Here is a 72,089-nt window from a genome sequence, read left to right on the forward strand (position 1 = left end):
TTTAACTTCCTTCGCTTCTTCCTCTTCTTCCCATGCTTGTTAGTATTATCTTTCCCAAATGAAGGAAACTGAACACCTTGCAGTTGCTCCAGAATGTCGTAACCCGATAGTAGCTTTGGTTGTATCCATATTCCTCATAGCCATCGAAATTCCTTTTATCAAATCAAAATCTGTGACCTTGGGGAAGGAATCGACAATGGCCCAAATAACAGTGCTTCTTCCCATATTTAAGCCAATGAGAAGAAGTATTCTTGTTGCAACATGGACAAGCGAAAACACCTTTAGTACTCTAACCCGATAGTACTAATAAGCCGAAAAATCGTCAGTGGTCCATAAAAAACATGCATTTAGCTTAAACTTCTCCTTCTTATATGCATCATAAGTTACAACCCCAATGTTCCACAATTCTTTCAACTCTTCTATCAATGGTTGCAAATATATAACTATATCATTCCCAGGCTGGCGTGGTCCATGAATAAGCAAAGTAAGAATGAGAAAGTCTGGCTTCATGCACATCTATGGTGGCAAATTGTAAGGCATCACAACAAGAAGCTATATGCTATACTTTACGCTCATCGACTTGAACGGGTTGAATTTGTCACTTGCTAACCCAAGTCTTATATTATGAGGCTCCTCACTAAAAATAGGATGCAACTTATCAAACTCTTTCCATGCTTGCCCATCAACTGGGTGTCGTAATCTTTGATTGTTTGTACGACCCTTGTGGTGTAACCTCATGTTAAATGAGGTTTTAGACGACATGTATAACCTTTGCAACCTTGGGACCAATGGAAAATGGCGTAGTGTCTTAGTTAGGATTTTCTCATCTACTGATGCATATCTTGATGTTCCACATTTGTAACAAGTCGTGGCTTTCTTTTCTCCCTTCCAATACAACATACAATCATTTGGGCATAGATCACTCTTGTTATAATTAAGCCCCAAGTCCTTGATGATATTTTTTTGTAAAGTATTCGGCTCGAGAAGTGCCTCTTGCAACAACTCTAACAGCATTGAGAACGCTTTGTCGGTCATTTTGCAAAGGCACTTTATGTGATATATACGAAGAATGAAGGACAATCTGGTAAACTTCATGCATCCTGGATACAAATCCTCTGCATCTTCCCCCAATCGATCAAATTTATCTACCTCTATACTCCTACCCTCTATACACTCACCTGTGACACCATCCTCTACTTCTTCATTTGTATTTATTCCACGCATCTCATTTAACATAGTATGTGTAACATCATATGTTTCACCTTCATCATGTACCACTGTGTTAACATGGTGAAGTACATGTGAAGACGAACCTTCCCCATGGAAACTCCATTTCGTATAATTCCATAAAATTCCATCAACTATCAAATATTCTAACACTGTATCTCTAGTCATCCATAGTTGACTAAAGCAATTTACACATGAGTATAGGATCTGATTCCCTATTGCAATACTAGAAAATGCATACTCTATGAATTTGTTGACTTCTAATTTGTATTGTGAAGACAGCCGGAAATTTGGATCCCTTGACTTTCTAATCCAACTTTTAGGCATAGTTTTCACACGTAGCTACTACAAAAAAAAAAAAAAAAAAAAAAAGATATAGTTACAAATCACCATATTGCATACATGTCTTAGAAGTGTCCACTTACAATGACATATTTCCAATCGTATAAAAAACATATCAACCAAGCATATATGCAAGCTGGTCAGCAAAGCAAAAATTAGTAAAAGAAGATGCCTACTAACCTAGCCAAGAAACTTATGGAGAGACGCAAGATACGCTAAAGATATGTATAGAATAGTCTAGAAACTTATGGAAACACTAAGGATATACAAAATACAATTTTAAAACACTATAAATAAGATATGTAAAATATATCATATATAAAATGATAACAAAGTACGATGAGACAAGTGCGTTTAGTTGATTTTATATAAAGGATGAGATTTCTTGCATGCACTAATGATAAAAATTTTATTAGGTATTGTATCAGTACTCTATCGTATAAGTACCTTAAAGATACAATATGTATGGGTTAGTATCGGCAGCTACGGAAGGATACTTAAAACCTTGTATATCATCTCAATGTGCTATTGAAAACGAAAAACCATGATATATGCTCTATAAACAAATGACTTGGTTAAATGCTCAATATGATGAATTATGAACAACTGATAAATTCCTTACTACCCATGACAAGTTTTTCCAGATTGTATACACATCCAAGAGTTTGGATCTTATCCTATTCTTTTGGAATTTTAGGGATTGGTATTCAACCCAAAGTCCGAATCCTCCCACCAAACAAGTTCCAACAACAACAAAAAAATTGAGAAAAAGAATCTTGTATCAAAGGATCCTTATCTGCACCTCAATCATTTGTAGCAATAATGAATCTTGTATCAAAGAATGCTTTCTCTACTTTTGTTTTTTTATATTGTTGCCTTCCATTACGTGCTCTATTTCCATAGCATATATATCAAATATAACTTTTATCAAACTTTCTTTTGCTCTAATTTCCTTCCTACCAACTGATTTAGTTTATCTTTATGTAGGTGGGGGCAATTTTTTAGCTGTATTTTTTGCCTTGATTTAGTTTATCTTCTCAATATGTCCTTCCACATTCTGTTAACTTTGTTTCTTTGTTCTTCTTCTTCATTGTATTCAAGGTCAATAATGATCTTGCTATTTCTATTTTTTTTCTTTGAGTAAATTACTCCCCCCTCCCCTCGATTATGCTCTAATGATAAACCCATCCCCTGAGTATTGAGTAATGACTCTCCCCTCTCCTGTCTTAACAAGATTCTATCAACCGTACCCATTCCGTTAAAAAGGGCTGTTAAGTATTAGAAAAAGACTATAATACCCATTCTTCTTCTTCTTCTTCTTCTTCTTCTTCATCTTCATCTTCATCTTCTCCTCCTCCTCCTGCAACTCCACCCCTACCCTACTGCCAACGCAACCCATCTCACTGCCCCCACACATGTTCTCTCCTCACTCTTCCCTTCTTGGAATCTACGTTACTTCGACTAAGATTCCTTCCCCGAGATAGCTTGTCTCTATGAGGTCTAGAAAGGACGGAGTCTTCCCGAGTGTTAACTCAAACATTTTGGGCTTCAACTTGCGTAAATGGAGGAATTAACAAGAATCAACACAAACTAATTATGAAGGCATTAAAAGATGAAGATACTGCTTTCTTCTCCTCTTTTTCAAGAACTATCAAACTCCGATTTAATAGAGGTAGAAAATTCAAGCTCGGATGCACGTAACCCACGAAGAATCATTGGATATCTTCAATCTCCGCTTATCTTTTGATGGGAATCCATTAATTTTATACACTTAAAATTAGCATATAAATCCTTCGCTGCCGTTGACGAGAACCGATATAGAAATTGAATTTGTATTTCACAATCGAAATGAGATACCTTGGGAATAGAGAAGGAGTCGAGAATGGCAAGGAGATCTTCAATGAGGTCTTTGAATGAGGCCTTCTCGGTTCATGGGTTGGGAGAGGCCGTAGCCTCAAATCGGTGCTAGTGCCCTGAATCCGACTTTGGCAACGACGATCATCTCGGTGCCGCCACGAATACCGATCTCCGGAACCCAAAATAAGTGTGCCCTTTTTTTTTGGAGGGAGATTGGGGTTGGATTTGGAATTTGGATCAAGAAAAACGAAATGAAATGCATTGAATCCCAGCCGGTTCCTATCTCGGCGACATGAAGCTTTAACCCTCTTACATCAATGTACTTGTGCTCTAACTGATCCATTTAGGGTCTTGGACTAATTTCGAGCAAGCAAACTAGCGAGAGAGAGAGAGAGAGAGACATAGATGGCGCAAGAGAAGCTCCTCCTCCACCTGGTTGAAGTGGTTTACGTCTTAACCGAAATTCCCGATACGTAAGAAAAGTCAAAAACCACGGACCTACCAAAAGCGAATCTATGAATCATGGTGTTCTTTTCTTTTTCTCAAGCTCCTCTATCTTTTATATGTTTTTATTAATCGATCGAAATGGGTTTGTTTACTAGTTTGATTTAGATGCCAAACAGAGGGGATTGGATAAGAAAAAAATAAAACAGGGGACACAAAAACATAAACAGATCAAAGATAAGAGCCGAAAATAGAAGAAAAGGCGGGAGAGGGAGAAGAGAAGGCTTTCTTGCTCTAGCGGTGGAGGCTACGAAGGTGGTTATGGATGTCGTGCGGCGGCGGTGGTGACCGTGGCTACGAAGTGGTGGTGGCGGTGGTGAGGACCGTTAACCAAATTGGAGAAACGAGGTTTTTAGGGTTTTGATATGGTTAGGGATATAATTGGAATATCACAAATATAAGGGTATTTTGGGGTTTAAATGAATATTTTTAGAATGATGTCATCACTTAACAGTCCTTTTTAACGGAATGGGTACGATTGATAGAATCTTGTTAATATAGGGGAGGGGAGAGTCATTACTCAATACCCAAGGGAGGGGTTTATCATTAGAGCATAATCTAGGGGAGGGGGGAGTAATTTACTCTTTTTCTTTTTTGGTAAACCTATATCTCATTTCAAATATTAGATATATTGTTACCATTTTGATGATCTGGACTCTTAATAAGAGAGCTGTGTTACTGCCTCCCAAGATGAAAAATTTGCACTTTGTGTCTACATAAAATCTGGTAACTGTTTATTATTCGGGGGAGTAAGGTAGAGTCAAGTCCAAAATTTATTTAAATTGACCTAATTACAATTAAAAAAATTGGATGAAAATGGGTTCTTGGTTATTTTTTCTTGTAGACATGATTCACAGGTTGGATAAAGTTCTACCTTTAGACTATCTAAAAGAACATCTTTTACTAATTTATTTATCCTATCTACTCCAATATAACCTAATCATAGGTGCCAGAGATAAGTTGAATTATCTTGAGCTGATTTTCTTTTCATAGTCACATTAGAGAATTCATTTGCATCAAAAACAGGTTTCTAGACATACAATCTATTATCTAAGAAACCAACAATAATAAATAGACAATTCAACCAAATAGATAACTTAGTTCCAAACTAAAAAGCATATCCATCTAAAACAAGCTTCGAAACAGAAACAATGTTCCCCCTAAAAGTACGAACATAGAAAACAATTTCTTAAAAATAAAACAATTTTATCAAAATGCACATTGGATAATTCATTTGCATAAAAACAGGTTTTAAGAGATACAATCTATTATCTAAGAAGCCAGCAGTAATAAATGGACCATTCAACCAAACAGATAACTTAGTTCCAAACTGAAAAGCATATCCATCCAAAACTAACTTCGAAACAAAAACAATGTCCCTCCTAAAAGTGGAAACGTAAAAACTCTCTCTCAAAACTAAAACAATTATATCAAAATGCAAACTAAAATCTCCAATGGCTTCTGTAACGCACTCAACTCTAGGTACCCATTCTCGGACGAACCTCGTCCTTACCCAGTCTTCTTATCAGTCTGAACCTTGCAATATATTACAAGTATGGGTAGTAGAACTAGAGTCCACCAACCATGTCTTAGATGGTTGTTCTGACAAATTAGATTCATAAAGGACAAAAGTTTCAGAAATACCTTCTTTCGGCTTCTTCAAAAATGTCAAGTAAGCACGACAGTTCCTCTTCTAATGTCCATCCTTTTTGCAATAAAAGCAAGGTTCCTTTTTAGTTTTCTTGCCCTTTTGAACTCCCTTGGTTGCAACCTTAAGGGTCTTACCCTTGTTGGTCTTCTTTTTTAAGTCCTTCTTTTTTTAAGTCCTTAGGCTTAGAGGAAGAAGGTTTCTTTTCAGCAGTTAAGACGTCTACCTTTTGTTTCTTTGATGCTGAAAAGAAACCTTCTTCCTCTAAGCCTAGTTTGCATTTTGATATAATTGTTTTACTTTTGAGAGAGTTATTTTGTTCCCACTTTTAGGAGGAACATTGTTTCTGTTTCGAAGCTAGTTTTTGATGGATATGCTTTTCAGTTTGGAACTAAGTTATCTATTCGGTTGAATGGTTCATTTATTACTACTGGCTTCTTAGATAACAGATTGTATCTCTTAGAACCTGTTTTTATGCAAATGAATTATCCAATGTGGCTATGAAAAGAAAATCAACTCAAAATAATTCAACTTATCTCAGGCATCTATGGTTAGGTCATATTGGAGTAGATAGGCTATATAGATTGGTAAATGATGGTCTTTTAGATAGTCTAAAGGTAGAAACTTATCCAACCTGTAAATCATGTCTACAAGGAAAAATGACCAAGAAGCCTTTTTTCTAACATGGGCAAGAGGGCTAAAGATTTGTTAAAATTAACATATTATGATGTATGAGGATCCATCAACGTTCAAGCGAGGTATGGATACAAATATTTCGTAACCTTCACCGATGATTACTCTCGATATGGATACAGATGCCTAATGCACCGCAAATCAGAAACCTTTGAAAAGTTCAAAGAATTCTGAGCTGAGGATGAGAAGCAATTAGGTAAGTGTATCGAGTGCCTCAGATCAGATCGAAGAGGAGAATACTTATCAGATGAGTTCAGGGACTATCTTAAAGAAATTGGGATTATATCTTAATTGACTACCCTAGGAACACCTAAATAGAACAGTGTTTTAGAGAGACAAAACCGAACCCTATTAATTATGGTTCGGTCCATGTTAAGCTAAATAGAGCTACCTTTATTGTTTTGGGGTTTTGCCTTGGAGACCACTATCTACATCCTGAACAAGGTTCTAACAAAATCTGTACCCAAAACATCCATTAAGTTGTGGTATAGGCATAAGCCTAGTCTACAACGTATTAGGGTGTGGGATTGCATTGCACATGTTCAAAAGCAGTAGACAGACAAGTTGGAATCTCGTTTCAGCCTGGCCCAAAAATCCAAAATTTCCGAAAGATTTTGAATTATGGTTGCAGCAGAACATCAAATTAGAAACAAACTCAGGATTAGTAACTTCGTGGATAAGAACCAAACCAGCTGTCATAATGTCACCAAACTTAGGTTGAGTGGAGATAATAGTGAAGAGAATCCCTGCCCCAAATTTCAGTCAATTCCAATGGCCAGAAGTAGTTATCTAAACTGGAGCTGGAATTAGAAAGTAACTCCAAAAATAGAAAGTGTAGAGTTGCAGGCCAATCCAACCAACAACAGAGCCAGACTGGGATTGAGTGGTCTCCTCAGGGGCCTGGAATAGTCCTCCAATTATCACCTTCAATGGAATAAAGGCTGCAGGGTTTAGGTCCTTCAATGGCAGCAGCAGAGAACTTGAAAGGGTTGCAGCCGGCAGTTTTGGAGATGGGATTTCTGGCCCCTGTTCAGCAACAGCAACTCCAATACTTGTTTGGATTGATTTCTGATCTTCTCAGTTGAAGCAGCAGCAAATAGTTGATGTCTCAAATTAACAGCAGAGGTATACCTCGATTGAGGTGAGAAAACAATAAAAAGAAGATAGGAGAAGAAGAGAGAAGGGGATAAGGAGATTCAGCTCTCACGAGCCAGGCTCTCAGCAGCCCTAAGGTTTTGGCTCTCTCAGCCAGGCCCTCTCACCCTTCATCCTCACACACATGGACAAGAGAAAACTTGCTCAAAGCAATAATATCAACTTCATTAGTTGTCTAGAGGCTACTAAGATCCATTACATATATAGGCAGCAATACCTTGCCCCTCAAGTAAATAGAAAATAGAAAGTAACTTGCTACCAAGTAGCTTACAACCAAAATAGAAACTTCCTAAAAATATCTGGTTGCCTTATTTCAAAATAGAAACTCCTATTTTAGAGAACAAAACAAAAAATAGTAACAAACTAAAATTAGAAACTACCTAATATACTTTCAAAAACTGAAAATAGAAACCACTTCATATGAAGTTCAACAAAGATGTAGAAGGAAACGGGACTCTAAGTGATGGAGACAAAAGTCCAAATTATTAAGCAGCACTGAAGAGAACCAAATTTGTTGAGAGTATCATATAACAAACCTCATATAATAATAGAACTCATCATTAATGCGGAAAAGTAATTTCTGAAACTTACTTCCACCAGATTCAAACACCAATGCAAAGACATCCACAGTAGTCTTTGGGAAAGTCTTCAGTATTATAGCACCCTCCTTGAGGAAAATTCTTTGTGGTCTGATCCCTGAATATAGAAATTTCAAAAATCAGAACAGAGTCAAAACATTAAAACAACAGCCAAAATCATAAAAAAGGATATTCCTGCATGCTTGTCCAAGAACTGGAGTGGCAAAAGTTGTATGGCTAACATTGCAATTCAGCCTGCCCACATCACTGTACAGCATTGCTTTTTTTTGCTTTCTCTTGGACCAAATCTGAAACAGAAAAAACGAACACAATATGAAACTATGAAAGAGTGTAAAACTAAGCTACTAGAAGAAAATCTAAGTACCTATCTAGTGTATGGGCATTGTACTAAACTCCTACGCAATAAAGAAATTCCAAGAAGCTACCAAGTATAAAATATGGACAACATAAAAAATGGCACATAAGAACATGTGACATGACTCCTAGCATGATGTGCCTCAACTACATCTAAAGGTAAAAATTAGCAGGGCAAATGCTGTAGCCTTCCAATGTATGCACTCCTTTGGATGATTAGAAAAGTATGACGAGAAAACCTATTGGGAAAAGAAAAAATGATCTACTTTCTTGTATGACTGGCCTAACGTTCCCTAACGTGGTATAACGAACAAAATCAGATCATTCTTCTTTTCCCAATCTGATAAAAAGTATGACTCGACTAATGTTCCCAATGTACTTCTCTCTGTTTCCCCCCTTTGTGGGGCTTTCTTTCTTTGGTTAATGAATTTTTATTCACCCAACAACAAAAATCTGGAACAGGGCAAAAATTAAAAACTCACACAGAGACGATGACTTTGGTATTCCCAAACTCAGCATAAGCAGATCCTGATGCAGCATTTACAGCACCGATCCTCAAAACTGCAAGTGACCAATTACTCAGGGTGCTTCTTTGTAGTGTATCTCATTAAAAAAACAAAAAAAAAAACCTATTCCACTTGGACCAAAGTGAAGCTATAGAATTAACAAAAAAAACATGACTGGAATATAAAAAGCAAATTGAATGAATATGGGTCTCTTTGGAAAAAATAAGCCCATATCCAATCATTGTACAGAAGACAAGATATCCTTAGCTAAGGATCTTTTCTTACTTACAAAAATTCTCTTCACTAATCCAACAGCCAGAGAACCTCATAGTTTCTGTTGTTTGGCAAAGCAATTCAACACATTTTTAGCCGATTTCGATATGCATCCAATACATAAACAGATAAAGACATCCAAAGATTTGGGGCTTCCATTCACACTTTGCATTAAAACTACATTAAAAGAGAGCTTTTTTTCAAGTGAGTTGGAATACCTTTGTAACCCAACTTTTGTACAGACTAATGCAGCATGTAAGTGACATGGATGTAAGAGTAGTTCATAAAAAGGAAGTCACTAGCCTCTGATTTAGTATACTGCATGCATGTTCTATTCCAACACTGAAAGTATATTTAATAGGCTGAACCTAACTGTCAATCTTTTACATTCTATTGAACATTCAGAAACTTTATAGTGAACAATACAGAAATGAGAATTTAGATTGTATGGTTTAGTCCCTTGAACTAGTTGAATTTTGCCTAGTGTTGCCTCCTGGCCTCGATATGTCTATCAAGTTTATGAGTGAAATTATGGATCATATCCACATGATGTAGAAAGCCTTCATGGTGCAGATAAGTCACATAATGGGCTTATTTTATTGGAAATAAGCCTTGGGTGGGGTTATGTATGCATTGGGCCTTTGATTCATTGTGTTTTTTTTTGTAATGGGCCTAAAATATGGGTACAAAGAAGGCATTCGGGATTAGGCTTAGTAGTGCTTATTTTCATATTTCCTAGGTTGATTTAAGAGTCTTTTCATATATCTAGGTAGTTATTCCTAGGCAGATTTATTGTTTTCTTGTTTCTAGTTCCTAGGTTCTTGTTTATTGTTCCTAGATGCATGGGGGGGGGGATGTTTTCTATGTAATGGGTTAGGAATACCAACAGTCCATTAATTACTTACATGTATCTAAGGGGTTTTTGGAACTCCTTCCTACTCTATAAATTCAAATCGTGGAAGGCTGCTTTGGTATTCCAGAATTCTTAAAACAAAGACTTAGTCTTCTTTCTCTTTGACAACTTTTGCTTGTGAGACTCAAGTGGGATTAAGGTGGGACTCCTTCGATCGTGACCTCGGTGGGACTCCGACGGTGTCACCTATCTATCTTCATCTACAACCTATCTATTTATCTTTATTCTCTTCCAGATTCGATCTTGGCTTGCTTACCCTCTTGGGTTTGCATCACTTCATGCGAGAGATATCATTCACAATCAAATGTACTAGCACAATTTTACATCTTTAAAGCACTATTAGATGAAGGCCAGTCTCAAACTCTGATAAGTCAATGCCATCCTTCAGAATTGAAAAAGAAACAGTGCCATTTAGTCACACAATCCAACCCTGAAAAGAATTTGTCCAGCCATACCACTCAAGATAACAGCCACCAACCTTTTGAATTTTTAGATTGCTTACAACTAAGGTGGTTATAATATAAATGTTTTAACTTTCATGAATCAAACAGAAAGAGTAAGAGCTGATAGAAATTAAATTATAACAAAAAGAGAAGTCCTAGACTCTTTGTGTTCAAGCTTTTAGCATTATGGTTGTTCCATTTATTCAAGTCATGGAAAGAAGTACTAGTAAATCACATCTTAATCTAGACTTGAATTATTAAGCTCAAGATCTTCAGATAAGTAGAACGAAATGGAGTATATGGTGTGTAATTTTAGTTACATTAGGACAGATAATGAGGAGTTGAAAATTGATGAGAGGGAGATTCTGCAAAGTGATAATTTTAGGTATTTGGGCTCAATCATAAATAAAGAAGGTGATATAGAGGATGGTGTTTTATACAGAATTAAAATAGGATGGGTGAAGTGGAGAGGTTCGCCCGGAGTGTCGTGTTATCAATGTATTTCTTTAAAACTTAAAAGGAGAAATTTATAGGATAGTAATACGTTCAGCTATGATGTATGGTGCAAAATGTTGGGCAAAAGAAGCATCGTATATATTAACTCAGTGTAGCTGAGATGGATGTGTGGCAAAATTGGGAAAGATGAAGAAATGATCAAGTTAGAATTGATTTAGGAGTAGCTCCGATACATGATAAGCTATGAGAAAGTCGTTTAAGGTGGCATGAACATGTCAAACGGAGGCCTTTAGATGCTCTAGTACGGAGGAGTGATTTGATTCAGATTGAAGAAGTTAAAAGAGTCAGAGACAGACCTAAAATGACTCCAGGAGAGGTGGTGGGGAAAGACATGCATAGCTTAGGTCTTGTATCAAGCATGACTTCAAATAGAGCTGATAGGAGGGTAAGGATCCATGTAGCCGACCCCATTTAGTTGGGATAAGACTGAACTATTGTTTTTGAAGGTCTTCGAAAATGTCAACCTTGAATTAAACAGTGTTTTTCCATCTTAAATTTTCCCACATTTTTTATTCTGTAACGATGGAGAAGGCAGAACTAAGTCACCACAGCCAACCTCATTTCTAGTTCTCTAGTCTTTCCTAGAAGCGCATCCACAAATATTTGGAAACAAACCCCAAATATTGGAGCATTGTCTTCGTACACTTGCCATACAATTCTGCAATCCCATAGGCATCTCCAATAACAAAACTACAGAGAGAGAAGAAAACAATGTCAAATCAATGACCATTATCGATGCTAAACGCCCAAGAGATGACACTAGAGACCTTTTTTACCATAAGAAAGCCTTTGAAGTAAGAGGAAAATCTGAGGACCACTCCGTGAGCCATTTTTTTTCTTTTTGATACAGACATACAACGCAAAGGAATAGTTCTAACACAACATGTTCCAAACTCAAGGAGTCAAAAAGTAAAAACAAATGGCAGTTCAATGGTCAAAACTCAGACATCCATTCATAATAATTAACGCACACAATAGCAACGAACAACATCAAGAGCAGACGACATCAACCCATGATCAAATAAGGAAGTATCAACAAACTGTATCTATGATTTCAAAAAGATGCGCCTGTTCCAATAAAGAGAGATTGGAGAAAGAGAGTAAAATGCACCACCCAAACTAGAGTATTAACCACAGGAACAAATCAACCATAGAATACCTATCTCATCCACCCAAAAAAAAAAATACTCAAACAACCGAAGAAAGAGAACTAACAGGCAGGCCTGCACTGATGGAAGCCTTGACCATCCGCACGAACCCAGTCGACATCTTTGTAGATGGGCAGCCTCGTTTTTTGAGTCGGAGACGGCGAATACGTAGACGGATCCGTGGCAGCCTTTCCGGCCATCTCAAAGAGAGCCACCCAAGGCAATAACAGAAGAAGCCTCTGCCTCTGCCTCTGCCTCTGCCTCTGCCTCTCCCTCTCTTTCGCTCAATTTCAATTCTAACAGAACTCTCTGGAGACGATGAGTCTCAATGTCTCATACGGTAACAAGTCGAAATTACAGAAATACCCCTTTTATAAACCAGTAGTGTTAGCATTAGACTAATGAGAGCAGAAGGAAAACCCTAGAGCACGAACTGGAAGAGAACCAACCAAAGCTCCTCCAACGAGCATCAGTCCTGAGACTTGCTGTCTGGTGCATACCCCCGTGATGACCTCCGAAATAGCAATGGATTCTCCAAAAGGAATGAAAATGACAGCTGCGAACGCTACCAACAGGATTCGGCATTCGGCCTCACAGTTCAAGAGATGGGGAAGGAAGTACCCATTCCTCAGATACGGGCTTCCTATGATTTCACTCACCGTGCTCGGCGCAGCTGGCCTAGCCCACCTCTTGCAAGGAACGTAAGTTCAGGATTCCTCGGATTTCAGGATTCCAGTTCTTTAAGATTTTTTTTTTTTTTTTTTTTCCAATGAACCCAATCAAAGCTATTTCTCTGTAAAATCCCATATTTCAGAACGGAATCGTATTTGGAAACGTACTCGTTGCTATTTCATAGGAATCAAATGACATGGGATTTTGGGTTTTGATAAATTGTCTGGATGGGGGCCTTCGTTTCTTCTCTTTTGTAGCTATTAGTAGGTTCTATTTGAATACAAAGATGGTCTTTTCAGATCAGTTGTTTTCATAATCTTGAGTAATTATTGCACCTCTATCGTTGCCTACGTAAGTGATTTGGAATTATTTACTTCAGTAAAGATATGGCAAAGGTGAAAGATGATCAAGAGTGGGAGATCATTGAGAGTCGAAAAGCACTCTCAAGAACAGGACCTGTGCAAGGTTATAAGCCCAAGAAGATATCACTGGAAGAGGAACTTAAGGTATTTTTCTAAACTGTTGACTATGACTCCATATGTGCATGCTATATCACTCTATAATTTGAAGCAGCTGGAATTAAGCTTAACCTTTCTTTCTCTCTTTTATAGGCTTTGCAAGAGAAGGTTGACATAAACAACTATGAGTATAAGAGAATTCCCCAGCTAAATGAAGGCAAGTCAAGCAAAAACTAGTTCCATTGTGTAAGTTCTGGTGCAAAACCACAGCATATGTATAAAAAAAAAAAAAAAAGTCAAAATAATGTATTTTGAAGTTAGATGTCATCTTCTTAAGCGAACCTTCTCTATTAGCCGTGGTGAAGGTGCCAGCTTTCTTCAATGAGAAAAACTTCTGCATTTCTTAGATCTGCTAATCTAAGAATATGTACCAATCTGTAACTATTGTCTATAAGGGCAGAATAAAGAAGAACTTGTATATTTTACATCCAAAGCTTGTATATCTTGGATATTTATTTTGTTTTCACCAAAACAAATGTTTTCACCAAAACAAATGTTGTCATCATCATAATTTGGGTGAATAAACCCAAAGACTTTTTTAGAAGAAAAAAAATGGAATAATGAATGGAGAGAATCTTCTGCTATTCAATGACAAAACCGTTATACAGGAAATATCTACAAAAGCAACAAATCCCTCTCCTGATCACAGCATGGCACAACAGGCTTAGCCAAATCATCTGCTAAAGAATTGGCTGAATCTTATACCAAATAATGAAGAAAAGTTGCGGATTTCTCTGAATGTCCATGTCCAACAGACTTGAATACTGAAGGTCTGCACCCCTGAGTAAGGCAGAAAGCATTCTAGAGAAATCACCAAAGCTTCTTGTTATCATCCTGTAGATAGTAGATACAAGGTCTGAAGAAGTTCTAATTCTACCAAGTAGGAAACAAAAGTAGGGGCTGTCTGTGGATTGGGCTTGCAGGTTACATTGGGGGAGGGAGGGAAATAAGGGAATTGATTGGATTAACGGGGTATTGGTTGACAGGATTTTTTGGTTTAGAGGAAATTGATGGAAGCCATCAGTTTACTTTTGAGCTGTTTTAATGTCAACACATGGTGTTTTATTGTATTTCCATTATGGGGTCAATTTTGTAATGTTGTCTTTTTAAGGTTTATTTAGGTTTTATGTTAATTTCCTTTCTTTTTAATATATCTGGTCTTACTGATTATTGTAATTCTCTTTTTTTTAGTGAATTTCTTGCAAGTTTTGTTTTGAGGGTCTAGTTTACCTGGAATTAAGTTTTCAAGGGTGCCCAGGTTAAATCATTATAAGTGTGGATTTTAGGATGTACTCCACCTGTATTTCTAATGAATTAAGTTTACTGGTTAAGAGGTCTGTGTGTGTGAAATACTTGGATCAGATTCAGCCCCAGACCTTGGTACGCTAAGGTTGGTTAAGCTTTTACCTGGTTTCCCTCTTGAAACAGTGCAGTTCCCAATCTGACTTCTAAGCTCCAACCCTATCTCCCACTCCATACTGTGCTTTTAATTCCTCCTCCTCTGCCTTCTCTTTTATCTGAGTTTACATCATGAATGCTGTTTCACAGCCGCATTACAGTATTGTAAAGCCTAATTGACCCTGGGAAAAACCCTTCCTTTTCCCAGCACCTTTTCCTTGTTGTTCAGCCCTAAAATTGGAACCCTGGGGTTTTAATGTAATCTGGGGTTCAGAAACTCTGGTTTTGATCGTTTATGAGCCCACCCAGTTGTTAAACAACTCAAAAAGATACTTAGAAAAATCAATAAGGATGGGGTACGTGTAGAGCTTAATGTGACCATAAATCTTTTTGTACTCCTTTTGCACTTGACTCACTCTCTCTCTCTCTTGAGTAGAGAGCTCCACCTATAGCCCCTCACCCCTGGGGAGTGGCACCAATATTTTCTCCCCTGTAAGGTTGTTCTCCCACAACGAGCAGCATGAGAAAAACTCAACTGATTAAACTCCTAGATTAGACCCAAAACAGCTTAGAACTGGAATAAGATTTGTACTAATTATTCACCAAAAAAAAAAATTTGTACTAATTACTCCATATTTGTCCTTAAAAAAATCAATTCTAAATTACACATGAACACAAATAAAGCAATATCGCATACTTACAAAATGCCCCTCAGAGACCTCATTGATGATTTTGAATATCCTTCAGGCCATGAAAGATATTCATGGCCTGAAGGATATTCAAAGGCCTGTTACTGTCACACTGATAAGGCCTCTCCAGAGACAGGCTGGGTTGGTTGGACACTTAAAGCCCCTGGTCCTCTTGTGCTTTCACCTTGAGATTGAACTTCTATCCCTGAGTCCAGGCTTGTTTTACCTTTCTTCTTTTAGTAGAATTTCTGTTACTTATCCTTGTGATGGTGATAACTTGATACTGATGACAATGAGGATGAAAATGGTGGTTATCATTGTGCACTTGGGGTAGGCTGGTTGAGCCAAAATATCCCTAAACTTGTGCTTTGAAATTCCAATCCAAACTGGTGTGGACTGTGGAGGTGGAAATTAAATATTCCTATGACACCCTCATGCAAGGCAGTAACTGCAACTGAAAATATGACATGGAAATATATATTTTAAAAGAAGCTTATAATTTGTTTTGATTATCATTGAAATACATCTGGAAAGATACTTTTTACATCAAATACCCTAGTCTTGGTCTGAGAAGGAAAGCAGAAAGTCTCAAAGTTGCACTTCAGTCGGAACTTGTATGGAAACAGTGGTGGAGCCAATACATTTAAGGCTTGGTCCAGGTCATCCATCTTGTATCTTGGGTGAGTTATGCTACAGCAGTGATGGAGATGAAGAGGATGATAGTGTTTAAATGCTAATACCCAGTAACACCACTGCTGTTCCTAATATTAGGGACTAGAGTGCTTGCAATGTTGGGTTTCTCTGACATAGGCAGAGGAAAAGAAAGCTAGGTGGCTGTAAAGTTTCCAACCCAAAAGTTCGAACTAGTAGGTGGAGGGACTCCCAGGAATATAAGGGAGGCTGTAGGATAATTAGTAGTTGATGTGGGACTAAACTCCCAACAGTGGGAAAGAGGCTATTGTATAAAGCATAGGTAAAGGTACCCAGGGTAAGGGTTAATGCTAGGAAGCAGTTGTTGTTACGTTACAAAATGAAGTTGCAGTAAAATAGTGATCTCAACAATCTCTTGCATTTGTTTGGTTGGGTTAGGTTGGGTTGGGTTAGGTAAGGTTAGGTTTTTGAAGCTAATTCTCTCCCCTTCAGTTTTATTGAGTGGTCATGCGGATGGAATGCCCAGCCAAGTTTTCTTTATGCTTGCATGGAACAGAATCTCTAGAAAGAGGCTAATATTAGATTTGGATGTTGAACAAGCATCAACAGCAGGTGTTGTTTCCTTCAAATATAATCGAGTCTTTTTATTTCATCTTTCTTACAGGTTTAACTGAACCACAAGTGAGCTGTGCCCCTGTTTTATGGTTAAATACTAGTTTGAAACTGGAAAAGAGACCAGTTCCTGTTCAGTCCTGATTGTCTTGCTTGGGTCCTGTCCAGATCAGTTTTGGAATTATGGTCAAGTTTCACTTTTTTAGTGATTTTTTCAATATTATTTGACAATCGATGGATTTCATTTTGTAAATATCTTAAAATTTTCTTGCCTTTAAATTTTATTTTTTTTAAAAAAAAACATTGAAATGGACCCAAATATGTAGATTCAGATATCAATATGGAATCCATGATTGGTTGGATATTGAAATGGATTGATATCGACTAATTAGAATCAAACTAAGCCAAATCTTCGAGTTCTGGTTCAAATATTGGTCTAATTACAGCCTTATGATAGGTGACTTCTGATGTTAATAAGGCCTGGATAAAAACATTACTTAAAAAGCAAAATTATCACGTAAATTAGTCTTTTTCTTTGGCAGGGTGGTTGGGGTGAGGCGGGAGGTTTGTAGAAATAACTCATTTTGCAGATCATGCTTTTTTTCTTGGTTTTAGATTCTTGGCATTGTTCAGTCAGATACACCAAAGATGCCAATGATCTTTGCTTTGTTCTTCATAATCTTGTTGTAACTCATATTTCTACTTTAGGAATTATACTTTCAGTCCTGTGGTCCTATATCATCAATAAATTATATCTGGCTCTCCCCCTTCCTCCTTGTGGATTGTCTGTCTCTATTTCTTTTCCTGTCTTAAAACCATCTAGATGCTATCTTGTTCCTCTTAATACTGAAATCAAGTGTGCAAGGACTGTGGATGAAATTTTGGAGAATGTTGATATGAAGTAATATGATGTCGTGATGCATTTCATACATTAGACATCTAGTGTGGTGTTAGCTGAATCTATTCATTTGTTCTCATCACCAGTTCAGTCATTTCATTGCTTTTTATTATTAAAAAGAAAAAGGCAACTACCACCAATGAGTAGGAAGCAGTTATGCATGTTTTTCATTGCCCTCTGGGATTGGTAATTTGAACCTTGCTTTTCCCCCTTACTGCTGGATTAAAAGGGGGAATTCTCAGACATTAGGGTACAAGTCTCCACTATATGAAGTGCACATGGATTCAAGTAGCAGGATTGGATCAGGCGAATTGGACAATCTGGATTGGGATTGTTGCAGTCAATACAGGCAAATACATGCAGGTCGGGATTGGCAATGTCTGATCCTACCAAATCTTTGATACAATGTATTCACTTTTAGGTCTTATTTGAGACAATAGAAAGTCGTTAGAGCACTTTTTACATTATCAAAGGTAAAAGTAAGGACCAAGTTTCCCTTCACACAGCAAAGAAAATTTCCTTAACTGTGGGGCTCTGGGGTGCTTGGATGGGACCTCAAGGGCATTTTCAACCCCGTACTGTAGGGGGAGAAATGAAGACACCCTCGGATGGTAGGTGAACCTTCCACAGGTGGAGGAAAACTTTCTTTCGTTTTTTATTGAAATATGCACAGCATATTCTCTCTAGTTAAAGGGATGAAATTTAATTATGAGGCCTTAGGCAGCCAAAATAGCCATGAACCATCTGGACTGGAGGTTGTGAATGCCACTCTTAACAGATTGAGAGACATCATGATATGGCCAATTTTTATTTTCAAAAATGACGACCAAAACACTACTTTCACTGCTTTATCCCAAAAAAAAAAAAAAAAAAAACACTTCTTTCACTGGCATTAAGATCAACATACTACATCCAGAAATCAAGAACTCAGCAAAACATTTTCTTTGAACCTTATGGAGGTCTAGATTGGAAGGACAGTAAAATGTTTAATGACAGATTTATCAACATTCGTATCTGTTCCTTGTATCACATTACATAGGCTTATTCACACAAAAGAAAAAGAAAGTGAGAAGGAACAATTGAACAGGAAAATCAATCAGTTCCCGTTTCTATTTTTCCTAGACCACACACAAATGAAGGCACAACGTTAATAATTTCACCGAAAGGGGGGGGGGGGTGGCACTGTCACCCTTCTCTCTCTCTCTCTCTCTCTCTCTCTCTCACACACACACACCCATATAAACACAGAAGTGCACACCATACTGAAGAGGTTAAGGAAAAATTGAATCACATTGGAGGTGGAGGACCAGGCTCGAAGAGAGGTGGACAGCAGCATGAAAATAACCCACAGCAACAGAGAAACCACAAGCTGCAAATTACAAAAACCAAACGTCTTACATTGTTTAAATGTGAGTTGGATTAGTTTCTGTTGACCAAGCAAGAAGGTATAAGAAGAAAGATAAACCTTACCATGAACCTAAGAAACCACCATCTGCTGGTGGTGGTGATGGCGGAGGAGGAGCTGATGAGAGTAGCGGTGCTTCAGAACCTGGAGGTGGATCCATCACTGGATTGGAGAAACAGGTATTAAGGAACCTGGAACTATTTTGAAGTAATTATGTTTCTTCTTGATTTTTGGATCTTAGTTGAATATGCACAGCTATTATTGTTCTATATGGTAAACAAAAATAGAATGTGGGTTTGGTGCAACTTCCTTTCCTCTGTGCTTACTTCCTTCATCTACCATTCAATGCCTCTGACCCAGTGGGTTGTCCAGGGTGTCCTCTCTTAATCAATGGTGATCCAAGTCAAAACATTTGCTATATATTAAACAGAGCTGAAACAGCAAAACAGTGGAACCTCCCAAGGTTCTCAACTTCTTTCTCATCTCCCTTTGCATGCATTTACTATCCCTGACTCTACTCTTGATGATAACCTGGCCATGGAATTCTCTACAAAGTTTGCTCTTCCTGGAAAGCATATTAATACAGTTTGTCTTGGTCTCCTTCCACTATCACATTTGCTAAGGACCAGTGGTTATGCTTTTCTATTGTCGGTTGGATCTGTGATGGTTCATCGGTAAATGTTACTGAACTTAAAACTGAGGTTTTCAAATGCTTGGCTCCTTCGATCGGTCAGTCAAAGTTGATGAAGTTCATATTGTTGAAGGGTCTTTCGACCGTTTTATTGTTAAGTTCACCAATCTAAGGGATATGCATGTCATTCTTTTTTCCCAACCTTGGATCTATATAATGGCCATCGATATGATTGTTATGAAACCTTGGAATCCTAATATTCCTGCAGATAAGTTTCTCTTTATTCATGCCAATTGATGGGTTTAATTAACTAATCTGCACCATAGTTGGAAAATCGGGTTTTGATTGGGCCGAGTTGCCCGAGTCAAGTCAAAATTTTGAAAAAACTGGTCAAGAGTCGTGTAAACTAGGTTAGGGTAAAAAATGATGAGACTCGATCATAAACCCTCAACTCGTCATCTCCCTTCTCTTGTTCAATTGTATAAACTCAAAATGCATTGATATGTAATTTCTTGATTTTTTTTTTTTTTTTTCTGGTTTTCCTATATTTTCTTTTGTATTTTTTCTGATTTTTTATTAATTTATAAATTTAAAAAGGGTGTACTCAATACACAAGGCTCCCGCCACTGTGGGGTCAGTGGAGGGTCATAATGTACGTAGCCTAATCCTGCTTTCGCAGAGGGGCTAATTTTAGACTCAAACTTGTGACCACTTGGTCACAATGGAGCAACCTTTACTGTTGCACCAAGGCCCACCCTCATCAATTTATGCATATTTATTGCATTAAAAAAATAAGAAAAAACAAGACTCGCCTTGACCGGGTTGAACAAGGCCGAGTCACCAGTTTTTTTTTTGAAAGACAAGTCGAGTCAAAAAACCTGGTTTTCCAACTATGATCTGCACTGGATGTTTCATTATTATGATATTTTGGCACTATTTTTTCCTCGTTGGCACTTGGCTAGACATTGAATGCCTTAATGGGGTTGGAAGTTTTAGTATCCCCCCTCAGCTCGTATAGTTATCCCCTTTCTCAAGAAATGGTGGTCAATGTCCCTATTTATATTGGGGAAGCAACTATCACTGAAGTTCAAATGGAATACGCGTTCTTGCCTGAGACTGTCTATCCCAATTGCATTCATATCAGCCACAGAATCCAAGCATGTTCTTTCCAAAACAGAGGTGACTCTTCTGATGCTTCGACTATGTTGAAAGATAATGTTCCTCTTCCTAAAGTTGTCATTCCTCCTCGCAGGGTGAGTCTTCTTACTTTCTTAGTGAAGTTTGCAAAGTCTATGATGAAAATTTTCTTGGCAAACCTTCGCAAGACTTTAATACCAAGGTTAAGTTGGTCGGCGACAGAGGAACCCATCAGTCTATTCGTTCTCAGATTGTCAGAAGATGGAATTGTTACTCTATTTTCTCCAATTGGCCAACTGTATGATATTCTGCTTCCTCTTTTACCGAGTGGCATGAGCATTTCAGAGGGCACAAATATAGTGATTCGTCCAATTCCTCTATGGAGTAAAAATGGGCATACCTAGTGCACGAGGCTCGCGCCACTGCCGGGTCTCAGGAGGGACATTATGTATGCAGCCTTACTCCTGCTTTTGGAGAGAGATTGATTCCAGACTTGTACCTATGACCAATTCCTCTACGAAGTACTGCTAATTATTGTGGTCCCACTATCCTCCCCATTTGCAATCCTTCTCCACCCCATCTTTTCCAGATTATGCCTCCAGCTTTTACATCTGGTGTTCATGCGACAACTTTAATCGAACACACTCTCTCCACCTGCAAGCAATTCCCTACAAGCATTGGCCCAGAATAATCCTACCCATCCTACATAGACCACTAGTCAAACCCACTCCTCTCCCTCAGTTCATCTAAGTCAGCCTTTTTTTACCTATTCTCCTTCTAGTCCATCTTTGGAAATCAGATATTGTTTTTCACTGGTGACCTATTCCGTCAATTCCTATTCCCATACATTGAAGATGCCTATATCTTGATTCCTACTTCTAGGGGAAACTTCTCTATGGCTTCAACATATTGCGTACCTATCCCAAGTATTAATACAGCAATTCAACCTTTATGGCAACAAACTTGGCATATTCAAAGTGCTCCTAAAGTTCGTTTTCTACTTTGGAAGTTGATGCTTGATGGTATTCCCCATACTAGTCGAGTTGGGGTTTTCCTTTTAATGGTCATTGCCCATTATGTTTGGAGCATCGATTACTTTCATCCACCCATCTCTTTCTTCATTGTCCTCTGGCTCGAGCACTATGGATAGTTGCAGGATGTCGTATCCCTTCATCCTCTTAACACCTCTATCCAAGACTTGGGTTTCCCACATCTTTGGCCTTCATCTCAGCAAGCATCGCAAATCAAATTTTCTCAGCCTAATGGCTAGCATCATCTGGCATTTATGGATTTCATATACAGAAGTTATATTTAAAAATACATTACCTTATGCATCTTTTCTCATGAGACGTTTAACCTCTTTTGCAGTAGGATACTCTCACAATCAGAGTTCAAGGTATCAACCTTCCCCCCCCCCCTCCTCCCCTCCCCCCACGTATACTTTCATTAAGGCCAATGTGGATGGTTCTAGTCTTGGCAATCCTGGCCCATCTGGCACCAGAGGAGTTTTCCAAAATTCTTAAGGTTGATTCTCACTTGTTTTTTGGAGAACTCGCCAAGAAATAGAGGGCGAAAAGGAGCTTAACAAAGGAAGTACTCCCAAATTATCGCTTTGCACAATAATATGAGAAAAGTTTTGAGAAATTGCAATGCGGAGAGATTGTCAACTTACACCCATGGAGTTGGAATTGTAGTTTATTCTCTTCTATGCTTCCTATGCATTTTGTTTCTAATATTTTGAATCTCACTGTATCTGACTCTGTTGACAGATGGTGGTGTACTCTAGCTAATGATGGTCGTTTCAAAACCAATCCGGCCACCAGAACTCTTTTCCCTTCTCCCTCTCTTCCCAATTTGATTCATACCACACAGTAGAAGTTTTTTTGGAAACTTAAGCTTCACCCTAAATTTAAATTATTTGTTTGGCGTGTCTTGCATACAGAACTTCCTCTCAAGGCTACATTGTCGAAATGGATTCCGATCGTGCTTTTTGTGGCAATTGCATTGAATCATACTGTCACATCTTCATCTCTTGTGATTGGGTTAAGCATATTTGGGTCGTTGGGCCTCTAGGATTAAGAAATGAGTTTCTGTCCTTTTTATGACCACCTTTCATCATCGAAAACTTGATTCTCTGTCTTTAAAATGGTTTTTTAGTGTGTTTATTATAGCCTGTTATTTTATTTGGGATTCCAAGAACAAACTTGTTAAAAGTGTAGGGAAACCGAATCCTACCAAAACTTTGGATAACATGCCCCGTTGGATTAACGATCTTTGGTTATCCCCCCCTCCCCCAATTTCATCCCATGATGTATATTCTCCTATCGAGGAGGTGATACAATTATCTGATGTTAATCCTTTACCATATTTTAATTTCTCTGTTCTTTTTTTTTTTTTATGAAGAAAAACTTTTGCTCATCAAACATAATACTTACATTAGCATTAAGATCGTCAGAAGGGGAGCTGTTAATTCTAGCATATCTGGAAATCATGTCTACTGGATCAATGTAAAGCCTAGGTTGTTTTAAAATTATCATAGACCGAAGGGATGCAATCAAGTGGGAAATATCAAATAACCAAGTGTAGAGCTGGTATGGCCAAGGATGGTCTGCCGAGCACTTGAGCCAGTCCTTGACCTCCTGAGAGTCGATCCACACAATTACTTTTTGATAGTCCAATGGAAGTGACTTTTGGAGCCCTGCTTGGAGTCCTCGCAGTTCCGCCTCTTGTGCTGACCCTACAGGACCACAATTCATAGAGGAAGCATACAACTTTTTGTTATGAATGATCAAGAAACCCCATCCGCCATAGGAATTCGAATGACAGAAACTGCCATCCGTTATAAGAACACATGTGTCCTCCATGCCCAAATTCAAGTAAAAGGATTTTGGTATCGGTGTGGTAGGGATTGGTGGTGGGGATAAGGACTGGTTGTTTGATGGGTCATGGGCCATGGGTGGATAGAGATGTAGTTCATGAGTCCATCTCATGACATTATGCATGATGGTGTGTGGATTGATAGGTTGTTTTTCAAAAATAACTTGGTTCCTATGAATCCATATGAAATATAAGGTGATGCATACAATGCTTAGGATATAGGTTTCATCAGGGCTGTATGTAATACCATTGTGTATTAGATTGTGCAAGGCTTCCATAATTGTGCTTCCTATTATGTTTTCAGTGCGTAGACCAAGTGGGCCCGCAGCCCAAATTCTTTTCGTGAATCCATAGGAGAAGAAAAGGTGCCAAGGAGATTCATGTTCATTCATACAAAAAGTGCACCAATTGTGGGCCTGGTTCTGCCAAAAAAGTTTAGATTTTGTGGGGATACCATCATGAAAGAATTTCCATAAAAATAATGTGAATTTTGGTGGAATCTTCAACCTCCAGAGTTTTCTCCATAAGGGTTTGAGCAATGAGGGAGTGGGCAAAGAAATCCGGTTGGCCAAAAAAAAAGCCAGTTTCTTAGTGGTGATTTTTCCCGATTTGGATGGAGGGGAGAAGAGATGGTCATGGAAGGGGTTAACTGAAAGTGGGATGGATAGGATGGCTGAACAAATAGCTGGGGGGAAAAGGGAGGCAATTAACGGTTTGTTCCACTCTCTGTTGATTATAAGTTCATTCACTGTTTGGAAGAGATGATTGATGGGGACACCCTTATTTATGAAGGTCAATGAATTGGATGGGATCCAAAGGTCATCCCAAAGGAGAATATTTGATCCATCACCAATTTGTCAGCGGATCATTCCTCGCAAAGTAGGAAGTACAGCTCGAATACTATTCCATGTCCAAGACTCAGTCCTCAATGTGGATCTAGGGTTAAGGAGGGATTGGTTGGGAAAGTATTTGCCCTTGAGCAATCTAGCCCACAAGGAATTGGGTTCGATAATCAGGCGCCAGCTTAGTTTGAGGATAAGTGCCCAGTTATGATCCCAATGGGAACGGATACCTAAACCCCCTAGATGTTTGGGTCTACATATTGAGACTCAGGAGATAAGGGAAAGATTCCTACCTTTCAGGGATCCACAATTCCAAAATTTGGAACTAACAGAATCAAGTTTTGAGCAAACTGACTTAGGGAAAAGAAAATAAGACATATGATATGTAGGTATTGAGTGGAGAACAGATTTGATGAGGGTAAGTCTACCAGTTTGCGAGAGGAATTTTCCTTTCTAGTCCAATAATTTATTCTGGATACGTGAAATAATGGGTGAAAGGGTTCTAATTTTTGAGCGAGCAGGAAACAAGGTGGTACCCAGGTATTTAGACTCTAAACCCATCTCCTTCGTATCTAGGGCCTTACAAATCTCCTTTTTCAGGTCAGATGGTGTATTCTTGCTAAAAGTGATGCTACTCTTAGCCAGGTTGAGTTGTTGCCCTGATAGGGATTCAAAGAGGTTCAAAACAGATTTAAGAGTATGTACATCGGATATAGTTGCTCGACAGAATAAGAGGGTATCATCAGCGAAGAAAAGATGTGTGAATTCTGGGTCAGTCCTCGAGATTTTAATGCCCTTGAACAGGTTCAACTACCTATAAGTTTGTAACAATCGTGAAAGGCATTCCATCGTGAGGAGGAATAGCTAGGGGCGAAGAGGACATCCTTGGCGTAAACCGCGGGACGGTGTGAAGAAATCAAAGGAACTGCCTTGGAGCTTGATGGAGAACGTACAGTTCAGGAGGGTTGACAAAAGGTGATTCCAGTGTGGATCAAACCCTAGGAATTTAAAAAGGGCCAAGAGAAAACTCCACTCAACTCTGTCATAGGCCTTAGACATGTCAAGCTTTAAGGCCAAGAACCCAGTTTTTCCCTTCCGTTTTTTTCTCAAAAAATGAAAAATCCGATGACCTATAATGGTATTGTCAGTGATTTGTCGACCTTTGATGAAAGCGGATTGGGTCGGGGCTATAAAGAGGGGAAGAACTTTCAATTTCTCTGTTCTAATTTATGCAGGAACTTGACCCTCAAACATAGGTTCAATTGGATGGACTTTTTTATTTTGTTAGAAGGAAAGTTTATTTCTATTATTGCGGGTCGGATTACGACATGTCATTTTTTGGAACCAGAAATATGTGGTTTGTGTGATTACACTTTCATCAAAAGAAAAAACAAGATGATCCCCGATCTTCTTCCATCTCCAATCCATTCTCCCTGACCATGAGAGCTTTTGGATCAGCTTTTAAAGATAAACAATCTTTGTCACGATGCAGTGTTTTCTTGTAATACGGATCCTTTTATTTTGGCTGTGTTTTCTAATCTGGCCATCCAGGCTGGGAAAAATAGTCATCTTTATGTATATAATGCTTCTTGAGCTTAATATATTTTTTATTACAAAAAAAAAATGCTTAATATATTTTTCTTTTCCATAAAAATTAAAAATAAATAAGTAAAACTTTTTTTTTTTTGGATGAATAAAAAATTCATTAACTAAAGGAAAGAAAGGGGGGAAAATACAAGCACGAGGCAAGAACAGAGCCTTGCCTAAATAAGACAAGGACGAATAAACAAAGGGGAAGATCGCCAACAAAGCGCACTAAAGAAGGACGCCTGAACTAACAACGAAAATCCAACCAACCAAATCAAACTCTCCAGGATCCAAGGCTCACGACAGAGAGTATGATTCCGGATATCCGAGCTTAGGGGCCCAATCCTTTCTAGGCAGGCCAAGGAATAAGCAATGTAAGGACGAATCTTATGAAAAGGAGGGGAGTTAGGGTTACGACGGTGAAAGACTCGAAGGGGCAGAGGACAATAGACTGGGGCGCAGAGTGGAGGAACCCTGAGTTGGAGTTTAGGCCCAAGTGTGGGAGGGCCGGAGCAGAAGGGTTAGGGCAATGGGTCGAATGGGTAAAAGGAGTTGGCCCAATAAGACCAACTGGCCCATTAAGACCAGTTTGATTCGCCAAAGGGAATTGGGTGGTGGACTGAGCCATAGTAGGAATGTCCAATGAAAGAGAAGGGACCACAGGTGTGGGGACCTCAGGGGATGAGGGGGTTACGAAGGCTTTGACTTGACTTTTGAGGAAGGAGGTAATTCTTAGGCTCGAAGGGTTAGATCTGGGAGAAAGCGACAAAGGAAGGTTATAGGGAAGAGGGAGAGGGTTCCTAGGTTGCAAAAGAGTTTCAGGCTGAAGGGCCAAGGGGAGATCCTCCGCCAGAGAAGGCAATCTGATCACATTTGCGTTGGGCAGAGTGTTAATAGTAGGTATCTCTCTCGCAAAGGGGAGATCAATTGTAGGCAGAGCACAAATAGCAACCTGCATAGCTTCTTGGTGATCCGACGACTGCAGGGCAGCTGCGTCTGGGAGTTTGCTCGAGGAGCTGGGAATGGTAAGGTCACCCAAGGCGTCTTCTGACATATGGGAGCAGTTTCGAGGAATAACATCCAAATGGAGATTTTCTGGACAAGAGTTGTGATATATTCCATCTGTAGAGGCCAGAAGCCTGAATCTATTCTGACCAACAGGAAAAGCCTGGAGATTCTGCAGAGAGTCCATTGGCACAGCAGTGGATGGAGAAGCAACTTTTCGGAGAAGGTTCCTGCGTTGAGTTCTAAATCAACCCCTGTTTTGACGAGAGAGAGAGATCTGGGTCTTTCCTTCTACAAGACGAAAACAATGTTTAAGAGATCTCCGAAAGGTAGATTCGAGGGAGGCCTGGGAGAGGCATCACCAGTAAGACATGGAATGTCTTCTCCGGCAGGGACCAAAGGAGCTTTAGGGGAGCAAACTGAAGAGTCATGACCAAAAGCTTTGCAAACCAGACAGTGTGGCGGCTTCCAGGCGAAGCGGACTTCTTGATCAAAAGACAAGTCTTCTCCCTCTTTCACTGTGATGAAGGAAGGAAGCTCTTCAAGAGCAGAGACTTCAACGCAGATCCTTGCAAAGGCCAGACGGTCTTTCTTCTTGAATCTCACATTAGAAAATAGGGGAGTTCCCAAAACAAAGTCGACTGTGCTAAGACCGTCGGTGCACCGGTAGTGAAGGGGAAGCCCAGGTAGAGAAACCCAAAGAGGAACAGAGGAGAAATCAACTCGCCAGAGCTGCAGTTGGCGGTGCCACTAGCGTAGGAAAATGGGTTTCTTCCTGATTAGCCAAGGACCTCCGTCCAGAGCTCGAGCCTTATCTTGATCATCCGAGAATTTGAAGATGAAGAATCCATTATCAAGAAGATAGAATTCCAGATTTGCGTTGGCATGCCATTGCTTGGTAAGAGAAAGCTTGACAATGGGAAAGGGAGGTCTAGAACCAAAAAAGTGACCAACCAAGCAGTTCTGCCAAAGTCTAGCTTCGTCGGTAAGGAAGTCAGGAGGACAAAGGGCCACTTTGGAGCAACCAACAGTGGTAGAGGGAACAAACAGGAGGGGGAGGCCATCGGAGGAAGAAGTAGGGGTTGTAGCGAAGAGAGTGCTCCATTTAGGGGGAGGTTGGGCAGCAGCTGGAAAGGGGGAAGGAGGTGGAGGAGGAAAAGGATGGCCAACAACAGCAGGGGATGACGGCATGCTCAAAAAGAAGAAGGAAGACAAGAGAGAAAGGATTCAGGCCGGTCAGGATAGCCGACGAGAGGAGAGACCAGAGAGGAGCTAGCTACATCATGCATGATCGCCTTGCTCATTGCCTATACACATTGTTGGACTGTTAACAAATAAGTAAAAATTTATCCGAATCCATGGGTGTAAGAACTGAGCATCCTTCTGCTCACTCTCTCCTTGATCTAATGATCTCATTGTGGGGCCGTTTCTCCCAAGATAGGGCCACTCTAGTTTGGTTTTTTTCGGTTTTTATTATCACTTGTTATTTTCTTTGGTCTGTAAGAAACAAGGTTCTTATGAGCAATGCTCCTGCTGACCCTCATGTGATCTTAAACAATATTTCACTTTGGCTAAGGGATTTGGGAATTTCCCCACCCGGTTTACATGCTAGTGATTCTCCCTCTTCTTCACTCGCTAGTTACTCCTTCACACGCCCTAGTAATGCAAATACATCTGGCTTGCTGATCGCAAGACTTTATGAACCAAATCTTAAATTAGGCCAGTGGGAATATTTTGTTTTGGTGCATGGTCAACGTATTCTAACGGATGCAGGTAGCTGTCAAACACTGGATATGCAGGAGGTAGAACTAAAGGCTTTTCGGGAAGGGTGGTCCGCAGCATGTCGAGCAGGAGTGGCGATTACTGAGATATGGTTAACCAATAGAACAGTTTTTACTATGCTAACTTATAAGTCCTCTATCTCGTGGGACCTTTTACCTATCTTTCTTCACCTCGCTGAGGTTACAAACAATTTCTCTGGCTTGACTTTCCGCTTGTACAGTAGGTATAGGATCTCTAACGAACAAAACTCGATGTAGGTTTTCTTGGTGTGTTGCTTGCTTTATCATAAAAAAAAAAAAGTTTTAGTTTTAAATAAGTAAAACTTACACCCATGGATTCGGATAAATTCAAGTTGCAACCTATTTTGGAATTAGTCATGAATGCTTTTGATCTTCATTCATGGCTATTTTTTGGCTTCTTTTGTTTGGCCAATAAAATAGCAGAAAGAAAAAACAATGATACTTACCTCTTGTAACAAGATGGACAAGTCTTCAAGAAAAGGGGGGGGGGGGGGATAGTGGAAATTTTTACTTCTTCCCTAGCCTAAAATCTAAGGTTCCAATCAATTGTGACCACTCTCTAAATTTCTATTTCATTTACTAGTCCACTTAACAATCAGATTCTGTTTATTTACTTCTATACTCCTCAGGCAACCAAGAGCTTCCCGCTTCATTAACTTTTCTTATTCGTCAACAACGAAAACAAAGACCAAATAGGAAGACAAATCCCAATTGATCACTTTCCAATTCAAATTTTTGCCAACTTATTTGGCCCATAATCAGTCTCAGGCTAGAATCAAACCATCCAATCTATTCACAGATTGGAGAAGAATATAGAAAACTGATTCAACAGAAACTCAACTCAAAGTGCATCCAATACTTTTATCATAGTTTGAGAGCAGCAATTGTCTTACCCTGCACACAGAGAACAGTGAAAAAAGGTGTCGAAGTTAGGAACATGAACCACAGAGGAATTAGAGGGAGGATAGGCTAGAAACTCCTCTGTAGTTGGTGTATGTAAATACATACACTACTCTTCTTCACTTCACTTCATGGAGTGTAGGCTTAAATGCTGTATAAGCATGTCCCCAAATCTGTTTAAACATCTCACTGAGAATGCAGACTCAAATGGCAATCAAACATTTGGCACTTGCCTAAAGATGACAAAGGAAGAGAGAGAAACAGATGAATATAACCCCCCCCTACTGTCCATAATGATCTTTCTATAAATGCCCCATTGACGTGAATATGATGAGAACAGAGACTTCCATAAAGCACAAAAAAAATTTAAAAACTAAAAAAGGATACTACCATTCTTTTCTTCTTCTTTTTTTCAATTACTCTGTACATCAGTAAAGGAGATAAAGATAAAATGGAAAAAAAAAATATGAACAAATAAAGATAAAAATACACCTCTTCGACCATTTGTCAGACTAGCCACTGTGAGAACATGAAAAATCTCAGATTGGATTCACTTCCCTGCTTTCTTTTGGGCTCATGTCACAGCAAGAGCCATCATAAACCTGCATGAGCTCACCCTCGGATGCTTCCAAATACACTAGGATTATTATTATTAGTATTATTTTTTTTTTTTTGAGACCTACTCCTCAAGAAGGGTAGACTAATCAGAGTGATTGAATGCTTGCCATAGAAAAAGATTCAAATCGGGGCTCAGTTAAGTCCACCGTTTCATCGTCTGGGGCACGCCAACTCTTCGAAGTTAAGAGGATCAATTTCTCTATACATTCAGCTGACATTGCTGTATCTGCCTCTTTCTTGCTGTCCTCAATACATAGGGTACGGTCTAAGCTCAAGGGTAATGAACACCGAGCAGACCATCTATCAGATGCGATTCTTCTGAGGCTCCCTGCATCAATGTGACCAGCATCCTGTTCCTTAGCCTTCTCCATGTCTACTGAATTTGTTGTTCTTTGATTGGATGAGCTCTGTATGATTACCAACAAAATACTTAGTTGAATGGCCTTGAGAACAAGTCCGGCATGTTGATCAATTCAGTGTATTAGGTCGCAGTACATTGACCAACCAAATGACTAACACCACCAACAACAGAGTTATTAATCTTGTTATAACACCAACATCAGAGGTTTTGATGCATGTGTATGCAGAACAAAATACTGTATCTAGGAATAATTTAAGATGAAACCTGATCATTGAAACTAGGTTCATTCAGTCTTGCAGAGCACCAAGAAATCCATACTCAGATCTATTTGGGATCTCACTACAAAATTGACAGATTGCACAAGGGTTGAAAGTTCAGCATATGCTGCTTTTGATAAAGAATTCCTTTCCACTCTCTAATTAGTAATAAAGTTATTTATGTCATTCACTTGGGTTGATCTCTGCTTATCAAAAGCAAGACTATGATATACAGACACAGACTCAATAACAAAAATAATGGATACAACAGAAAGATTTTCAACTGGGCTAGATAGTTTTTTTTACTAGGTGATCTCATCGATGTCAGCTACATGGAGGACTCTGCTGCCAATCCAGAACTCCATTGGATAGGGAAAGGTATGGATTGGCCACAAATCGAGTTCCATGATCCAAATCAATTTATCACCTACCATGCAAGACTCTTCCATTCAAAGTTTCAGCCATCAAAATTTTGTATTTAAAAATCACCCAAAAAAAGGTATATCTGTTTGTCACATGTTGTAGTGCTATCAGGATGACATTGACCCCACATGCAGGGGTGGCATCACCAAGTGAAACTCTTTTGCACTTTGAGTACTCTTGCCACATGGAAGATTATTGGTCCTAGATTCCACAATCAAACCATCTAGTAATTACAAATATGGATTAATGCTATTCATCCTGAAGAAACCTAGGTGCAGACCACTCAATTTTGAGCCATCTACCAAATAGGGCATAGGCACCAAAAGACCTCTATTCTGATGTAGATCTCAAACTTCGACCATTGAGTTATAAGCTTAACAGTTAGTATGAAGTGCATAAGTTGGCAGGCAGAACCAAAGAGTTTATATCAGTTCAAAGTAGCAGCAGCTTGCCAGGCTAGGGGCTATGGGCGGCTATGCCACATGCAAAGAGCTAATAGGACCACAATAGATAAAGTGGACCACAAAATATGAACAAAAGAAGGTTCTGCATAGATGACAAAACTTCATCAGGCCCATAACAAATATTTGAACAATGATAGTATAACCCGAGGGAAACAACAACAGCAACATGAATGGCAAAGGCCCCTAATGAACAAGAATTATGAAAACAAGCATTTACCTGAAATAGGTTTACAGGGAAATTTCGTCTCCTAGATGTCTCAGGTGCAATAGTGGAAAGAATTTGGACAACCTCACTCATAGTTGGTCGAGAATCAGGATCCAAAAGCAAGCACTCCTTCGCTAAATAAGCCATTATCTGCATCTCTTCTTTGGGAAATTTCCCTTTCAAAAGTGAGTCAGGCAATTCCCAGATCACTCGTTTGCTGTCCTGTAAACGAGGGGTAGCCTACAGCGTAATGGAAAACAGAGGAAACTCAATAAGAGGATTAAGAACATTTCTCTTTTCATGGAAACCAAATATATTATAGACATAAAGATACCATTTTTTTTAATTAAAGAAAAATTCCATTCCTTTCATGCAATTTCCAACTCCCATACCTATGATGCACACAACCAGTGCAGTCAAATACAAATTTGTTTAGTTCAGACCATCCAAAAGAGAGTAACACCTCTTAGCGCGGTGGTGGTCTTAGCTGTTAAATTAGTTTGCATACTATGGACAGTCAATCAACAATAACACAACCTTATCCCAATTAAATGGGACGCCTACATGGATCCTTGCCCTCCAATCAGTTCTACTCCAGGTCATACTTGATACAAGGCCTAATCTATGCATGTCTATCCTCACCACTTCTCCTAGGGTCATTTTAGGTCTGCCACTGGCTCTTTTAGTTCCTTCAATCTGAATCAAATCACTCCTCCATACTGGAGCATCCAAAGGCCTAAAATCAATAAGGATGATAATCTCTTGAGATTGCATCATATAGATGAATAGGATCGAATGAATGCGATAGTCGAGTTGGAAGTTGAGAATTTGAAGATCAGAAAGGACAGAGACATTAGCCAATTAAATGTGGAGCTTCAATATGAATAAAATATCTGACCCACTATATCGACTTGGAGAAGGGATGACAATGGGTAGGTTTGGGGAGGTTTTGCCAATACCATACACAACCCTCTTAAAATACCTCTCAACCCTAACCCAACCTTCCATGTGAATCGTTAATGGCTGCACCAATTTTACAAGGTGACCTGAGCAAGTACCAAGGGTTTAACTATTTTAGGGGGTGGAGGTGAGGGTGGGAAAATTTTATTCAGCCCCATTACCATCCATTAATATAACTATGTGCCAAAATGATGAACAAGAGCAAGAAGAAGAGTTCAAAATTCTACCCATATGACTAAGCTTTCATTTCCTTTATTGGATCCTTTATGAATGGGCTGCCGACCACTGATCAACTCAAGAAGAACCACTCCAAAGCTGAAGACATCCGACTTAAGAGAGGCCTTTCCAACCATTGCATACTCTGGTGCAAAATATCCAAAAGTGCCTTGCATCCTTGCAGGAGAACTCGAGCAGCTGGGAAGGTCATCATTCCTCAAGCATTTTGCCATTCCAAGGTCAGTTATCTACAAGTGAACCACAGTAATCTAAGTGGTTAAAATGTCAAAAACTTGAACTTCACTAAGCAATTGACCCTAAATCTCCAAGTTGACTCAGTATTGAAGAACCAAATAACATAACAAACTTTTATGTCAAATATATAAAAAAATAAATAAAATTCTGTTTTTTTAATGTATAAATTTGGAGCTTATAGTCTACTGGCAGAGTACAGGTCATACCAAGTATTCTCAATTGAGTTCCAGTCAACCTAAACAGCTTTTCTCTAATCCCTCCCCCTCTTTTTTCTCTTTTTACTTTTCCTCTTTTCTGATATTTGGTTTCATATATGAATCAACACATCTGAGGTTCTTACTTTAGCTTTAAACTTCTCATCCAAAAGAATATTGGAGGATTTGACATCTCTATGCAAAACTCTAGGAGCAGCAGCTTCATGAAGATATTCCAAACCCCTCGCAGCCCCAAAAGCAATATTAACACGAGTCCCCCAGTCCAAGGGTTCCTTTTCTTGAACTCCATCCAAACAATCTCTTAGGTTACCATTGGACATGTACTCATAGACCAGTAGCCTCTCAGCATTTTTTCCTTGAGATTCCGAGCAGTATCCAAGCAAAGGCACCACATGACAATGATGGAGTCTTGATATCAGTTCAATCTATCAAAAAGAAAAACAGGTTAGTATAGAGTATGGAAGTTTTTTCAACTCCTCTTTTCAAAAGCTACCTATAAGAAAGAGATCTTTAACTAGTAAAGGAAAAAGATATCATCATCATGAGGTATTACTTCAGTGAAAAACACAGAATCTGCATCAGGCCTCCCTTGAGTTTTTAGCCGCTTAACAGCAACAGTAGTGCCATCTTTAAGCTGACCACAATAGACATGGCTGCTCGCCCCAAGTCCTATCAGATTGACGTCGGAGAACCTATTGGTTGCCAGATCCAGTTCTGAGTATGTAAACTGAATAATTTTTCCATATATTGTTCTTCTTTTGTTTCTAAACATGAAAGAAGCCTTCCGTATGCACCCTGCAGGGAGAAGCAATTGACATAATAGGGGTTTATGTACCCAAGCAGGCTTTAGCCCTCAAATAGCACATTATATTTGCTAAAATGCAGGATCAGTGTTTCAAATTCTTTTCAGAAGAAATACACCCTAGGATTGTCGAAAAATTTATCCAAACAAAACCTTGGGCATATATGCAGTACCAGTTTTCCCAACAAAACATCAATCAAACAGAAAAGGTAATGATTTTACCTGTGAATGGACTCAAAGGGGAATTCACATTAACTTTGAATTCAGGCATGGAATTAGACCTATAACTTATTAGGTTGGTAGTGCTATTGTAGCTTGAGTATTTATCTGATGAAAATACTGGAGGTTGGAGACGACACTTTCCCCTCCTACGTATATAGCATGCCAATGATGCAAGAAATGCAACAGTTGTGAGCACAACACACATTAGGAGAATGTACACGACGACTTTGCTGGAAATCTGCTTCCTGGACGGTTTTGGTTCAACAGGAAAACCTGCATGAGAAGCATTTAGAATGCATCCAATTGAAGTCCAGAGCCTGTTAATCAAAACTGATCCTTAACTTTGCATTTAACATTTTTCTGCACAACTTTGTTTCCATCAGTTGTAAATTGCAATACCTAATCCATGAAAGCTCGCCATAGAATCAAAACTCGACCAAAACCTGTCGAAACCGCCGAGACAACTCAGTTTCGCCAGGTTCTGAGACGAGTTGGGGGTAGACTTTAAAAAATCCACAAATACGACCCTGTTTCGACTGTTTCGGCCAGGTTTCGGTCGAAACCAAGGACATAAAGTATGCTTTTGAATGGGCAGAAGCTTAAAACACTTTATTTCTCTTCAAAACTCGACAAAGGCTTCTCCAGTTTGTTGGTTTCGACTCAAGGGTCCATCTTTTAGGTGGATTTTTTCATTTTGGCTGCAATTTCTCCACAATCTTGCTAGAGTATTTTTTAAAGAACGTAACATCTGCAAGTGGCATCAGAGTTTTATACTCATCTCATTTAAATAGTAGAGTAAAAATAGCGTACTGATATAGTAGAGTAAAAAGAACATATATAACATCGGGCAACGCATTTTATACTCATCTCATTTAAATGGACTACTTTCAGCTCAATCTGTTCTATCAATCTATCATACTTGTTGAAATATCAAATTCCATGAAGTTCATCCAAAAATAGAAGAAAGAAGGAAAAGAAGGTTATAAATCAAAGGGTGTACCCGGGATAAGAGGCATATCAATGGCTGTATTTGGTTTCTAGACACAGAATTCCAACAAAGGCCGTGGACTTCCCTCTGATAATTTTCTTCTTTATTGGTCACAGTCCATAACTCAGCATGATTAAATTTTGTTTCAATGGTAATTCATATGCTATGTGTAAAGTTCCAGTTAAATAGGCATTCAAACTAATATTCCAGAAAATTATGTGAACTAAGTATTTATAATACCACTTTAGTGTCTGTATCAGCGCTTACATTAGTAAACATGGGTCAATAACCACAAGTACCATTTTGAGTGATGTTTTGGTGAAAATAATTAATGGATTGTGTTTAAAATATCAAAAATAGGTTATCTAGAAAAAATCAGACCTAAAAAAGCTGTTTTGGTGGTCGAAACCATGGTTTCCCCATCAATGGGAAAAAAATCCCTGGTTTCGACCGGTTTCAACCAAAACTCGGTTTTGGCCAGGTCGAAACCTGGTCGAAACCCGAGTTTAAGCTCGCACACTGAAATTTGAGATAACTCTATAAGTAAATTAAAAATAAATATTTGAAAACATATTCATCAACGAATCCTATCCTGATACATAGCTACGGGCAAACACTCTCCTACTATGGAGCTACAATTGAAGAACCATTCAATGGAACCAGACCAATTGCCAATATGGCACAGTATCCATACAATATATTGACCTCTTTCAGAATGTTTACTTTCTGTTGCAGAGTAAGTTCCAAATCTAGGTCAGTCACATTAGGGATTTCCAGAATTTCAATGTGGAGGTATGGGTGCTACTGTGCTAGGCTGATAAACCACAGGATCAAAATGTAATACAATTAAAGACTCTACTGTTTATAACACTGCAGAAATACAACAATGGCTACTAGGAAAGTTCAGAAGCAACATTTCCTAGGACAATAAAAAACTTTACCAGATGTGCAGTTGCAGGCTGTGAAACAACTGGAATCATGGAGACCAGCTGTTTTGGGCAATCCTTCAGCAGCACAAAGACATTTCCATCCATCTCCACCAGCTTCTTCTGCAATAAGAAGGTAATGCAGTTAGAATGATTAAAAGGCATATTGAACAGTACTTTCACACCTATTTATCTTCAAAACAGAAAGAATGCACCAGTAAACTTTAATCTCTATTAATATTTTTTAGGAAGATGATCACAGCACAATGGGATTCCTACATCAATATATCACAACTTGAAATTGGAGGGATCCATTAAAAGATCCTTACGAAAGACATGAATATCTTGGTGTCGCAAAGGAGAAATTGAAGCTATTACATGAAATTTTTATTATGATATGAACATCTAGAGGTTCAAAGTACAAAGCTTCAAGCTTCCAACTGCTTATGTGATAAAGACCAGCACTATACCAGGACTGCAGTCACATGATGCAGAGCAGTTAGATCCAATAGCATAGCTTTGATTTCCTTGTTGAACAGAAGCACATGAACAGGTCCATTTGTTAATGCCTGACCCATCAGAACGTTCATCTGTAACAAGTTAAAAACCCATCAGCTTCAGTCAGCAAGAAATTAGCTTGGTACTTGTCACGTAGCTGAATGAAATTCTAATGCTAAACTCTTATTGAAACAAGAGCAGTTTAATTGCTACACATAGTTATTTATGGTGGCCACTCTGAGGCAGAACGTCGACAGTCTACCAATGACATAATCTAAATACAAGAGTGTAGCCGACAACTCCAGAGATCTTTCATGCAAGAAATCACCCTAATGGATGAGCGTAACTGTTCAACATAATATTTTGTGCCTAGGCAGCTGATATATTTTCTGAGCATAGAAGAGTCTGACAGAAATCACCCTTGGAATTATATAATTGAATCCAATTTTGCCCTAGGAGATTCAAAGGTGAGCCTTGCAAATGGCGTGTCTCACTACATTTTTTTGCTGGAAATCTATCTGAACAGTCAGGTACTATAATAAACTAGGGTCCTTCTTGGCTATATGATGAATGGATAGAACCATGTGGCAAATGTCACATGTATAAATATATATACTAACCACAAGAAATGTACTGAAGCCACAGCAGGATAATGATCCAAGCAAGGGCAACTTCCAACCGAAGCTTCATTCTTACAACTCAAAGGCTAAATCAAGAGGAAGAAAACCTGTCAGAACATATTCCATAACTATTTGCAGAAAAAAAAGAAAAACAAACTAAACTTGCCTAATTTCAAAATTGTGTGTTCTCTCTAGAAAGCAAATAAAACAGGACTAAGATGACTGTTCATATGATGAAACAGTTATGATAATAAACTCAGATTCATTTCAATTTCTCGAAGAATTGTAAAATAAAAAATACAACAAATAATGAAGATCATTGTTGTTGGGAAAAAAAAAACTTGACTATTCCTGCATTTATTCTGCCTCCTCAAAAGTAACTTATTTAGCTCACTACGAGAAATGCTAAACCATCCTGAGCATTGCAAAAAAAAATAAAATGAAATGCAATCATGCACCCGAAACGTGCTTTCCAACAAATTTCGCTGACAAAGCAGTTGTTACTTCAGGTAATTAAATCAAGGCATATCACTAAGACCACTGTAAGAATTTCATAACTTCTCAAAAGAGACTAACTCAACCTTCATGACCAGTAAGACCTCCTCTTCAAGTATCACCAATATAAAACCTCAAACCTGCACCAGATGACAGCATAATTACAATTCTGAAACAAAGAATTGGAAGAAACATCATAATTACTATTTTGAAACGAAGAATTGGAAGAAACATTCAAAAAAAAAAAAAAAAATGGGGCAAGGGGAGAGGTTCGAAGATTATTTTGTTTCAACCTGAGGTTTACATTTAAAGAGAGAAAATTTGAGATTTTGGCAGAAGCATACCCATCAGTTGCCCATCTATAGTTGTGAACTACTGAAACTAACATAAGCACTACCTAATGGCTCTACATACTCAGATGCCAATTGATAAACTGTAATGTGGAGATGAAATTTCTTAATTCCTACCATAGACATTGATAATAGTTCCCCCTCACTCGTGCTTTATCATGTGTATTCAGCCAGAAATTCCCAGAGAGAGAGACAGAAACCCAAAACATAATCACATTCTGTGTGCAAACTTCTTTGGAACTGCAAGGTAAATAATTTGGGGGAGAATTGCACAGTTTAACCCACATTCCCAACTTCCACCTAAATATTTGTTGCCATAGAGATTATGCGATACCAAAACTGAGTAAATGCAGAGGATAACTGAAACGAACAAAGACACGAGCTTACACAGAAAACTGCAGACTGAAGTGACAGTTGGTCGATGGTTAACACTCAGAAATACTATCGAAAGACTAAACCTAATCCCATCGCATCCTAGAACTTTCTATTTTATCGATTAACAGTAACAAGAAGGATGACAAAAGAGCATCACCAAAAAAAAACAATTCGGAGCTATCAGTGACCATCAATGGGGATGGGTTTTCAATATATTCAAACAGGATATAGTTTACAAAAGGAAAAAACCTCCATTACCCACCTCTCAGAGAGCAACCCTTTTGCAACCGGAAAGAGACGCGTCAACCATCAAATCTTAATAATATTTGATATCAAACAAGGCAGATTACAAATTAAAAACCGGTGTCGTCATCTATGTCCCCTTCGCATCAGTATCATCTTTATCTGAGTGTTCTAAAATCTAATATTGAAGAGAGAATACATGTGGAAAAGTTGAAAGGAATATTTTTCAAAATTTCAAAGATTGGTTTACCAACGGTAAAGAATTTAAGAACTTTGCTTCAAAGACATTTATATTAGTTAACGTGTGAAGGAGGAATTTCTACACATGTCAGTCACCGGCCCCACCAATCTCTACGTCGGCTGTTAGAAATCCGCAACAACCGGACAAAGATTAAAAATGGTTTAAAATGCTACGGATGGATCAGTAGAAGGGATACCGCCGGGCGGAAGGGTGAGCTCCATACAGTTCATATGGGTCCCACTATCCATTCTATCGTAGATGAAGATTCCGACTTCATGGTTGTGATTTCGAAAGTGAGAAAATTGGCTCACCGGTAGTCCATAACCCTTCTCCGTGGATCTCCATGAAGCGAAAAAGGAAAAGAAGGTCTCTAAACGATTCCCTTCCCCTGCACCAAAGAAGAAAAAGTTTTTTTCTTTCAAAAATTAAAGAAAAAAGAGTAACCCAGGGGTCAGCTCAGTTGGCAAAACCAACTCCTCAAATAGGAGGTCATGACTTCAAAGTTCAAACCACCTTCGGGCCTATCCCCATCCCCTATCCCCCTATTAAAAGCTATCCAATTCCAAAAAAAAAAAAAGAAAAAAAAGCGAGTCTATCAAGTGTCGGCTATGGAAACGCGGACTAGAATTTTGGGGCTTTGGGAAGTGAGGGTTAACTTTTCTAATTCTGAACAATTCTTGAGGACTGAGGAGAGCAGATGGGAAATCGCAAAAGGGAAATGAAATGCTTAGGAGTTAGAACTAAGAACGAAAGAATCAAGAACATTTCATATTATATTCTGTAGCGTCTTGGAGCTTGTGTTCAATGGAATCGAGTCCCGATAAGGAGGTTTCAGAATAGAATGAAACAAATGATCTGAAAATCGAAAATGCAGGGAGATACTAGAGAAGAAGTAGTGGAAGAAATAGTGAGATTTGAACCATTGCATTCAAAAAAAAAAAAAAAAAAACAAATAATACAAGTACCTGATAAGACAACGTTCAGTTTCCGAAGGATCTCCGGGAACAGTGGATCCAACTTCAAAATTCACAAGTGGCACAACCTACATTGAGACATTAAAGAGTTCAGTCAGAGGGCTTAGGAAGCGGAACGGAGGTTCTGCAAGTATCAAGAGTACACGAAAACGAAGCTATCAGAACTAAAAGAGTAAAACTGGCTCGGAACAGAATTCATAGAGCGACTGCTTTACACACTCACTGGATTTCATTTTCATCACTGAAGCATTTCAGATCAGCTCAAGTGATGAAGATTCAAGAGACGGAGATGAGAAGGAGAGAGAGAGAGAGAGAGCCGTTTGAAGAGCTCCTCGAGATGCGAATTTTACTGGCTCTGAGTGCCACAGGGAAAGCTTCCAGTGTGGGAAGCTTTTTGTTTTCTTACAAAGAGGCTGTGGAAGTAGATCGTTTTGCCACGTGGCATGCCTGGTTTGGGTGCTCGCATGTACTCTCGAGCTTCTATTATTGTGATACTCTTTTGTCGCATCAATTGTATAATGACTAAAATAGCCCTATTCGGACACATGTTCTATTGCTGATTGGTCAACGACAATCAGCCTCAAAGTGCGGATTTCTAATCAGATCGAATCTGATGGATAGGATGGCATCATTAAAAGAATGGATGCGTCGTAGAAAGACACGGCTCATGCATTTGTTGGGGTAGGGATATCAATCGGCTGGTTCGGTCTGGTTGAATGAATCGGGCTCCTCTCTAGCGCACCTCCAAGCTGGATGATGTCCAACGCATCCCAAAGGTTGACACGTGGCCAAGGTGCCATATGAATGGCAAGAATGGATGCGCACATCCGAGCTGAAAATCCTTTTCTCCATCGCATGTGCACCACGCTCAGATGTGTGCATCCATCATCGTAGTTTGAATTGCACCTTGGCCACGTGTCAACCTATGGGGGTGCATCAAACATCTTCCAACGCAGCCCCATGCCGTAGAGGAGTCTGATACTGCTTGAATCGGTTTCTCTTATGTTAAACCAAATCAATAAGGTAAAGTTTGATTTCAATCTGGTTCGATTTCGGTTTTTTTTTTTTTTTTAATGGGTTCTTATTGGACCGGTACCAGTTTTGGCATTTAATATATCGGTGAGAGAATGATGCATGGACCTCTAGAGCCTGCACATGCACGCTTGCCAATGGGAGTGCACACGCAAGCATCGACCTAGGTAGGATTTTCACCTTTCCATGGGGGCAGGGTGGTACTTTCCATGGGGGCAGGTCGATTTTGCGTATAGGTGCAAGAGCCACATTGGCAATTAGGGGTGTCAACGGGCCGGTTCGGGCTTTTCGGTTTCGGTGTGACTTTTATAGAAATCGAAACCAAACCATTAAGAAATATTTGATTTCGGTGCGGTTTGGTTTCGTGTCAGTTTCGGTTTATGGTAACGGGTTGATATCGGTTTGGTACCGGTTTTATATAACTAGTAAGGTTCGGTTAGTACTAATTTTTCTTCTCTTTCTCTTTTAAGTACATAAAATATTTCAAATACAATGCATCTTTGTATCCTATATCCTATGGCCTATGGATACAATTGGTTGGGTAATCACTAGCAAAGGATATGAGATAAAGTGAGAAATTATCACAACACATTTAGGGGGCAATGGGGCATTAGGCATTTACTGATTTACTCATTTATCGAGTTAAGTCGGTTCGGTTTGGGTTCGGGCTACCGGTGCACCGTCGGACTAGCCCAAACCAAACCAAACCGTTTACCTTTATGGATCCACAAACCGAACCGAACCATTAAGAGTTCGGTCCGGTGTGGTCCGGGCTGGTTCGGGCCGGTTTCACCGGTTCGGGTTGGGTATTGACACCCCTATTGGCAATGCAACCAGGTAGCAATCTTTTTCCCTTAGTATATAATGGAAAAGAACTGTTTTTCGAATTTTATTTAATGGGTTCATTTTCAATCGCCGCATGTTAGCCATGTCATTTTGGTTTTTTTTTTTTAAACCCAAATCGAAGCTAAACCAATAAACATTCAATTCGATGCAATTTGGTTCAGTTCAAATCGAATAAATCAAATAAAACTAGATATAGTGAAACCGAGTAAGAACCAAAATCATACCAAGCAGGTTCACTTTAAATATCAAATTTCTTATAAGCATTCCCTTGGATCGAACCGGAATCAAACTGATTGACAAGCTTATCCATGCCCCTTATCTTTTACAATGAATTTTGGAGACAAGTAGATCCTAACATCGTCTACTAACATATCAAATTCAAGTACACTTGAAGTTTGTCAAGTGTCAAAATAAAACATGGAAAAATATAGGAATAAAGAGAGGATGCATTGGCATTTATATATTGAGAGGGTAATACGAATAAATGATATGATTGCAAGACTAATTTTGATTTTAAAATTTGATATGTAACTACTACAATTCAATTCCCATATAAATAATAGTTAGAATTGCTATATCACTCTTTCACATATAGCACGAAAAATATTGGCCATTAAATTAAAAGATTCTTTCTCAAGTCTATCAATATGGAGATTCTATTTCTTTAATGGGAATGATTTATGCTTCTTTTTTTGTCAACTTTCTTCAAATCATAATCAATACATATATCATTTTATATTAAAAAGGTACAAAAAGCAATTGATTAAAATTAATCAACTAGTGATAAAGAAGGCTCAATGATTCATTTTTAATAAAATTTAATAAAAGCATTATTGAAAAGCTAAGCTTTTTTCTAATTAAATGGAATCATTTGTCAACCTAGATCCATATATCCATCATATCCATTTCGACTTCTTCCCAAGTTGCTTGTCCAATGGTACCAAAATAACAAAAGTTACTTGTCCCTTTGTTTTTGTAACTCCTCTAATCCTTATCATGTAACTCCTTAATAATACATACAAAAATTATAGATGTCATCATCTAATCGTACATGTAGTATACACATATGGGTAGGTGATTTTATTTTCCTTTTTTAATGTTTATTGGTTTGTCTTTTTTCTAATTTTTCCATTTATCCATTCCAACATCATCGGTAAAACTACATTTATTTTGTTTTTGTGTTGTTTGTCATTAAACAATTCAACTTTATGCAACATTGCCAATCATATAAACTCTTCTATAGAATTTTCTTTTGAGAATTAAATTATAAAACAAAACAAAAAACAAGAACAAAAAAAAAAAAATTTATCTCTCTACATACCTACTCTAAGTTGATTAACAATATATTCTTATCCACTTCATCCTCTATTAATGTTTGACCTTATTTTAGTAACAAAAACTATAAATCTAACATGTCTGAATACCATCTAACAATGGGCCTATCAAAGACTTTTGATTGCTTATACACATGGGATGTCAGAATTCTTAATTATAGATTGGGGAGTACATAATTTCTGTTGGAGTAGTACAGGATGGACAAACCATTAAATCTCAATCTACAATCTGATCCATGGCTGTCTTCAGCCCAAAAGTACAATCTATAAGACTCGTCATAACAAAAGGGATTCGAGAGCAGGAGAAAGCAATAATACTATGTTGATCCATTGGCAATTCTTGTAGTATGTTGTCTGGCAACCAAGTGCAGACCGATTGTGTATGTGTTCAGGCATTTGTGGTAGTGTACTGGGCTTCACAGTGATGAAGTGGTACTGATGACAAGAGAGATGACAGCAAGATGGGTGGTGAAGTGGCGTTGAGGGCATGAGAGATGGCAACAAGATGTGATGGTGGTGGCATACATGATAAGAACATAGTCAATGACCATCTACAACATGGAGAGAAAGTTGCCAAATGTGAAGAATGTTGTTATATGCTGAAAATTATATATTGATGGTGTAATAGCAGCTTCATGGAATTTTCTAGCAGCCTTTTAATCAAAATTAGGAGGAGCTCAAAACATGACAAGTGAACATCATTGAGTCAGATTTACGGGAAAATTTAAATGAGATCAAACTGAAATTGGCATGGAAAGTTGTGACATGATCTTCAAGTGTAGCGTGATAGTTGAAGACAGCAATGGTTGCACATTAGTTAGGTTCAAGACAATTTTTGGGAACTATGCACTCTACTTGAGTTGAAGATGTCTCATATGAAATGAAGCCCTTCAAATCTTCTTTCCAATTCCACTGGAACTGAGGGATTTCAAGTTCGGATAACGTAGATATGGAAGTACAAGTGGACATAGGTCAATCTGACCAACCTCAATTTGTCCAACCCCTCAAGATGGCTGACCCCTCATATTGGCTTACCACTCTTATTGGCCGACAGCTTTTATTGGTTGACCACTTTTATTTGTCAACCACTTTATTGGCTGATCGCTTTTACTGGGCGACCATTTTATCTGACCGTCCAAACAAAGTATAAAACCAAAAGGACATTGCAGATTACCTATCTTTGGATCAAATTTTGAGCATAATACAAGTAGAATCTTGGGAAGGCTATTTGAACTTAAGATTTCAATTTCCGAACCCTCTTTTATACGTAAAATGAATAAGGTCATTTGTATTTTTACATAGAAAGTTATGGTGGTCTGACTGAGCAAAGGTCAATCTACCACTAGTTTTTCAATCCAATTTGAGCTGCTAAACCAAACACGAATTTGGGTTTTTTTGGGTTTTTTTGGTGCTTTTAAATGAAACTTAGGGTTCATTTTTCAGCAGCTCTTCCAAAAAAGAAACAAAAAATGAGAAGGGAAGGAGAAAAGAGAGGAAAAGAAGGGGAGATTCAAGCATACAACCCATGATCAATAACATTGAAAGTCTTACAGGGTAGATGTACCATCATTGAAGACTAGCTTGAAGATTCCTTGAAAACAGGTAAGAAGAAATAGGGGTAGAATCTCCTATGAGTGCGTGAGAAAGCATCAAGAGCATTGAATCCTCCAACTACCTTTGGGAGAATGTTTTGAAGGCATTTTCAAGTGCTAATGTTGGTGGTTGTGCTCCATTGAAGAAGATGAACTCAACATCACTTGTGGTTGTGCATTGATGAAGCCTTAAAGCTTTTTATTGCTCAAATGAAGACAAGAAGGGAACCACTATGTCAGTACTTTACTTGAAGATTCAAGTCTCCATTTACTTGGGGTTAGTTGAAGATTCCAGTACTACATGGAGATCTCTATTAAGCCATTAAAAGTGAAACTGCCAAGGGAGGTAACTTTAAGTTTAGCAAGTCTTTTGTATTTAGCCTAGATCGAAATGTGTTGAAGAATATTTGGTATATATTGTAAGAAAGTGGGACTTGCATTTTGAAACTGATTATTTACATTATAAACAGTTAAGTGGGTGCTTAACTATAAATGGGTAGAAGCCCTAGCTTGAGTGGGTGCTTAGGTGGAAGCAAGTGTTGCATCACTTGGACTGTAGTTACAGTTGAATATGCAATCAGTTTTGAGTAAATACAAAACCCTAGGTAGGGTATTACTCTGTGGACATAGGCTACTTTCCAAACCACGTATATCTTGTGTATTGTTCCTGTATTTGTTTAGAGGTGTTGTGTGTTGCAGGATGGATGTGCACAACTTGGTATGCCTTGCCACATGATGGTTGCAATGCAGGTTTGCATATGATTAGTGTGTGATTGTTTGTGCAAGAAAGCTTTGTGGCAAACCATTACATGTTAAGAGTTAAAGATCATTAATTATAGCAAGTACAATACAATTGCGAGCTCAAATTGAAAAAAAAATTTAGACCCTGATTCGCCCTCACTCTCAATGTCTATCTGGGAACAACATAGTAGAAGGAATTATGAGTGCACAAGGGGGTACTCAGAATCCAGAGTTCTTGTAAGGTTTCTTTGATCCATAGAATCAATCATTTCAAGCAATCAGATTGAAGTTGAATTATAAACTATGTAAGCGTCACACAAGATTATAGTGAAGTAAGAGTGCTAAGGTTTTTCTCCATAGTGAGTGAATCAAAACTCATGATCTGACAATCATAAATACTCCCCATTTATAGGATAAAAGTTCAAAAATACCCTTACACTCATTATGATCTTCATCCTAGACCATTAATGCCCAATGGTGAAGGAATACTTCCTTCGATGTGGGTGAAGGGATTGTTAGAATATTTATGATATTCTTACCTTTTTGGGTGGGCTCTATTAATTGTGGTAGTTACTATTTCTATGGGTTGGTCTAATAAGGTAGATACACAATATCTTGGGGATCTAATATGGACTGGCTAGTGTAGGCTCACAGATCATCGTTCGATCTTTAATGGGAAGATCTTATGGGAACCTGTATAAAAGGGAAGCTACGTCCCTCCTCTAAACCCTGTTCATTCACAATATTGCGTTGTAACTCTGGAGAAACGGTAACTTGAAGGTTCTACCATTGAGCCAGTGCTGAAGAGGAGCTTAGAGGAGACGATCCTGTTGGGATTTTTGCTCACATGTGGTATCAGAGCAGTTATAGACTTGATTATGAACCTATATGGATTGTTTAGTGGCTTCTGTTCATTGTTGTTTTGAATCGATCTGCCAGAAAAGAAAAAAAATTTTATGGGGTTCCCTGTCGAACCCGTACGATTTTCGGCCTCTGTCGGATTTTTCGATCGGTGAAAATCAAAATAAATTATATGGGGTTAAAGGTCTCAGAATTCCGAGCATTTTGATGGGTGGTTCACCGCCGAAGGACGCCAGACGTACCCTCACGCGTCGGCGAACTCCGACGGGTCAGATCAGTAGTTCGGCTGGGTTTTAAAATAAAATAAAATAAAAAAAGGATTTTGACCTGACCCGCGGGTCAACCCGGTCAACAGAGTCCGACCCATTTAGGTCAGACCGGCGACCCTGAACCCGTGACTCATTCTGGTCAAACTCGTGACACGAGACCGTGACCCATTTGGGTCAACCCAAAACCCGAGATCTTGACCCATTCGGGTCGACCCATTGACCTAGTTTGACGACCCATCGGGTCGACCCGTGCGTTGCCTGCTAACCTGTCCGGTTCGCATGGGTGGACCGTTTTGAACAGAACCGAACCGAACCATGGTCGGACCGGACCTGAACCTGATTTGATTCTGTTTTGCTTTTGGAATCTTTGACCGCGTGTGGTTTGCACGCGCCAACTTTGACCGACGCGTGTGGGAGGGTAGGAGCTCCGTTTGGGGCATTTCAGGTACCGTTGGATTCGTCTCGGAATTCCCTGCATTTTGATAGGTAATTTGGATATATTTGATACCTCAGGATTTGTGAAAAGTGTAAAATAGTGAGTTTTTGGTTACCTTTCCATCGTTTTTGCATGATTTCTAGAATCTTGGTATTAATTCTAAAATTTTTTGCTATGATTCTGCATTTTATGCATATTCTATATTGTTAGAATGTTTGCTTTATGTAATCTAGCATTTTTGATTAATTAAGTTGACTGCTTTTTGCAATCCCAAACCTTTTCAAACGATGTGATTGGCATGTGTTGTAATTTTTGGACAGTTTAGCCCCCTTGTCATCCAGTCTAAAATTACATACATTATGATTTGTGTGAGTAACATAAAGTATGTCTCTATATGAGAGAGTTTTGTGGATCTAATTAAGTGGTGACCGCCAAAGTGGCACTCTTGATTGGGTTCATGGAATATCGGTCTCATATGGTAATGGGATTTCTCTGGTTCTAATGCATAGTTATACACCCAAAGGTGGTGATTGTGTATTAGTGCTTAGAGGGTCACATATGCAGCATATGGTTGAGGATTGACTGACCCAAGAAGTCTATACACCCAAAGGTGATAGATTATCGAGGATTAGAATAAATTCTCATGGCCGCTGATGTGTGAAAGGGGTATTACAACTGCATATTATGAATTCTGCCCAAAGGTGTTTACATGGTGATGCTTGTGAACTCTCTAAAATGTGTACTTAAATGGTTTCCAAAGTTACACATTACTCATATTGTGCTAATGATATACATTGTTTGCCTTTCAGTTATATTTTCTGTCAATAACAATATGGTTACCATCGAGATTCTTACGGGGACAAACTTCAAGAAATGGAAAGAGGATTTTTTGTTTGCTATGGAGATGGCTGATGTTCATACATCTCTTGTTATGGACAAGCCAGCTGATCTACATGACATGAGTACTGATGATGATAAGTTGGTACATGCTGCATAGATGAAGAGTAATTGTCTCTGTTTACTGTCCTTAAAGAGAACTATTAAGGAGCACCTGAAAAGTGGTTTTCCCTCTGATTGCACTGCTAGGGAGTTTTTGGCTGCAGTGGCACTTAGGTACCGTGTTTCATCCAATGCTGAAATAGGAACCCTTCTGCAGGAACTCTTCAACATGACTTATGCTGGTTCTGGGGGAGTTAGGGATTATATCATTAAGATGGTTGACTACCAGATCAAGTTGAAAGCCCTGAATGTTTTACTTCCTGAAACTTACATTGTTCATCAGGTCTTGAACACCCTTCCACCTGAATTTGGAATTATCAAAACCAATTACAGATCTGCTGATGAATCCTGGCCCATCAATGACTTTATCTCTAGAATTGTGGCTGAGGAAGAGAAACTAAAGAAAGACAAAGCCCATGTAGCCTTGTTTGCCTCTAAATCCAATACCCCAAAAGGTAAGAAGTCTAAATACCCTACTAAAAAGGATGCTTAGGGAAATAACAAAGAGTCCGGTCAGACTAACAATTTGGGTCCAAAGAAGGATCCTTTTAAGAAAGGAGGTGATCGTTGCTTCTTCTGTAAGAAGAAAGGTCACATAAAGCAGGACTGCGCTAAATACAAGGCTTGGTTAGCCAAACGTGAGAATACAGGTAATGATTCTTTGGCTTTTGTTTGTGAATCCAATCTATCTGAAACCCCATCCAGTACGTGGTGGCTAGATAGTGGTGCAACTAATCATGTTGCTTTTACCATACAGGGGTTCAGAAACAGGAGGAAACCAAATAAGGATGAGTCAAAGCTCCTCGTGGGGAATAATGAACAAGTTGACGTGGAGTTCGTGGACGATATCACTTTAATCCTAGATAGTGGTTTTAATTTGATGTTGAAAGACACTTTTTATATACCTTCTTTTAGATGGAATTTAATTTATGTTTCTAGTTTGGACATGTGTGGCTACTCTTTTGAAATAAAGAACAATATTGTTATAATGTTTTTTTATTCAAATAAGGTTGGTTGTTACACTATGTCCAACGGATTATATAGATTGTGTTTATCTTTCAATGAAATCTATGTCTCTTCTAATGTTGAGAAAATTGTTTCCAAAAGACCATTGCCTAAGAAACAGTCTTACACTTTATGGCATAAAAGGCTTGGGCACATCTCTAAAGAAAGAGTAGAAAGGCTGATAAAGTCTGACATCTTGCCTACTCTTGAGGGTGAGCCTGAGACTTGTGTAGACTGTTGTAGGGGTAAAATGACCAAGATAAAGAAGAAATCAGCAACCCGTAGTTCTAACCTGTTGGAGGTCATTCACACTGACATCAGTGGACCTTATTTAGCCACATTGTGTAGAAATTATTATTTCATCACATTTATCGATGATTATTCCCAATATGGCTACTTGTACTTAATTAAGGAAAAGTCTGAATCTCTTGAGAAATTCAAGATTTTTGGGACTGAAGTTGAGAACAGTTAGGGAAAGTCATAAAAATTGTTAGATCTGATCGGGGGGAGAGTATTATGGTAGACATAGCGATGCTGGACAGTTTAAGGGCCCATTTGCCAAGTACTTGGAGGATTCTGGGATAGTTGATCACTTTACTATGCCTGGGAGTCCTGAGCAAAATGGGGTGGCCGAAAGGCGTAATAACACCCTTATGGATATGGTTAGGAGTATGATTAGTAGGATAAATTTACCTGAGTTCTTGTGGGGTGAAGCTTCGAAAACAGCCCTTTATATCCTCAACCGTGTTCCTTCCAAATCTGTTCCATTGACTCCTTTCGAGTTGTGGACTGGACGTAAACCTACCTTGAACTATTTTAGAGTCTGAGGTTGTCCTACAGAAGTAAGGTTATATAATCCAGCATTGAGCAAGTTGGAATCCAGAACTACTTGTTGTTTCTCTGTTTCCTATCCAGACAAAAGTTCAAAAATACCCTTACACTCATTATGATCTTCATCCTAGACCATTAATGCCCAATGGTGAAGGAATACTTCCTTCGATGTGGGTGAAGGGATACCACTCCGATCCACAGTTTTATCAGCTATTCAGCCTACCAAACCCAAGTATCTGATCAAAGTTACAACCTGTGGATCTGTCGTCTTCCCATCATTTGTACAAGATATTTCCACAGAAGCTTGTTCAAGGGCTCTTACTAGAAGAAGACAAAAAAAACTAAGTGAAAGCCCAAAAATGTACCATAGGCTTGGATTCCTTGTCATGGGTACTAATAAGGGATGATAATGGATGCACACCCTTATGGATATGGTTAGGAGTATGATTAGTAGGACAAATTTACCTGAGTTCTTGAGGGGTGAAGCTTTGAAAACAGTCCTTTATATCCTCAACCGTGTTCCTTCCAAATCTGTTCCATTAACTCCTTTCGAGTTGTGGACTGGACGTAAACCTAGCTTAAACTATTTTAGAGTCTGAGGTTGTCCTGCAGAAGTAAGGTTGTATAATTCAGCATTGAGCAAGTTGAAATCCAGAACTACTCGTTGTTTCTTTGTTTCCTATCCAGACAAAAGTTTAAAAATACCCTTACACTCATTATGATCTTCATCCTAGACCATTAATGCCCAATGGTGACGGAATACTTCCTTCGATGTGGGTGAAGGGATACCACTCCGATCCACAGTTTTATCAGCTATTCAGCCTACCAAACCCAAGTATCTGATCAAAGTTACAACCTGTGGATCTGTCGTCTTCCCATCATTTGTACAAGATATTTCCACGGAAGCTTGTTCAAGGGCTCTTACTAGAAGAAGACAAAAAAAACTAAGTGAAAGCCCAAAAATGTACCATAGGCTTGGATTCCTTGTCATGGGTACTAATAAGGGATGATAATGGATGCAAGCATCAACCCATCCAAAGTTGGAGAAAATGGAACACTGTACAAATGACTAGGAGTAACATGCTGAGTTGGAGGTCACTTGGACCCAGATCATACTGAGAAGAGCCAGATGGTTATCATGAGCTCATGCATCGTATAAAATATCAAAGAACAGAACAACGCATATTGATGGTCATAAAGCTAGAAATGAGCAAGGCATACGATCATTTGAAGTGGGATTTCTTAGAATGGTATTAAGCAGTTATAGATTCCATCCCCGATATGGACTGATCTTGTCACACCCCAACCCCCACCCTAGGGTTTTGATATGACTAAGATGTTTTCCAACATCCTAAACCACCGCCATGATCTCAATGTAGTGGCTTAAATCATAGTCAACTCAATACAACTCACATATACATCAGAGTAAAAAAAAAAACACATTTACATTAATAGCAAATGTAGAAACAAGATTGCAGAAGCATTTATAATAGTAAAAATGTGTTCATTAATCTAAATGATAGATAATTTAATATATAATAATTTACACATACCACCCTTGAGGTTTAACGAAAGCTTCAACCTTTCAGCTCTTCAGCCCTTCATTACCTCTTCTCCTTCTTCAAAAACCTAATCAAATTGCTGCTCCAACATCGCCACTGACCATCGAGGCGATCTTAGAACACAGCTCTCAGTAGAAGCGAGCCTGACGAAGATTTTTTGGAACGGGACGATTCCACCGAGATTTTTCAATTTGCCTGTGGCAGATTTGTTGGAGCTCAACGACAGCCACTTTAGTGGCGAACTCCCTGATGAGATATCCGGTGAAAATCTTGGTCTCATGACGCTCTCCAACAACGTGATTACTGGGAAATTCCTAAACCAATCAGAAAATTGACCAAGTTGCGGACTCTTTTCCTCGACTTAAACCAATTTACAGGCGACTTTCCACCAGAGATATTCCAGCTCAAGCATCTTTCCAAGATAAACATCAGTAGTAATAATCTCACAGCCTCGATTCAGAGCACTCTCTCTCACTATTCTTCTCTTACATCGATCGTTCAGTCAAAACAATCTAATTGGAGAGATTCCGAATGCTATCGGGAAACTGGACATCCTCAACACTCTCAACCTATTGAGAAACCAAATTTCTGGCCAAATATAACAAGCCTCACAACACTGGATCTCTCGTACAACAACTTGTCTGGTTCGATTCCTGTTGGCGGACACTTCCTCGCCTTCAACGGCAACACTTATGTTGGAAACCCCAATCTCTGTAGTTCACTGCACCAAACCCCCTGTTCATCTATCCAGAGTCGTGCAGATTCAGAACAGAGGAGATCATCTTCAAAGGTAATCGTCATCATCGTATCAGTACTAGGAAGTGTGCTACTTCTTACCACCGCCATTGTAAAAATCTGTCACTGTAAAAACAAACTCATAAAAATGGAAAGGTGTAAAGTATAAATTTCAATAAATCTTCCCCAAATGGGGTTCTTCGGTTTATCGCCCAGCATAGAACCAAACTAGAGATGCTTCCTCAAATAGGGTTTTACGATTTTCTCGTTCATTTCTGTCATGGTTTATGCTTCTGTTATTAATACTGTTAATGGCCATTGAAGCTATTGGGTTTGGTTCAATGGGTCCAATCTCTGCAGCATTTGGAGAAGATGGTTTCTTCTGTGCGATTGATGCCAATGGGAAACAAGATGTGGTATGCTGGGAGAGGAATGGGAGTTCATGGGTTCAGGTGCAAGGGAAGAAGAAGGGATTTAGTTGCAGGTTAGGGTTCTTCAAGAATAGGGAAACCATTTGGGGAAGATGAGGGCAGTTTGGTCGCTTTCCCTCTTAATTTTAACATTGTTAGTCATAAACTAACGGAATGGGGGCATGTGTTAACTTTTGTGAACCTCAGGGGGTACACAGAATTATCCAAAACTAGGGGGGTATAATTATACTTTCGTTAAACCTCAAGGGTGGTATGCGTAAATTAGCCTTTAATATATTACACTTTATCTAAAAAAATCAACTAAAGACTAAAGCAGCAGTAAGATTATAGAGTTTATACTATAAAAATGATAAACTCTAAAAAAAAAAAAAAAAAAAACAATAAAAGATGAGATTCTCGATCCAAGTGCCCCATTGGCACAACCATCAATAACTACTCAGCATCATAACCCGAAGTCACCGGCTACAAATCAACTACACCGAACAAAACATAACCAAAAGAATGAGCACCATCAAAACATCACCTGCAAACACATCTAAAAAGGTTGCACAAAGAGAGGTAACCTCCATTGAGCCCAGTAAGGGGATGGGAAACATGCAAGCAATAAAAAATAGTCCATGATGCATGAATTAATTAACATATTGCCACTTGTAAGTACCGCAGTCCCCGATGACGAGGTTTCCTCAACCTTATGGTGACAGATTTATTGGTTGGAGATTATGGGGGTATCATTTTGACACATCATCATGGGGTAGGGGTAATGCTTTATAAGAATATTAAAAAAAAAAATGAGGAGTCGCCACCTAGGGTTAGGGCCTAGGACCCAATGGGTGTAGCCCTATCCGTTATGAATGGAAACAGGCCACGAGATTCCATATGGTCTGGTCAGAGATTTGGGTAAGGGGTCAGGTTACAAGCATGGGAAGGTTTTAGGCACCCATCTTACCCGATAAAGTCCGGTCTTTCCATTATAGATGTTAAAAGTGCAAATATTCTCTCTCTACGACATAGGGCAGTATAATATATATTCTATTGATATTTACATTATGTACATGAAAACGAGAAAACACAAAAGACTACATTGTAATGGTAAAAATGCAACAATTATACCCTTATACGAGAATTCCTCGGATCTTGGCGGTCCCCTGGCTCAGGTGGAGGCGGATGAGCGGATCAACACCAGTTCTTTGAATAGAGAAACGGTTATCCGGATATGTCTTTCGTTATCTGTAAGCAGACAGAATAATGGCTATAAAGAGGGAAGTTTCGTTATCCATATACAGACGAAATAACGGTTTTTAGGACGGGATTGTTCTTCACCTGGAGGGGCAATTGATGGATCTACCCATAACTCAGGAATCTTGCTCAAGTAGACACTCAACAAGAGAGGGTTAGAAACAAGTTGAGAGGGTCTCCCTACCCTTCGAATCCATGAAATGAGGGGAGGGGGACCCTCCTATTTATACGGGGTGCCCCACTTCCTACGACGTCGTGGAGGACCTCCACGGCGCCGTGGACGACGTCGTGGAGGACCTCCACGGCGTTGTGGACGACGTCAGCAGGTTGATGTCGTAGCCCCCCACGGTGGCGTGGTTTTTTCCCACGGTGCCGGGGGAGGCTTCCACGGTGCCGTGGAGGACTGACCACGGCGCCATGGACAGTGTGGGCCATTCCTCCTACTTTTTGGGCCTTAAATGGGCTTCTTTGGTGTTTTTGGCATGTCTAGACCTGTGGGCCTTGTTTTCTTGGGCTTTTCAGAGGAAAATGGTGGGATGTTCCTCGTTCGTGTTCCGTTGTCATCATTGCCAGGGGTGATGGCAAAATTTCAGTGTCTACAGTTTGCCCCTCTTTGGCCGAGGCCTATGCCAACAACTGAAGGGCAAAGACAAAAGATCAACTGATTTTGTCACCAAGAGCATGTACTGCTAACACTTTGCTCAAGGGCTGCAGAGTTGCGAAAAACCATGTGATTAAATCGTTTGGTAAACCTCAAAAGAAAAGGAATCAAACAGGCTGTTAATAAAATCCTTTAACAAACCACAAAGGAATAATTTATGCGATTAATCATGGTAAAATCTTTCAATAATCCTCGAAAGAGAAATCAAATTTATGGGCATTTGCTCAGAAGCTTGCGGTGCCGAAAATCAGGGCCCCTATGTATGCAGCTATACACATGTGTATACATATCATTTTATTTTATTTTATTTTATTTTATATTATTTTATTTTATTTTATTTTATTTTATTTTATTTTATTTTATTTTATTTTGTTTTGTTTTGTTTTGTTTTATTTTATTTTGTTTTATTTTAGTTTATTTTATTTTATTTTATTTTATTTTATTGTGTTTTATTTTATTTTATTTTTTATATTATTTTATTATTATATATATATATATATATATATATATATGTGTTATTATTATTATTATTTTTTTATTTTTTGTTGGTCCACGACGCCGTGTGGGAGTCACCAAGGCACCGTGGAGTGGGCGGCAACGCCTTGCCACGGCTCCATGGGGAGTCCTCCACGGCACCGTGGAGTACTTTCCACGGTGTCATGGAGGTTCCACGATGTCCTAGAGGTTCCACGGTGCCGTGGTCACGGTCTTGTCAGTTTATAAATAGAGGGGTCTCCCTTCATGTCCCTTACCCAGTTTTTGCTACCATAGTCTGTCAATATTTTGTTTTCTTCCAATTTTAGAGTAAGACTACTCCATGGCTCTCCGCAGACATCCTCGACAATCTTCGCATGGTCCATTGCTGGGTACGACCGATACAGATGATCGGACAGGCTGGTACCCATCTCCGATGATTTTGAGGGACACCGCTCGACATATCTGTTGCACAGGTTGGGGCCAGTCGCAGGAGGTAAACACACTTATCCTATCTTTTATTATTTATTTAGCGGTGTTAAATGCCAAAGTAGGACCACTTGATTACTCTCATGAACCCCTAAGGTACGCAAATCGATGCGTAATCCTAAAACATCGACTTAGGCATTCCTAGGCACCCGAATCGAGGCAAGGCCATCAGATACCATCTTGGTATCTTTTGGCACGTAAATCGAGGTAAGACCCTAAAATACCGATTGAGACATTTTAGGCATGCAAATTGAGACGAGGCCATTGGACAACACCCTAGGTATCTTTTGGCATGCAAATTGAGGTGAACCCTAAAATGTCGACTTAGGCATTTTTAGGTACGAAAATCTAGACAAGGCCATTGGATACCACCCTGGGTATCTTTTGGCACACAAACTGGGGCAAAACCCTAAAATACCGACTCAAGCATTTTTAGGCATGCAAACCGAGGCGAAACCCTAAAATATCGACTCAAACATTTTTTTAGGCATGCAAATCGAGATAAGGCCATCGGATACCATCATGGGTATCTTTTAGCACGTAAATCGAGGTAAAACCCTAAAATACCGGCTTAGGCATTTTTTAGGCATGCAAATCGAGACAAGGCCATGCGATACCACCCTAGGTATCTTTTGGCACACAAATCGAGGCAAAACTTTAAAATACCGACTTAGGCATTTTGGGGCATGCAAATCGAAACAAGGCCATTGGACAGCACCTCAGGTATTTTTGGCACGTAAATCGAGGTGAAACCCTAAAATATCGATTTAGGCATTTTGGCACGTGAATCGAGACAAGGCCATCAAATACTTCCCTGGTATCTTTTGGCACACAAATCGAGGCAAATCCCAAAAATACTACCTAAGGCACTTTTAGGCACGTAAACCGAGGCAAACCCCTAAAATATCGACTTAAGCATTTTTAGGAATGCAAACCGAGACAAGGCCATTGGATACCACCCTTGGTATCTTTTGGCACGTAGATCGAGGCAAAGCCCTAAAATATCAACTTATGCATTTTTGCATGGAAATCGAGGCAAAACCCTAAAATACTAACTCAGGTGTTTAGGGCATGCAAATCGAGACAAAGCCATTGGATATCACCTTGGGTATCTTTTGGTACGCAAATTGAGGCAAACCCTAAAATATTGACTCAAGTATTTTTAGGCATGCAAACCAAGACAAGGCCAATGGATACCGCCTTGGGTATCTTTTAGCACGCAAATCGAGGCAAAATCTTAGAATACTAACTCAGACATTTTTAGGCATGTAAACTAAGACAAGGCCATTGGATACCACCCTGGGTATCTTTTGGCATGCAAATCGAGGCAAAATCCTATAATACTGATTGTCATTTTAGGCACGTAAATTGAGGTGAAACCCTGAAATACCGACTTAGTCTTTTAGGCACGTAAATTGAGACAAGGCCATTCGATACCACTTTGTGTATTTTTTGGCACACAAATCGAGCCAAACCCTAAAATACCGACAGACATTTTTTGGCAAGCAAATTGAGACAAGGCCATTAGATACCCCCTGGGTATCTTTTGGTACGCAAATCAAGATGACATCCTAAAATATTGACTCAATCATTTTAGGCACATAAATCGAGACAAGGCCATTGGATACCACCTTGGGTATCTTTTGGCATGCAAATCGAGGCGAAACCCTAAAATACCGACTTAGGCATTTTTAGTCACACAAATCAAGGCAAAACCCTAAATTATTGACTCATGCATTTTTAGGGACGCTAATCGAGGCAAAGCTAAAAATACCAATTTAGGCATTTCTAGGCTTATTTTATGCTTTCTTTTAATTATTTATATTTTTGTTTTCTCTTTATTTATCTGAATCTAATCATTTCTTCCTTTTCTTATGTTTTTGCAAGGTAAGACCCTTCTGATGCCGAAGAAGTATTGCGGCGAGGAGAAGGCGCTCGCATGGTACAGACAGCTTTGCCCCGAGGTACAGTCCAGGGTGAGGCAGACTAGATTAGGGCATATCGCTGCCTACCCCGTCCGAGAGCTAGACAGCCTGACGGTTCGGGCGTTGGTGGATAGGTGGTGGCCGAGGACCCACACCTTCCACTTACCATTAGGAGAGGTTACCATCACACCTCTCGATTTCTATATGATGACGGGGCTTCCCTTCGGATGGATCCCTGTGGTGGTGAATGCTGCAGACCAGGTAGAGTCCTCGGATCGCTACAGATATTTTGACCGTATGATGGGGATTCGCGTCATAAGCAAGGGTCTCTCTACTGCCACCATGAGGGATTTCTGGCGTGGCAGGGGGTAACGGATTAGTCACCCTCTGTGGAGCACAACCAGATGACCCAGTGCTTCCTTCTCTTCCTATTGGCCGAAGTCGTGTTCAGCGACATGATCGGGTCGGTAGTTGCTAACCTTGCCTTCTGCCAATTTTTTGAGGACTTCGACCTTGCGGCGGGGTATAATTGGGGAGGTTTGGCTTACGCCCACTTCCTCTACATGATGGATTTCCTAGTCCTGGGTTCCCCGAACCTCATCGGGTGCTCCTATGCCATTTGGGTGAGTCTTATTTCTGTTTTCTCTTTTTCTGTTTGTTTTTGAGTTATTTATTCCTTTCCATCTTTACTTATTGGTTTCTATTATTCTCTTCAAACATGGAGCTATGAGATCTTACACTTTCGGACTCCCCCCTTCAAGGCTAGAGAGGGCCGGGGCATTACTTTCCCTAGGGCCGAGCGATGGTCTAAGGGAATTCTTTTGAACAGCGGTCGCCACAAGGACCTCCCCTCTATACGAGGTCTTCTGAACGAGCTGCGGCTCGAGGATGTAAGTTCAAGTTTCTCTCTCTTTCTCTTAGTCTCAATTTTGCAGTTATTTTACTCATTTTTTGTTTGGTAGGTCTCCCTTCCCCCTATCTTCTGGAGTACCTCCCCGAGTCAGACCTGTTTGCTCGGGTTTCCGCTCTCTGCTCCCGACGGATCCTCTTTGAGGGTCCGTGGGGGTTTTCCTTCTACTTGGGAGAGTGAGTGTCCTTACAGTGGTCTGAGGCGAGACTCATTCCTTGTCTCCCTCCAGCTCGCATGCACTCTCCATCTCTCTTGGAGCCGGAGGAGATCCAACATTAGAGGGTTGGCGAGCCGGCAACGCAGTTGGTCTCAGCCGCCGTGGACTATCACGCCTTCCTCTTTAGGGAGACTATTTGCATCCCTCTCACCCCTGAGGGCCCTCGGGTATGATTTCATCATTTATTGTCATTAATTAAATTTTAATTGTTTTTTTTGTTGAATCATCTTAACTTGATTTTGGTTCTTTTGCAATACCCTGACCGCCCTCTTTACGCTGGTAGCTTCGATCGAGGGCAGTCCTCTCACGCCTCCCGGGAAGTAGGGGCAGACTCCGAGGCAAGGACTTCTGTTGGAGTCCCTCCTTTGAGACTATCTGGCATGGACGATCACATCCCTTCCTATTGTTTGTGGTTTGTCAAGTATACTGAGCCGGGTCGACCCGAGATTGAGTTGGGACTTCCCAAATCTCTAGACTGCGACATAGGCCTTCCACTTCCATATGATGGGGTGAGCAGATCTCGTGGTCTCTTTCTCTTCTTCTTCTTTTTTTTTAAGTGAAAATCCTCACTCTCTTTCTTTTTCTTTTTTTTTTTTAGGTAATCGCTGCTCGGTAAGCTGACATGCGACGTATGATGGGCAGCATGGATGAGGTCATCATTTCCAGGGTGGACATGATGCATTATTGGGTGAGTTTCTCCTCTTCACTCTTTTCTTCTTTGTCGTTTTGCCTCTGCTAGTAATTTGTTTTCTTTCTTTTTCAGAGGACCCAGGCTACATTCCACCAGGGGGAGTCTGAGAGATACCATACCGAGCTTGCACGGGCTCAGGCCGAGATTGAGGCTCTCCAATTAGCTAGGGATGGTACCGAGGATACGAACATCTCAGTGGATGATTACCTTCCATGATTTTTTTTTTGTACTGTTATTTATTTTATTTTATTTTTAACAAATTAATGTCATTATTTGCATGATTTTGTAGACACATTTTTTTTTGTATATACATTCGTATCATAATACTAAAATGAATTATCTTTTCTGTAAAGGCACAAGGTTCCATTGATAACTGGTTCAACTACATGGAAACTGATATCACTTGTTTACAACATTTTTCCACCATATGTCTGATAATAGAATCACCATTCCTTGAGTCAAAGTCTTTGGGGCTCTAAAATTCTTCAACTTGAATTGCTACTGTCTTGGAGATACCAAAGAGGGGATATAAAAACTGGTGTGAGTCAAACCCATGAGCCTTCCAGGGTAGACATGATGCATTATTGGGTGAGTTTCTCCTCTTCACTCTTTTCTTCTTTGTGGTTTTGCCTCTGCTCATAATTTATTTTCTTTCTTTTTCAGAGGACCCAGGCTGCATTCCACAAGGGGGAGTCTGAGAGATACCAGACCAAGCTTGCACAGGCTCAGGTCGAGATTGAGGCTCTCCAGTTAGTTAGGGATGGTACCGAGGATACGAACATCTCAGTGGACGATTACCTTCCATGATTTTTTTTTTGTATTGTTATTTATTTTATTTTTTTTGGAACAAATTAATGTCATTAGTTGTATGATTTTGTATACACACATTTTTTTTTGTATATACATTCGTATCATAATACTAAAATGAATTATCTTTTCTGCAGAAGCACAAGGTTCCATTGATAACTGGTTCAACTACATGGAAACTGATATCACTTGTTTACAACATTTTTTCACCACATGTCTGATAATAGAATCACCATTCCTTGAGTCAAAGTCTCTGGCGCTCTAAAATTCTTTAACTTGAATTGCTCCTGTCTTGGAGATACCAAAGAGGGGATATAAAAACTGGTGTGAGTCAACCCATGAGCCTTACGTAGTTGCATCCTGGCATCTTTGATACTTCCATCTTGGTTTTCATCCAATGGCAGTCCCATTGGATTTCTTGGACATTCCTCGTATCCAGGTAATCCTTCCAATCTTGGATTTTGCAAAATTCCTGTGTTTCCCTTCTTGTTTGATAATGTATAAGTTGGAGACGAGGACATAGGATTGGTTCCACCAACCTTAACTTCTCTATCAGCCACATTTGGAAAACTGCTGGAGAACCATAAAAGAAGTCTATTCCGTATTTCTGAGACTGGCACATGACATCGAATCCTTTGAAAGTCTCGACCAATATCGTAGGAACAATGTCGCATCCTTCTTCAAGTTGCTTAACAACTTCCGCAATCATCGGAGAAATTCCCTTTCCTGGAGTTATCAGGAGGTATTTCCCGATCATACAAAAGATATATGCTCGCTTTCTTCATTGAACCCGACCTTCTTCTTTAGCACTGTTGTTGCTGAAGATTTTCACTATCTTCAACGCATCCACTATGTCATAATTGAGAATCTGCTGTATCTCTTTCTTGTTCATGATGAAGAAATCTTCTAGAGTTTTGAGAAGTTGTTCCTTTTGCATGACTGGGAGGAAGAGTCTTCCTTGAGGACATGTTAACATGCAAGCCCAAAATTCTTCAACAGTTGGAGCTATCTTGACTTTTCTAAAATGGAAGACATGCAACTGAGGATCCCAACATTTAGATGCTTCTCGGAGTAGATCATGATGAAGCTTGAAACACTTGATTCTCCCCGATATTGGCACCTTAATGTCATCCAATAATGTAGGGCCATCCATATGCAAATGGAGGGTCCATTGATGCAATTGTTTGTCCAACCCTTCTTTCTTCGGTCCTCGAATAATACCTACATCAGGGATCCTGTTAGTACCTTGGACATTAGTAAGTCTTTAGTTAGTAGCCAACCCCAACCAACCCTAGGTTCATTACAAATCGAAAGACAGATTCTGAAGGCCAAATGGTGAGATCTACCATATTTACAAGCGATGCCGGTTGGCAGAGTTACAGGATGGACTAATACAATGCCCATTTTTTTCTCTCTTTTTTTTTGAGACCGCACTCGAACATGCCGAGTTGCCTACGTATCCCTCAAGAGGAATTAGGTCAAACATAGTTAAAGTTGATCAAAGATCTAGACGAAGTATTTCTTCAGTTGATCCATGTTGACCAATCTCCGAAGGTCTTCTCCATCGAGGTCGGTGAGATGTACTGCTTTGCTTGGCAATATTGCTTTCACCCTGTAAGGACTACTCCTATTGGGTCAGAATTTTCCTCTTGGGTCATGAATCGGGGCTCTTTGCTCCCTCAGAACCAAATCTCCCTCTTCGATATTCCGAGGGCGTACCCCTTTGTTGAATGCTCTCGCCATCATTTACTGAGATTTCTTGTGGTTATCCATAGCTTTCATTCTCTTTTCATCTAAGAGGTTGAGTTCTTCATATCTAAACCTCACCGATTCTCCTTCTGGTAGCTGACTGTCAAACAGTACTCGAAGGGAAGGAACCTGAATTTTCACGGGTAAAATGGCCTCTACCCCATATACTAAGGAATACAGAGTTGCCCTAGTTAAGGTTTGGATTGACGTCCGGTAAGCCCATAAAGCTAATGGGAGCTTCTTGGCCCAGTCACTGTGTGTATCTGCCATTTTCTGTAATATGACTTTTATGTTTTTGTTAGTTGCCTCCACTGATCCATTAGCTTGAGGCCTGTAGGTAGTGGACCTATGCCTTTTTATGTCAAATTTGTTACAAAGCTCTTCCACATTTCCTCGAAAATGCAAGCCTTGATCCGAAATCAATTGTTGAGGTACACCATATCTGCAAATGATGTTTTCTTTTATGAACTTTGCTACTTTAGCAGCGGTTAGGACCGCATAAGATTGAGCCTCTACCCACTTTGTAAAATAGTCGATGGCGACTAAAACAAACTCATGACCATTGGAAGCCTTTGGAGTTATCTTCCCAATCACGTCAATTACCCAAGTAGAAAATGGTCATGGGGCATTTAACGAATGTAACTCTGTAGGAGGAATGTGTATGATATTGGCAAATATCTAACATCGGTGACATCTCTTGACGAGTCAGCTTCCATTGTTGCCCAATAGTGCCCCATTCTGAGAATCTTCTTGGTGAGCATTCTCGTATTCATATGTGGTCCGCAGATCCCTTGGTGAATTTCTTCCATAATGATTTGAGCTTGTTCCTCATCTACGCATAGCAGTTGAATGCCATCATAAGACCTTTTATATAGCAGGCTTCCTTAGAGAATGAATTAAGTAGCATGTTTTCGCAGATGCTTTTTCTTTCCTTCTGTGAAGTATTCAAGGTACTTCCTTTCTTTAATATAATCAACTATTAGCGCATACCAGGGCCATCCATCCTTAGTGAGTAGATTTACTGGCTCTCCGTATGCTGGGCCAGTTCTTTTCTCAACTAAAAAAGGTCGGATATTGTCCTGAGGATCACATTCTACCATGGAGGCTAGAGTAGCCAAGGCATCCACAAACCGATTGCTATCGCTGGGTAAATATTCGAAAGAGATTCCTTTGAAATATTTAGCCATTTGCTCTAAATGTACTTGATAAGGCTTTAACTTTTCATCGCTGGTCTTTCATTTCCCTTAAGTTTGACAAATCATGATTGAGGAGTCTTCAAATACTTTAATCTTTTCTACTCCCACAGACAATGCCATTTCCAGACCAATGGTGCAGGCTTCATATTCCATGGTGTTATTGGTGCAACTAAACTCCAGGCGGAATGCCATTGGTAAGTAAAAGTCTTCTGGGGTTACGAGTAATACCCCTGCCCCAAATCCTTTTTTATTCGTAGCTCCATCGAAATACAACTACCATTCTTCAGTTTGGTCTTTCTCTACAAGACAAGTCTTCACCTGGGAAGGAATCCTCTATTGGTCATGAATCTGATCCTACAGGATATGCTGCCAAGTGATCTGAGATTGCCCGCCCCTTTATAGACTTTTGGTTGACATATGTTATGTTAAATTCTGACAATAACAATAGCCACCTGGCCATCCTTCCAGTCAACGTTGGTTTCTCAAAGAGATATTTGATCGGGTCTATCCTTGAAACAAGTCTGATAGGGTGTGAGATCATATAATGCCTCAATCTTTTAGCCACCCAGACTAAAGAGGTACATGTCTTCTCTACTGGAGTATAGCGAGTTTCATACTCCAGCAATTTTCTACTTAAGTAGTAAATCGCATGTTCTTCTTCATCTCTTTGATCAATTTGTGTCATCATTGATCCTATCGACACTTCCTCTACTAACAGATAGAACAACAAGGGCTCACCCAATACTGGGGGGACGAGTATAGGGGGATGGACCAAATACTCCTTGATTTTCATGAAAGCATCCTGGCATTTATCAGTCCATTTGTTTGGCTCTTTCTTTCTCAGAACCTTGAAAATGGGTTCGCACGTCGCAGTTAAGCGAGATATGAATCTGCTGATGTATTGGATGTGGCCTAAGAACCCTCGTACTTCTTTCTCTATCCTTGGTACTGGCATTTCGGTGATGGCTTTTATTTTGTTAGGATCTACCTTTATTACTCTTTCACTGACAAGGAATCCTAGCAGTTTGCCTGCCCTTGCTCCAAACACACACTTCTGGGGGTTCAACATCAACTTGTATTCTTTTATTCTTTCAAAGAATTTCCTTAATGCTGTAAAATGACCTTGCCAATCTGTTGATTTAACTATCATATCATCGACATATACTTCCACTTCTTTGTGTATCATATCGTGCAGTATGACCGTAGCTGCTCTTTGATATGTTGCCCCAGCATTCTTTAACCCAAAAGGCATCACCTTGTAGCAAAATGTTTCTCATGGTCTGGTGAAGGCTGTCTTTTCTCGATCCTTTGGACACATGCTAATTTGATTATAGCCAGAGAATCCATCCATGAATGACAGCAAGGCATGGCCTGTAGAGTTATCGACCAGTATGTCGATATTGGATAATGAAAAATCATCTTTGGGGCTGACCTTGTTTAGGTCACAGAAATTAACACACATTCTGACCTTCCCATCTCTTTTAGGAACTGGAACAATATTGGACAACCATTGTGGGTATTGAGTTACTTGGAGGAATCCTGCATTCCATTGCTTGGTGACCTCTTCCCTGATTTTCTCGCTCCATTTCGATCGCATCTGTCTCGGCTTCTGTTTGACAGGACGAGCATTTGGATACATAGGTAGCTGCTGTACGATTTCTGGGTTGATGCTAGGCATTTCTTTGTAAGACCAAGTGAAGACTTCCTCGAATTCCTTGAGGAAAGAAGTCATTCGGGATATTTCTTCGTTATTGAGAGAAGAACCAATTTTGATCATTCAAGGGCATTGGTCAGTTCCCAGATTTATAAGATGAGTGTCCTCTCGGACGGGTTGAGCCTTTCTTTGCTCCAGTTATTCTAACAAGTAGTAATGTTCAAGGACATTATCATCCTTAGAAGAATAAGAAGAAGAAGAAGAAGACAAATCATACTCAAAATCAACAATTTCATTCATGATAAGAGGGGGAGTACAGACAGACTCAACAGACTGGAAGTCTCCAACCTCTTTTAGGAAAGGAACTACAAACTCAGAAACAGACTTAGATAGGATTATATCAGAGCTGGCTACAACTTTAGACACAAGAATGTGAAAAATTTTCGTAACCCTTGCCTAGTTTGCTATGGATCCTTAAAGGGGTTGTATGAGAAGCTAAGGTGCTGGCCTTCCTTCTTCCTCGATGATTGCTACGATTTTGAACAGTCCACCAATTCCCTGATCCTCTTGGATTCCAGCCTCACTTGCTTGATCCAGTTCCATGGCCACCCAGTCTACTTCATCTTTGAAGAATATCTCAAACCCTGGTTGAAGCTTGCCCTTCTCTTGATTGAACTATGGCTCATTGTTTCCATAGTAAGGAAAATTCTCTCCTTCCATCACAAAGTAATCGTTCAAGGTCTTGAAATAAGGAATGCTTTTGGTTGCATGGTTTCTCTATTTCAAGACACTCTTCTTTGGGATCTTTCTCGAACTGAAACCTAAACCATGACGATTAGTGTTGGCTTGTATCTTTGGGAAAGCCGGAATCCCCTACTGATTCTTTCCTAGTCCCAAATCTGGAAAATATTTCATCTTCTTCATGATCTTCATGGAGGCCTTACTCCATGCTATCAGGAATTTTGTTGGAATGGGTTCTTCTCCTTCTGTAGACATGGTGTAAATATTCCCGATTTCGAATCCTCCCAATTGTACTTCTGGTAGAGATGAAATGCCCACCTCTATGTTAGCTAGTGTCTGCACCATTTCTGGGTCTCCGAAGATGGTAATCACCTTTTGCTCATGTACAAATTTCAACTTTTTGTCGAGACTTGATGCTAGGACTCCAATCGAGTGTAGCCATGGTCTTCCAAGAAACATGTTGAAAGACGCCTGAATATCAATGACTTAAAAATCAATGGTGAACCAAGCAGGTCCTACCTTGATATCAGTGGTAAGAATTCCAATTACTTCCCTCCTGGAATTGTCATATGCTCCAATGGTTTGACTTGATGGCTTCATTTTGTCAAGAGCTAAACCCATACATTTTGCAACTCTTAATGGCATGACATTGAGGGCTGAGCCATTGTCAATTAAGACTTGAGGGACTTGGTTTTTGTTGCATTCTACAGTGGTTTAGAAAGCCCTATTATGGTTCTTTCCTCCCGATGGTAGGTCTTCTTCTGAGAAAAGCAATGACTGGATGGCATATGTGGCCTCTACTATGTGAGATAACTCTTCTTGCCCCATTCGATGGGTACTTGCACCCTGGTGAGAGCTTTCAAAACTGCTTCTCGGTGAGTTGGCGAAGCCATCAACAATCCCCAGATTGTGAGGTTGGCTTGTGCTTTCTTTAATTGGCTCAGCACTTGATTCTCTGGATCAACATTTGGCCTTTGTTGACTAGGTTGATATTTTTCCACCATTAACCCTTTGTTCTTGAAATTCTTTCTACTTCTTGTCTCCATGACCTTTGGCTTCTTTTCCTTGATAATCAGCTTGACTGGGCAAAGATTATCTTCCTCTACATCACTATCTGTGATAATGATAGTACCTATTGAGTGATTCCTCTTCTTTGATTCTTGACTTGCCATTTTCCTATCTCCCATGACTGTGATGGATTTCTAAGCTTCGTCCAAGATCTCAGACAGAGATTCTTGCCTTTTGGTGATTTGCTACATCAAAAGATGATACTGAGGACCCGTTGGATTCTCTGGGATTAGTTGATGTATTGCTTGAAAAGTTTTCAGAGCTGCTTGATACATTCCTTTTGCTTCGGCTAAAGACTTGTAAAAGTCGCAATTCTTCTCTTCTTCTTAAGAATTAGAACTTTCAAGATTGGGTTCTGATCTTTCCTCGAAACTTGAAATGACTGGATGGATGCTCCCTGTTGGATCATTGGGTAATCCTTCTTCATTAACATTACAAAGGATGAAATCATCATGCGCTCTTACCCACACATAGTATTCCTTATTCCCACGGTTAGGAGAAGAGGGGGGAGTTCCACACGGATCTTGCGCCAAGGCTAAAGTCAATTTCACGAAATTCTCTAGACAACATATTGCTTGGGGAAGGGACCACTGCTCTCTGACCGGTTCCAATTGCTGAAGTTCTTCTTGGTATTTGTCATTCGAGACTATAATTCTTGTGAGCATTTCTTGGATTTTATCAACACTTCCATGGATTTTGTTTACCTGAAATGGTAAATCCTAGGGTGCTGGCCCACAAATGTTCTCATACTTGTCAAGGCGAGTCGCCGGCCGATAAGACTCTTCTTCTTCTTCAAAATCTTCTCCTTCAAACTCTTCTTCTTGTTCTGGTTCTTCATCATCTGATTCTCTGGGTTCAAATTCTCGTTCACCCTCATCTTCTTCAGACGAGCCTTCTTCACCCGAGTCCTCTTCGTCATCAATTTCCATGGGGTGGATGTTGTCAGTTGAGTCAATGTGGGGATCTCCCAAATTGATGTCATTGACCCATGCTTCCCATCCTTCGCTCCTCCTTGGGGGTTCTGGGTAAGAGAGAGTATCTGAGAAGAGTGCAATGTGAATTCACCTAGAGGGGGGTGAATAGGTGAAGGTTTGAAGATTAAAAAAATTATGCGGAAAATAACACAAATTGCCAAATGTAAGGACAAGCAATACAAATAAATATAAGAAAAGAAACATAAAGATTTATAGCGGTTTGGCCAACACGTGCCTACGTCCACTCCTCTCAACTTAGAGAAAATTTCACTATTAGAACCTTGAGAAAATGAGCAAGAGGACTCGTACAACTACTCTTGAGAAACGAGCAAGAGAACTCAAAAAGCTACTCTTGAGAAAATGAGCAAGAGGACTCAACATTCTCTTGATTTCGAGCAAGAGGACTCAAACCACTAATGTAAAGTGAAAATAAACACTAAGGGGTTTAGTATTAGCTCAAACCTTAGTGAGAATAAGTGCTACCTTTCAAACAGTGCAGCTTGAATGCTAATGCAAATGAAGGGAGCAAAGTGAGATAGATTTTCCTTGGATTGGTGTAAGTAATCTCACGTGGGAGTGACTTGTTCTTGGAGGCTCTTAATTGTGATTCAATGATGTTAATTTATGTGTTTAGAGCCTAAAACAATTAGGTGTTTATAGCTAAAGAAGCTAGAATTAATTAGGAATCCAATTAAGGATCGGATTCCACAGTCTATAAATAATCCGGTATGCTAGATGGGAATCCGGTATGCCGGATCACCTAACTTCCATTTAAAACACAGGAGTAACGGTCAAATCATAAAGGACCAGTAATGATTCGGTATGCTGGATGAGAATCCGGTATGCCGGATCAGGGCAAAATGCAGGTTCTCAGGATCCGGTATGCTGGATCCTTATCCAGCTTACTTAACCAAGCCACTGTGACCATTTTCCTAAGATCAACAGATGATCCGGTATGCTGGATTTTGATCCGGCATGCTGGTTCATCAAATTCTGTTGAGATTTAAGTCCTTTATTTGGACTTACTTGGGAGATTCCAAAAGGGTTTGGTTTGGGGGGTTCCAAAACTCAATAGTCACAGGTTTAGGGGTCCATTTAACCTCCTAAGGTCATTCTAAATGAATATATGCGTGCGTGTGTGCATTACATCAATTGTGACTTTAACAAATGAATTTACAACTTAGTACAATTCTAAGTCTTCAAACTTCTTCAAGTCTTGAATTTACTTCTTTACATGAGTATCTTCAAAAAGAGTTCCTCTCACTTGTGTTGATCTTTGACTTCAAAATTTGTTCTCCATTCTTCATGATTCTTTGATGTCTTGCAAGATTCGACAAGTTCAATTTGCTTTGAGCATCAATCTCTTGAATTGAGTATTCCCCCTCACTTGATGCTCTGCTCTTATCTATGCATCTTTTCATCAAAACCATAATGGGTGATGTATGAAATTTACCCCAACAATCTCTCCCTTTTTGATGATGATAAATAAATAATATCAAGTCATATAAAGGGACAATATGAAGACAATTTATGTTCAAAAGATAAACTACAACTTTATCTCCCCATTTTTCTCCCCCTTTGGCACTATCAAAAAGCGGGGATAGAAAGGAAAAAACTTAATAAAGTTTTGATCCCCATTGTATATTGGATCCGTCAATGTGAGTATCATACCTTTCTCTCGGTTTCCTTACCATTTAGTTACCATACCAATTTGGATATGATTGGGGGTTCTAAGGTCTTTGCACCTTAGGGGGAGTTCTAGTAGGTCTTTGCACCTTTGGATGACTCCTCCTATTTTGACCATTGTAAGGTCATCTAGGTTGGTGAAAAGTTTGCTTCATGTGATAGCATTCCCAAATGGTATGTCCTTTTTTGCTGCAATTATTGCATACAACAATTTGAGGGTTATACGGAGTCTTCCCTTTGGGATTTGGTTTGCTAAATTGAAAAGTTTTCTTTCTAGCATAACATTCTTCAATTGAGTGTCCTTTCTTTCTACAATAGTTGTAAAATTTCTTTTTTACTTTCTTACTTGTTATTTTACTTGAACTTGCCTCTTTGGTGTGATTTGAATCTTTGTTCACATCATAGCCTACTCATTCTTTGTTGAAGGGTGCTTTGGAGGCATTTTCAAGTAAGATATCAAGAGTTCTTTTTTCATTGGTAAATGGTTCTAAGGCTTTACACACTTTCTCTTTTTCTTCTTCCAAGATATTAATTTGAGAAGTAAGAGTTGTGTTTTGGTCTTTAAGGGTATTTATCTCTTTCAAGAGATTTTTTTTTTGTAGTGGCTAGCTTCATGCTACTTTGGTATAAGTCTTTAAAAACTTCTTCTAATTCTAGAAAATCCTTATCCTTATGAGATGGAGAAGTGGGGGTTACCTCATTTTCACTTTCTTCATCTTCAATAACCACAAAAGCAAGGTTGATTTGCTCTTCTTCGTCTTCCTCTTCTTCATCGCTTGAATGGACGGAGTGTTCGACTTTATATACTTTATTGTATTTCTTTATCTTCGCATAATCTCCCCTAAAATATCCTGGTTTCCTACACTCATAGCAAACAATGTCTTTTGTAGAAGAATCATTATTTTCTTTAAGAGCATTTTTACCTTTTTGGTCTCCTGAGAGTCTTCTCTTGTTGAATGTGGCTTTGCCTTTGTTCCTCAAAAACTTTGAGAACTTCTTTGAGAGATATTCGATCTCATCATCAAATAGTTCTGCTTCATCATTACTTACTTCATGGCATGATTTGAACGCTACAACCTTCTTCTTTGGTTTAATCTCCTTGGTGTCTTGTTTGAGCTCCATCTCATGAGTTTAGAGTGATCCCAGCAGCTTATTTAGACTTAGTTTATCAATATCTTTGGATTCTTTGATTACTGTAGTCTTGGGTCTCCATTTCTTTGAGAGAGATCTCAAAATCTTTTGAACGTTTTCACCATTGGAGTAGATTTTTCCTAATCCTTTCAGCTTGTTCACAATGTTAGTAAACCGAATAAACATTGCATATATGTCCTCATCATTTTTCATTTTAAATAGTTCATACTCATTTACAAGCATATCAATCTTAGATTGTTTGATCTCTGAAGTACCTTCATAGGTAACAATAAGCTTATCAAACATCTCCTTAGCGTATCACACATGCAAGTTCAATTGTACTCCTTTTCTCAAAAAGCACATTAAATATAACTTATAGCAACAAAATTGAGTTGAATCTTAGCTTTTTCAACTGGGGTCCACTCTTCTTTGGGCTTGTCTATGGTATTTGGTCCATTTTCAATTACTTCCCATGCGTCAATGTTATTAGCACACATGAAGTTCTTAAAGCGATTCTTCCAATAGGAGAATCCTTCACCTTCAAAGATAGGTGGTCTAGTGATAGTGTATCCCTCAATCCTTCGATTGCTAGAGGATCCCATGGTCTTTAACTCTTAAATAGATTGAAAAATAATCACGGTCTTGAGCTCCCGCTCTGATACCAAATATCAATTCACCTAGAGGGGGGGTGAATAGGTGAAGGTTTGAAGATTAAAAAAATTATGCGAAAAATAACACAAATTGCCAAATGTAAAGACAAGCAATAAAGATAAATATAAGAAGAAAGACATAAAGATTTATAGTGATTCGGCCAACACGTGCCTACGTCCACTCCTCTCAACTTAGAGAAAATTCCACTATTAGAATCTTGAGAAAGAGCAAGAGGACTCGCACAACTACTCTTGAGAAACGAGCAAGAGAACTCAAAAAGCTACTCTTGAGAAAATGAGCAAGATGACTCAACCTTCTCTTGATTCCGAGCAAGAGGACTCAAACCACTAATGTAAAATGAAAATAAACACTAAGGGGTTTAGTATTAGCTCAAACCTTAGTGAGAACAAGTGCTACCTTTCAAACAGTGCAGCTTGAATACTAATGCAAATGAAGGGAGCAAAGTGAGATAGATTTTCCTTGGATTGGTGTAAGTAATCTCACTTGGGAGTGACTTGTTCTTGGAGGCTTTTAATTGTAATTCAATAATGTTAATTTATGTGTTTAGAGCCTAAAACAATTAGGTATTTATAGCTAAAGAGGCTAGAATTAATTAGGAATCCAATTAAGGATCGGATTCCACAG

The 72,089-nt window shown here is 39.3% G+C and overlaps 1 protein-coding gene, 2 long non-coding RNA genes and 1 pseudogene across 3 annotated transcripts; 2 read left to right on the forward strand and 2 right to left on the reverse strand.

The window, feature by feature from the left end:
- Window positions 1–7,817: 7,817 nt before the first annotated feature.
- LOC122655166 lies at window positions 7,818–12,378 on the reverse strand (annotated as a pseudogene).
- Window positions 12,379–13,232: 854 nt separating this feature from the next.
- Window positions 13,233–13,711, forward strand: LOC122655962. Its single transcript, XR_006332022.1, has 2 exons — window positions 13,233–13,356; window positions 13,462–13,711. It is a non-coding gene; the product is annotated as an uncharacterized LOC122655962 (long non-coding RNA).
- Window positions 13,712–16,290: 2,579 nt separating this feature from the next.
- LOC122655963 lies at window positions 16,291–37,636 on the forward strand. Its single transcript, XR_006332023.1, has 3 exons — window positions 16,291–16,398; window positions 18,613–18,626; window positions 37,625–37,636. It is a non-coding gene; the product is annotated as an uncharacterized LOC122655963 (long non-coding RNA).
- LOC122655961 (receptor-like serine/threonine-protein kinase NCRK) lies at window positions 30,187–40,597 on the reverse strand. Its single transcript, XM_043850359.1, has 13 exons — window positions 40,502–40,597; window positions 39,848–39,924; window positions 38,173–38,467; window positions 37,833–37,939; window positions 37,185–37,304; window positions 36,730–36,837; window positions 34,801–35,073; window positions 34,330–34,571; window positions 33,902–34,201; window positions 33,318–33,554; window positions 32,143–32,370; window positions 30,463–30,827; window positions 30,187–30,426 (listed from the first exon to the last, which is right to left on the reverse strand). Exons 4-12 carry the CDS (start codon window positions 37,900–37,902, stop codon window positions 30,507–30,509), a joined length of 1,899 nt encoding a protein of 632 aa, XP_043706294.1. The 5' UTR covers window positions 37,903–37,939; window positions 38,173–38,467; window positions 39,848–39,924; window positions 40,502–40,597; the 3' UTR covers window positions 30,187–30,426; window positions 30,463–30,506.
- Window positions 40,598–72,089: the final 31,492 nt, after the last annotated feature.

The sequence above is a fragment of the Telopea speciosissima genome, chromosome 3 (genome assembly GCF_018873765.1).
Source record: "Telopea speciosissima isolate NSW1024214 ecotype Mountain lineage chromosome 3, Tspe_v1, whole genome shotgun sequence".
NCBI lineage: Eukaryota > Viridiplantae > Streptophyta > Magnoliopsida > Proteales > Proteaceae > Telopea > Telopea speciosissima.

Bases quoted from the DNA above. Each gene is read 5' to 3' on its own strand.
- LOC122655961 (XM_043850359.1), bottom strand. From the start codon at position 37,902: ATGAAGCTTCGGTTGGAAGTTGCCCTTGCTTGGATCATTATCCTGCTG. The intron at 33,555-33,901 runs GTAAGAACCTCA...GTTCACTTGTAG, and splicing joins ATGAGAAGTTTAAAGCTAAA to ATAACTGACCTTGGAATGGC. The intron at 32,371-33,317 runs GTAGAATTTTGA...ATTACGCTGTAG, and splicing joins ATGAAAGCTTAGTCATATGG to GCTACCCCTCGTTTACAGGA.